We start from the raw sequence: 60,826 nt of genomic DNA on the forward strand, positions 1-60,826 counted from the left end.
ACATATATTACAGGTATAATTACCCGCAAATACAGCTAAAGACATGTCCTTGTGTGGGCTAAACCGGCACAAATGCGTTTTACTTCAATGCATTTCTATGGACTCGCTGCAAGTTCTGGTCACATGCGGTTGCGTGCGTCATACACAACCGCATGTGACCAAAACTTGCCGCGAGTCCATAGGAAATGCATTGAAGTGAAACACATTTGTGCCGGATCCGGCATTGTGGAAGAATACCGCTGATGTGAAGCCTTCCTTGGCAACTGATGTGGGAATCAGCAAAGTGGTGGTGCTCTGCTTTTACTGGGCAGCACATGCCATGTTAATGATTTTTGTCTGAATTGGTCTTTTGGGCATAATTGACCAATGAAATTTGGGTTTGGTAATTTTTTTTTTTTTTAATCTTGCCTGTTTTGCTGACCAAGCTGTGCTGGCTTCAATGAGGCTGGAGTCGCACTTGTGAGTGACTCGTCGAGTCGCTCATCGGCATCACCCGACACCGCCGCACACTCTCCGAACAGGAGCGTCTCAGCTGCATAGAAATACATGCAGCCGACCCGCCCCAGTCAGGAAAGTGTGCGGCCCTGCCAGGTGATGCCGATGCGAGACTCGCTGAGTCACTCACAAGTGTGACTCCAGCCTAATGCTTCGATTCAGGAGACAGCACAAAGTTCTTACCATGTTCATCTAAATGTAGTCCGAGTTAGGGCTACATGGAATGTTTATTTAGCGCTGCTGTTAAAGGGACTCGTCAGCACAGAATGACTGTTTAAAACAAAGTACAGGCACTCTGTGCATCACGACGCGGCCAAATGTCTTTATTTTCCACCAAACTTTGACAACTCTACCTTTTTATATAGCTAGAGGACAATCAAAGAGGAAGGGGGGTTAGAAGGTAAATAAGCAGGTGGGAAGCTGTACTTACAGGGGGTTGTCCACTAATTTAACATTGCTGATGACCTATCCTTAGGACAGGTCATCATCATAGTCTGATTAACCATTCTGACACCTGGCACCTTCGCCGATAAGCTGTGCTTGATGCCGCAGGCGTCTATAAAGGTACCATCACACTTTAGCGACGCTCTAGCGATCCCACCAGTGATCTGACCTGGTCAGGATCGCTGGTGCATCGCTACATGGTTGCTGGTGAGCTGTCAATCAGGCAGATCTCACCAGTGACAAGCCCCCAGCGACGTGTGAAAGCGATGCTGCGCTTGGTAACTAAGGTAAATATCGGGTAACCAAGCGCTTGGTTACCCGATGTTTACCTTGGTTACCAGCGCACACCGCTTAGCGCTGGCTCCCTGCACTCGTAGCCAGAGTACACATCGGGTTAATAAGCAAACCGCTTTGCTTATTTACCCGATGTGTACTCCAGCTACATGTTCAGGGAGCCGGCACTGGCAGCCTGAGAGCGGCGGACGCTAGTAACCAAGGTTAAATATCGGGTAACCAAGCAAAGCACTTCGCTTGGTTACCTGATATTTACCTTGGTTACAGCTTACCGCAGGCTGCCAGAAGCCGGCTCCCTGCACATTCAGATCGTTGCTCTCTCGCTGTCACACACAGCGATGTGTGCTTCACAGCGGGAGAGCAACAACTAAAAAATGAACCAGAGCAGTGTGTAACGAGCAGCGATCTCACAGCAGGGGCCAGATCGCTGCTCAGTGTCACACACAGCGAGATCGCTAATAAGGTGATGTGAGAAGTATGTAATGTGAGAAGTACCCCTAAATGCTCAGTTCTGGAGCTGCCCCATCTTCTGACCCATTTTAATGTGTCCACTATCAGACTGGGTATCTGCAGAACTGAGCATTTCCAGCCTCCTGCTACTGCCGCTGGGGCCAAAAACTGCTGAACTGTGAGGATATCGGACCCCGAACGATAAGACATTGTACCTATCCTAAGGACAGGCCATCAATGTAAAAGTAGTGGACAACCTCTTAACTGTTTACGCCACCAAAGGTGCACCCAGCAACTCAACTTTGTTTGAACAGTTCTAAAAGGAACTGATCAGCCCAGGATGACTGTGTAAACAAAGTACAGACACTAGTGCGTCATGGCGGGGCTAATCACTTCAATCCACCTCCCATGTAGACAAAGAAGTGTTTGTCCAGCAGCAATATGGATAAAACTAACATTTATTGAATTTTTTTTAAAAAACCTAAAACACAGAACACCGACTTGTTTTGGTTGTCAGTCCTTAGTCGTAGGTACTGCAGTTTGCACAATTATCCTCTGCCGACAGAGACCCTTTAAATCTATCAAGTCTCAGGTGCAGTCCATAAGATTACATGCAGTTTCCCACCATACGTGGGCGAACGAGCGTAGGCGTTTGTAGTAACACTGAGATATGATCAGTTAATTGATGCAACCTTGAATCTGGATGTGGTATTTATTGCACACCGCAGCCACATCACAGGCCTTTTATGTAGTCTTGTGGCCTGTAGATGTTGATAATTAAATGGACTGTCAGCAGGTTTTTGCTATGTAAGCTGACAGCATGCTGTAGGGGGTTTAAAAAAAAACACAAACAAAAAGCAACCATGCCTCTTATCTGTGGGTGCAATTGTTTAGTAAAGGCCCCGTCACACTAAGCAACATCGCTAGCAACATCGCTGGTAACGAACAACTTTTGTGACGTTGCTAGCGATGTTGCTGTGTGTGACATCCAGCAACAACCTGGCCCCTGCTGTGAGGTCGTTGGTTGTTGCTGAATGTCCTGGGCCATTTTTTAGTTGTTGCTGTCCTGCTGTGAAGCACAGATCGCTGTGTGTGACAGCGAGACAGCAACAACTAATGTGCAGTGAGCAGGGAGCCAGCTTCTGCTGAGGCTGGTAACCAATGTAAACATCGGGTAACCAAGAAGCCCTGTCCTTGGTTACCCGATATTTACCTTTGATACCAGCCTCCGCCGCTCTCACTGCCTGTGCTGCCGGCTCCTGCTCTGTGCACATGTAGCTGCAGCACACATCAGGTAATTAACCCGATGTGTGCTGTAACTAGGAGAGCAAGGAGCCAGCACTAAGCAGTGTGCGCTGCTCCCTGCTCTGTGCACATTTAGCTGCAGCACACATCGGGTTAATTAACCTGATGTGTGCTGTAACTAGGAGACTGGGGGCTGGTCACTGGTTGCTGGTGAGCTCACCAGCAACTCGTGTAGCCACGCTCCAGCGATCCCTGCCAGGTCAGGTTGCTGGTGGGATCGCTGGAGCGTCGCAGTGTGACAGCTCACCAGCAACCTCCTAGCAACTTACCAGCGATCCCTATCGTTGTTGGGATCGCTGGTAAGTTGCTTAGTGTGACTGGACCTTAAGTCAAAGGGTTTGTTACTTTGTGATTAACATAGCGGAACTAGAAACTCTAAATTTATTTTTTTTTTTTCTTCAGAATGGCTTGATTCAGAATCTCCTTGTCTACATTGTAGCTGTCAAAAACCTGCTGACATTCCCTTTTTAAAAATGAGCCAGCAGCACTACAAAAAGTCTTGATGCTGAATTCATCACTTAAAATGTCACAATTTTAAATATATATATATATATATATATATATATATATATATATATATATATATATAATATATATATAATCTCGCCTGGGTGAAACTGGAGTAATTTGCACAAGGTTTTTTGAAACTGTTAAAGACTTAAACTGACGCATCTGCCTCCAAATATCTAAAAAAAAAAAGTTGACAAAAGAAGCGAACATATAGAATGCAGTTGAAAAAGGAAAGTGTTAAAAAGCCAGACAATAGGCACAAATGCAATAATGAATCTGGCCCTTAGTGTAACATATAAAGTGCTGGCCAAAAGTACCCCTGCAATTCTGTCAGATAATACTCAGTATCTTCTTGAAAATGATTGCAATCACAAATTCTTTGGTATAATAATCTTCATTTTTTTGCTTGCAATGAAAAAACACAAAAGAGAATAAAACAAAAATCAAATCATTGATCATTTCACACAAAACTCCAAAAATGGGCCAGTCAAAAGTATTGGCACCCTTAGCCTAATACTTGGTTTCACAACTTTAGCCAAAATAACTGCGAACAACCGCTTCCGGTCACCATCAGTGAGTTTCTTACAATGCTCTCCTGGAATTTTAGACCATTCTTTTTTGGCAAACTGCTCCAGGTCCCTGAGATTTGAAGGGAGCCTTCTCCAAACTGCCATTTTGAGATCTCTCCACAGGTGTTCTATGGGATTCAGGACTGCACTCATTGCTGCCACTTTAGTAGTCTCCAGTGCTTTCTATCAACCATTTTCTAGTGCTTTTTGAAGTGTGTTTTGGGTCATTGTCCTGCTGGAAGACCCATGACCTCTGAGGAAGACCCAGCTTTCTCACACTGGGCCCTACGTTATGCTGCAAAATTTGTTGGTAGTCTTCAGACTTCATAATGCCATGCACACGGTCAAGCAGTCCAGTGCCAGAGGCAGCAAAGCAACCCCAAAACATCAGGGAACTTCCGCCATGTTTGACTGTAGGGACCGTGTTCTTCCCAGGAAAAACCTCTTGACCTCACTTCCAGGTAAATGCCTGCGTTCTGGCATGCCGATAAAGCCCGCGGACCGCAACAAAAATGCAGCGAACTGCGGTGTAGCTGCGTTCTGACCCGCATCATTGATTTCAATGGAGAGAACGCAGCCACAACGCACAAAAGAAGTGACATGCTGGTTTTCTTTCCGCACCGATTTTTCGGCTTTCTCATACACTTTGCTGGGAAAGCTGAACGCATGCAATTTGCCACTGAAACGCTGCGATTCTAAACGCAGCGTTTCCGCGGTAAAAAACGCAACGTGTGCACACAGCCTAATGCAGGAAACAGTAGTAGTATGCTAACTCCGTCTGGACCGGGTGTGAGATATGATCCATGTGCTGCTCAGCGTGGAGCGTGTCTGGGTGATCCCTGCAGTGTGCCGGAGTTCTCTTTCCAAATAGGATTTGGGTGGGACCACCGCAGAGACCTGAGCTAAAATTGAGAAGTCCTCCGACCTCTTTCTATGATGTACTGTTACCTAAGGCTGCTTTCACACATCCGGTTTTTCCTGTGCGGCACAATCCGGCGCTTTGCAGATAAAACGCAACCGTTTTTTTTTTTGCCGCTGGTTGTGGTTTTTTTGCATACTTACATTAGTGCCTTATTGTGCCACATGGGCTTGCGTTCGGTCCGGTTTTTGCCGCATGCGACAGATTTAGTTGATGCGGCCGCCGGATGTAACCTTGCCTGGCACATTTTTTTGTCCGGCAAAAAAAACCCTCATCGTGCCGCATCCGGCCGATGCGGTGCAATTTGCAATGCATGCCTATGGACGCCGCATGCGGCGTCCTGCGGCAAAAACCGCATCTGGCCGCCGCATGCGGTTTTTTCCACTGCGCATGCTCAGTAGCCTGCCGCAAGCGGCAAAAACTGGACTGGCCGCATGTAAAAAACTTATGCAAAGGATCCGGTATTGTCGCCGCATCCGTTGCATAGGTTTTAGAGCCGGATTGGCCGGCTCTGCACCTACCGGATGTGTGAAAGCAGCCTTAGGAGGTTGGTACTCCTCACTGACACAAGTACATCATGGAGAAGGTGCCGGTACAGCTCCATTACAATCACCAGCGGGGGCTCGCTGTAATGAACCGCTGGTATTGGAAATTATCCTTTCCTGGTTGTTTACACCCTTAGATGCTGAGGTCAATACTGACTCTGGCATCTAAATAGTTATGGGGTGATGTCGGGAGCACCTCTAAGTGATCGGAAGGTGTCTGTCTGTTTCCATATGAGCCATTAACTTATGTCACCATGCCTGCCATATTCATATTCCTATTAAGTCCTAAAAAATAAAAAAAATAAATGTATATATATATATATATATATATATATAAAAAAGTAAAGTGGTATCTTTTTAAAGAAACCGAAAATGAATGCTATAAATAACATCTATTTTGATACAAGTAAAATATATCTTTGTACTGTGTTAGCCAGTAGAGATAAAAAAAATTGTTTAAAAGAACAGAGTCCTCAGTGGTTGATACCTTTTAATGGCTAACTGAAAAGATGGTAATAATTGCAAGCTTTCGAGACTACTCAGGTCTCTTCATCAGGCATGGTATAACACAAAATCTGAAGAGTCACATATTTATACACAACAGGACTTAGAATAGTGCAGTAAAAAACAAAAAAACAAGTTACATGAAACAGAACTATCACTATGGCAGGTGGGCAAACTGTTGTGGCCATAAATATTGCTGCAGTTCAGTGTGAAAGTTTTATTGTCCTCTGATAAGGGTCTGGTCCGGGCTGTGACACGCTCGGGTGGTCAGAGGAGCACAGCTCTTAACTGATGTAAAAAGACACAAATCCATGTGACACATTCATTCCTTCTCTGAATGTGTCAAAGGTCATCATAAGTTTGTACTCCCCTAATCTCCTGTCTCTCTGGGACTTGAAGTTTCCTTTCAATACCAGCAATTTCATGTCCATGATGCTGTCGTCTGGGTTACAAAAATGTTTGCCACAGGTAGATCCATCCTTTTTTCCCTAATTGTGTGGCGGTGAGAATTCATCCTTGTCCTGAGCTGTTGTCCTGTCTCCCCTACATACAGACCCCCAGTTGGACATTTGGTACATATAATCAAGTACACCACATTAGTTGTGGTGCAGCTGAAGGTACCTGGGATCTTGTAGTCCTGATGTGATCTGGGAATCTTTATCTTGTCCGTTGTCAATATTAATGGATAGGTCTTACATTTTTTCTGGTTGCAGGGAAATGTTCCTGTTGGTGTTGGAGAGGACAGGGAGCTTCTGACAATGATGCTTCTTAGATTCGGGGGGCTGTCTAAAACACAGTGGGGGGTCTGGAAAAATAGATTTTAACCGGGCATCTTTTTGCAGTAATGGTTGTAGTTTCCGTGCAGCTGCTCTTAACACCTCCAGATGTGGATTGTAGGTGATTACAAGAGGGACCTGGTTGTTTTCTTCTATAGTTTTATAATGTAGCAGATGGTTCCTTGATGTTCTGGTGGCTCTTACAATCTGGTTTTCAATTGTTCTTGGGTGGGAGCCTTGATTCAGAAAGGTTTTTCTGAGGCCCTCAAGGTGATTGTCTCTATCTGTACTGTTGGAACATATCCGATTGTACCTGATAGCCTGGCTGTATACAATAGAGTTTTTTATGTGTTTTGGATGAAAACTGTCCCATTTCAGGTATGTTGGACGGTCAATTGGCTTCTTGTCCAGGGATGTCTGTATTTCATTGTTCCGTAATTTAATGACGGTGTCCAAGAAGTTGATTTCAGTGCAGGAGTAGTTGAGTGTAAAGCTGGGTTTACACACTGCAACATCTCAAACGACATCGCTGTAACGTCACCGGTTTTGTGACGCAATAGCGATGTTGTTTGCGATGTTGCAGTGTGTGAAACCTATCAGCGACCCGGCCCCTGCTGTGAAGTTGTAATCGTTACAAATCGTTCAGGACCATTCCTAGGTCCTTTGTTTCCCGCTGTGCAGCAAGCATCGCTGGAAAGTTTCAGTGTGTGAAAGACTTTGCAGCGACTTTGTTAGCAACTTCCCTTTCAAAAGGCTGCTTATCAACGTCCCCAACAACCAGCTAGGTCGCTCTGCAGGTCCGGATCGCTGTTGCGTTGTTGGCCAGGTTTGCCTGTTTGACAGCTCACCAGCGACTTAGGGAGGTCGCTGTTACGTCACAAAACCGGTGACGTTTCAGCGATGTCCTTTGCGATGTTGCAGTGTGTAAACCCAGCTTTAGGTTGATGGTGGGATGAAACTGATTAAATTGTTCATGGAAGGTCTTTAGCTGCTGCTCAGACTCTGTCCAGATAATTAAAATATCATCAATGTAACGGTAGTAGACCAGAGGCCTGATAGGACAAGAGGATAAAAAGTCACTCTCAAGCTTGGCCATGAAAAGATTTGCATATTGTGGTGCCATTTTGCTTCCCATTGCAGTCCCAGTCTCCTGTAGATATGTCATTGTCAAATGCAAAGTAATTATGGGTGAGGATGAATTTTGTAAGCTTCACCACAGAATTGGCATCAGTTCCTGTATTTTCCAGGAAAAGTTTGCAAGCATTTAATCCATCCTGGTGTGGAATATTCGAGTACAAGGATTCCACATCCATGGTAGCAAGGATGGTTCCCTCTGGAAGAGGACCTATTGCTGATAGTTTTTGAAATTGGAGTCTGACCCTACACAGGACTATTACAAGGAACTTAACAAGTTGGCCTCTTGTCTGCCTGACATATCCATAAGAACTGATGAACTGATACCGGTGAGTCCAAGAATAGGCACATTCTACATGCTTCCCGAAATTCACAAATCTGGAAACCCAGGAAGACCCATCATTTCATGTGTGGGCACCCTCACTGAACAAGTCTTTGGATGGGTAGAAAGTATCCTTAAACCCTTGGTAAGGGATACAACCAGCTACATCCAGGACATCCAGGACACTACTGACCTATTGAAAAAACTATCAGCAATAGGTCCTCTTCCAGAGGGAACCATCCTTGCTACCATGGATGTGGGATCCTTGTACTCGAATATTCCACACCAGGATGGATTAAATGCTTGCAAAGTTTTCCTGGAAAATACAGGAACTGTTGTTAGTAGTTTTTCGTTTGTGAACCCTCCCCAATCACACCTATTGCCAATCCATATCATACGCATATATAGCCTGGGTCTCAGCTTCCCATACACGGTAAGTTTTTTAACTGCATGAGAGGACACACACAAGCTAGGGACCCCAACGTAGAGAAATACTTTGGCGTAGTGTTGGGGCTCTATTGCATTGATCAATTCAGTAGCTAAATTTCTCTTGATTCATATGTTCATGGCAGTAATGCAGATTCCATTTTTCACATTTTCACTCTTACATATAGCTATTGGATTTTTCAAGTCAGTATTCACACAGCAGTTTCTGCTATTACATGTATTCCCCTTGCATAGTCACTGGTGTGCATACCTTATCTCCCCATAGTGATGTTTTTTTAGGTTTTTGCACCCAGTTCAGACTTAGAATAGTGTTCCAAACGTTATTCCTTATTTGTTAGTAGTTTTTCGTTTGTGAACCCTCCCCAACCACACCTATTGCCAATCCATATCATACGCATAAATAGCCTGGGTCTCAGCTTCCCATACACGGTAAGTTTTTTAACTGCATGAGAGGACACACACAAGCTAGGGACCCCAACGTAGAGAAATACTTTGGCGTAGTGTTGGGGCTCTATTGCATTGATCAATTCAGTAGCTAAATTTCTCTTGATTCATATGTTCATGGCAGTAATGCAGGTTCCATTTTCATATTTTCATTCTTACATACAGCTATTGGATTTTTCAAGTCAGTATTCACACAGCAGTTTCTGCTATTACATGTATTCCCCTTACATAGTCACTGGTGTGCATACCTTATCTCCCCATAGTGATTTTTTTTAGGTTTTTGCACCCAGTTCAGACTTAGAATGGTGTTCCAAACGTTATTCCTTATATATCTACAGGAGACTGGGACTGCAATGGGAAGCAAAATGGCACCACAATATGCAAATCTTTTCATGGCCAAGCTTGAGAGTGACATTTTATCCTCTTGTCCTATCAGGCCTCAGGTCTACTACCATTACATTGATGATATTTTAATTATCTGGACAGAGTCAGAGCAGCAGCTGAAGACCTTCCATGAACAATTTAATCAGTTTCATCCCACCATCAACCTAACACTCAACTACTCCTGCACTGAAATCAACTTCTTGGACACCGTCATTAAACTACGGAACAATGAAATAGAGACATCCCTGTACAAGAAGCCAATTGACCGTCCAACATACCTGAAATGGGACAGTTTTCATCCAAAACACATAAAAAACTCTATTGTATACAGCCAGGCTATCAGGTACAATCGGATATGTTCCAACAGTACAGATAGAGACAATCACCTTGAGGGCCTCAGAAAAACCTTTCTGAATCAAGGCTCCCACCCAAGAACAATTGAAAACCAGATTACAAAAGCCACCAGAATATCAAGAAACCATCTCCTACATTATAAAACTAAAGAAGAAAACAACCAGGTCCCTCTTGTAGTCACCTACAATCCACATCTGGAGGTGTTTAGAGGAGCTGCACGGAAACTACAACCATTACTGCAAAAAGATGCCCGGTTAAAATCTATTTTTCCAGACGCCCCACTTCTGTGTTTTAGACAGCCCCCATTTTAGGCAACTCTGGTCATTTTGTACCCAAAATTGTAATTAAAGGTAGCATGATTTTTTAATAGCACATGAGGGGGACATAAATACATTTTTAAAAAAAATATTGTAGCTATGCACATAAAAAATTCCTGTGTGCATCCTCATATATGTGCAGATTCATTCATGTATATAGTCATGCATTTGCATATATTTTATGTGCACTTACTTGTAGATGTTATATCTGCATATATATATTTGTGCACCATAATTGATATGTCAGAATTTATATACATTCCTAACTTACTCCAGAAAACTATTGATACCTATATTGCATTTGTATTTGTATTTTATTTTACATGTAATAACTTTCATGGTAACTTTATTTTTGAATATGTAAAGTGCTTAAGTGATTTAAACATCTGTTCTGCTAATCAGCATTTGCATATAAACTCTGTAGCGCCGTCTCTCCAGCATCATGATTAAGGGTGAGTGTTTTCACCTGAAACGCGTAGGGATGGTCATGTCATTCTCTGTGTCTGCATGATGAAATAAAGATGTGATTCTTTGCCTGAAGAGCTGGACATCCTCTTTTTTCTGCATTTCATTGAAAAAGGTTAACCCCCAGAAATAAGTGTGCCATTGTTGACTGCTTTACTAATTCCACAAGAAAGTATTGCTCTGAATCCAATATAAGAGGCCGTCATGATCTGAGCTGTTCCATTGCATGATCAGGGACCTTTCTGTTGCTTTGGGACTGAGAATATGGACATAATGGACTATGATCTTTCCGTATATCCAATGACTTTATCCCCGGGGTCCACAAGGCGCTCTATGCTTTGTGATCACGGTATATTGCAGGGCTTTATCACTTTGTAGAGGACCTATCACCTCCTGGAAAACGTCAAAAAGACCAAAGTACACAATCTTTGTCAAGTAAGTAGGTGTACATATATCAGGAAACGTAAAGTAAAAAAATCCTAATTTTGTGAAACTTGCTTTAGGGCTGAACTCACCGTGGTTCTGCTGACCTGAACTAACAGCCTGATAGGCATAAGTAAGGCTTTCAGTTTGGGAAAAGTTGCTGTCAGTCAGCCAGGCAGTGCAGTGTGAGCATAAAGCGTATAATACAGACTTGTGAATTCAGCCTAAGGCCCGTTTCACACGTCAGTGAAAAACACAGACGTTCTTCACTAACGTGTAAAACACGCACATGTCCCTCCGTGTGCCGTGCATCACGGCACACGTGGGTTGTCTAAGTGCAATCCGGGCTCCATTCTCCGTGGTCCGTGATTGCACATAGAGATTAACTCACCTGTGCCCGCTCCCGCTCTCCTTGGTGCTGAACGCTCCCACGGTGCAGCATCCGGCCAGCGCTGACCCTCGCAGCAGCTGCTTCCGGGTCGGCTGTGTCGTCCATTAATGAATAAGCACGACAGTAATGAGCCGGCTCAGAAGCAGCAGGCAGAACAGGCTAAAGAGAGCGTCGCTGGAGCCGGGTGAGTAAAAATGATTTTTATTTTATATGCACGTTTTTCTGGCACGTGTTTCACGGATCACACCACTGCGTGGTCCGTGGGACATCAGTGATGCCAGAAAAAAATGGACATGTCTCCGTGCGGCAATCATGGATACACGTGTACGCCGCACGGAGATACGGTCAGTGAAAAATCACTGATGTGTGCGCAGACCCATTGATTATAATGGGTCTGTGTATGTCAGTGATTCTGGTACATATAAAAAAAAAGCACAAACGTACCAGAATCACTGATGTCTGAAACAGGCCTAAGGATGCGTGCCCACGATCAGTGTTTGCAGCGGTTTTGATGGAGCGTGTTTCAGCTGCATCCAAAACGCTGCATTGTACGGTACAAGCACTGTAAATGGAATTTTTAGAAATCCCGTGCCCACTGTGCGTGTACAGATCACAGCGAAAACTGACCTGCGGTGCGGCTCTCTGAGCTACAAGCATGTGAATTCTTTGCTGCGGAGACATGAGTGTTCTCCGCAGGGTGAACAGAAGAGAGAAACCACAATTGCCCGAGCCTGGATAATGGGCACAAGCAGCTGCGGTCTCCTACGGAGGAGACTCACAGCCCCGCAGGTCAGGACCCACCATGTCCAAGACGCAGCAGGTCCTGATCGTGTACACATAACCTAAGGGCTCGCTCACTCCACTGTATATATTGGACTACTGCTTCTGATTTTTTTTTTTTTTTTATTGTGTATCACTCGGACCAATGATATGTAATGGGGCAGGGATGATCAGCGCTTTTTCCACATACCGATTTGGCATGAGAAAAAAAATGTCAGCATGTTGTGATTTGACGCACAAATCGAGTGAGATTATCCCATTCAACTCTACAGGTGTGGAACACACTGGACTGCATTTGGATGACTTCTGAGTGCAGTCCAAGTTCCGCTGAACTCACAGAATGGAGATGATGGAGACATTTTGCTCTCCATCTTCTCACAGTGTGCTATGATTCTCACATCTGAGGGAATCTGACCACACTAAGATGACACTGATTAGAGTGTCATTAGCAAAACTGGCCCGATTATCTCGGATTACGGAATCTATAGTCGTGTGACCCTGACCTAAGAAAAAGACTGAGATTGGCTCCTGTGCCAGGGTCACTATTGTGATGGCTCTGGGAGACTCTCTGAGCCAGGAGGATTCCCCCGATGTAGGAGGAGACTGTACAGGGCAGCATGGAAGCTCAGGAGATCTGTGCTGCTGTCTTTTGCTGGAATATGGGGAAGCCTGCAAGAAACTCATTTTGTTGAGGATTTACAGCTGAAATTTGTCACTTGTAGGAACCTGTGAGGTCCCCTATCCCCTCCAACCCAGCAGCATTCACCTGTGTATGCCAAAATCCCTGCCTAAGGCCTCTTTCACACTTTTGAGAAAATCACGCATGTTTTTCACGGACGTGTCAGAGGTGCGTTTTCCCCTCAGTGACACGTCTGCCGTGTGGTCCGTTTGCATTACGTGTGACACGTTTGCGTTCCGTGTGACAGCCATGATGCCGGAGAGAAAATGGACATGTCGGCGTGAGAAACACACAGACACACGTAAGTACGGAACGGACACGCGTTCCGTGCGCAAATACTTACGTGTGTCCAAAACCATAGGAATACATAGGTCTACGTGTGTACGTGTCTCCGGTACGTGAGAAAACTGCCAAACACGAACCGGAGGCACGTACGTGTGAAAGAGGCCTAACCCTGTATAACATTATTCTCTAAAATCACTGTTTCAAAAAGCATTTATAAACCTTATGGAAATCTAGAGCATGCGTGTGACTCATTTCGGCAGCGTCGGTGTGCTTCAGAAGCATATGTATGCGGTGTATGCGTCCCAGATTCAGAGAGGCGCACTGTACATGATCAGGAGTGCAGAAGCTGTTCTCCAATCATGCACAGTGCACCACTCTAAAGCTAGGACATGTACACCCGGCTTTTGAGGTGCACTGACACTGCCGAAGTGAGCTGAGCGCACGTGCAAGATTTTCAGGAGCTGCAGTGACGCTGGCTTGTGGAAATCATGTTATTACCGACTTTAGAACAGACTAGTCTGGGGAAACAATGCCCCGATGACTAGTCAAAGGCCTAATTTGAATAAGAAAAATTGAGGTATGAAATGTTTTTTTGGTTTTTTTTAAGTTTTATTTTAGAGGATGATGTTATACAGGGCTGATTAGGAAGGGAATTTGGACATGTAAACGCTGCTGGCTTGGAGGACATAAGGGACCTGACATAAATAGCACCTGATACATGCTGCCCGATCCACGAGCATCAGGTATCAGATACTGGGTGTATAATCTCAGCGGGAGAGGAGAAGCCACAGGGACCTGCCTTTTCCACTAATCAGCAATGTGGCTCTGTCCCCCGCAGTGTCTCACAGTGTAATATATGAGGCCGGAGTCACACTTGCAAGTAACTTGCGCGAGTCTCACATCACCCGGCACGGCCGCACACTCACCTGACCGGAGCGGGTCGGCTGCATGTATTTCTATGCAACTGAGACGTTCGTGTTCGGAGAGTGTGCGGCCGTGCTGGGTGATGCGATGCGAGATTCACAAGTGTGACTTTGGTCTAAGGCTAAGATCATTCTAATAGATAATGCCCGTGGATCATTCTGCTTGTATCAGCTGTCAGGTTCCCTTTAGGCCTCTTTCACACATTTGTGCCTTCGGTACGTGTTTGACAGTTTTCTCACGTACCAGAGACACGTACACACATAGACCTAGGTATTCTTATGGTTTAGGACACACGTAAGTATTTGCGCACGGAACGTGTGTCCGTTCCGTACTTACGTGTATCCGTGTGTTTCTCACGTCGACATGTCTGTTTTCAATTTGGCATCACGGGTGTCACACGGAACGCAAACGTGTCACACGGAACGCAAACGGACCACATGGATGTGTTGCGTGTGACACGCACCGGAGAGAAGACGTGTCTGTGAGAGAAAAAAAAACAAAACATTACTCACCTTCTCCAGCCCTCCTGTCTCTGCCGCTGCTGTCACTTGCTGCCGACCGCCGCTCATTATGCTAATTGAATATTCACTTCACTGCGGCCGGAAGCTGCAGCAGCGGGGAGTTGGCAGGACCGGAGACCAAGGATCAGCACCACGGACAGCGACGCCGGGGACAGGTGAGCAGAAAGTTCCCGTTCTCCGTGTGTTATCACGGATAACACACGGAGAACACACGTAAGCCATACACACAGCTCACCGAGGGCAATACGCACCTCTGACACGTCCGTGAAAAACGTGCGTGGTTTTTCACGAACGTGTGAAAGAGGCCTTAAAGAGATTCTTCAGTTTTTCCATTGACGACCGATTGTCTTCTGCCGCCAAGTACTATTTAGAGAGTATGAGCTGATCGGCAGTATCCACTACATACGGAGCCGCACAGTGTAGGTGTCAGACACCACCCATCGGATTTTCCCGAGAATAGGTCATCAATATCGAATCCATAGAGAACCCCTTCAATGTATACCTATATGGGGGTGGGTGCACAAGAATCTTCGCCCTCCATAGGGTAACACTAAGAGATGTGTAACGGCCGTGCAATGGCATCATCGGACACAATTGGCCCTATAATCATAATCGGGGTCTTGCTCACATTTGCCCCCAAAGTGTAACTTTACAATAGAAATGAATAGGAACAGTCTTTACAGCACTTTCGGAGCGGTTTTTTTTCCAGGAATGGACCCATCCCAAAAAAACCTACTCAGAGCTCGATGTAGCCTTAGGTTCTCGCTACAGAGACAAATCCTGGGAAATGTCGCAATGTGAGCACTACAGCACATGGCACCATTCAATATGTAACTAAGTGATAGTGATTATAAGTCAATGGCTTTGAATGCAGTTTCCATTCCTTTGGAGAGAATATGGTTATAAGCTGCCAGTGTGAACAGAGCCTAACCGTGTGACAATACCTGGACTATAAGTGACTGACTGCAAAGCAATTCCCACATTATGTAAAATTCTGATAAATTCCGTTCACTGACATTGCTTTACACACGATATGTAATCTTCAGTGACAAGTGTCCACACCAGGGCGCACAGGGCGTGATATGGGTACAGTGCCCAAAACAAATATGGCTACTAACGTTCAGACGTCATCGATGACGTGTTGCTTCCTGATATCACGTGATAATTTCAAGCACTGAGATTCGCCCAAAAAGTTGAAATAGGAGGGTCCACGTTAAATTCTCGGCGCGTACGAGTCTCTACCGGGTGATGGAGCCTGAGGTTCTGTCTTTCACGATCCCAGTAGAGAGTAATAAAATCGTGTTTGTGTGGAACATCACCGCGCAGCTGCCGGAGGGCGCCATTTATGTGAGTCTGGTCGTTACCGATTTTATGCAGAATGTGCGCTCTGACGGGGGCGGGGTCTTCCTCGCGCATGCGTGTTGTTTGCTTCCAGGATTGCATTTCTGACGGCGCACTGTGCTTGTGATGTGTCCTGAAAGTGTTAGCATTCTCGTATAAATAAAGCTTTAGAGTGACAAATTAAAGCCCCACACGCTGACTGTTGCCCATAAATTAGTAATAGCCACGCAAGGAAGACCTAAACGTGAGATGTAGCCATTGTTGTGGCTGCACATATTTATAAATAATGTAATCCTGACCAAAGGCACTCTCCAAATGGGCCACTTTAGGTGGGGTTTACCTAAGCCCCTGGTTCACAGGCAGGGGGAGGTGTATAAAAGTCCATGGGCCTCATAGTGAAGGCACACATTGGTCATTAAACAATGTAGCAGTTTCCCGCAATCAAATCATGGGGTTAAGTAGGGACGTCATTGGCTCCTCCCACCATTCTAACTGCTTAGCTGCTGTGGTCACTTTTCTCCACTGCATCTAAAGGGTTAAACTTGGAAAACAGCAGAAATTCTGCTCAGAGCCTGCTTTCTGGGGAGAATGCACTTCTCAGAGGCACCAAATGGCAGCTCATGGGGCGTCTGCCAAAAAATAAAATAGGCTCCCCCAAGGTGGAAGCAGCAGATCCTACCTGCTCTGTGAGTTGTGAGCTGCGGCCTGGATGGATCCAATTTGAGGTTTTTTATTTAGCACATCCCACAGATTGGATTGAGATTTGGGGAGAAGCGCTTACCTCTTCAAAAACATCCAAGTGTTTTAATGGAAATTTCTTAAGGGAATGCTCCAACTTTTTGGAGTGTTTGAAGGCGTTTTTAATTTCCAGAAATCTTTTCAGAGACACCCCCCCCCCCCCAAGTTTTTTTTTTGTTTTTTTTTTGCAGTTTCTGATGGGACAGTAGGATGCTGAAAAGACTGAACATATGACCAGCAAATCCTTGGTGATTGTATACATAGGCATCCAGTGGGTGGTACTGCTCAGTGATTGACAGTCTTCCCTCTATGACTGTGCATGCAGAGAACTGTTAATGACTAGTAAGACTGCTCACCTTCCATCCGTCCCTCTATCCATCCGTCCCTCTATCCATCCGTCCCTCTATCCATCCGTCCCTCTATCCATCCATCCGTCCCTCTATCCATCCGTCCCCCTATCCATCCGTCCCTCTATCCATCCGTCCCCCTATCCATCCGTCCCTCTATCCATCCGTCCCTCTATCCATCCGTCCCTCTATCCATCCGTCCCTCTATCCATCCGTCCCTCTATCCATCCGTCCCTCTATCCATCCGTCCCTCTATCCATCCGTCCCTCTATCCATCCGTCCCTCTATCCATCCGTCCCTCTATCCATTCCTCTATCCATCCATTCTTCCCTCTATCTATCCTTCCCTCTATCTATCCTTCCCTCTATCTATCCTTCCCTCTATCCATCCTTCCCTCTATCCATCCGTCCCTCTATCCATCCGTCCCTCTATCCATCCGTCCCTCTATCCATCCGTCCCTCTATCCATCCGTCCCTCTATCCATTCCTCTATCCATCCATTCTTCCCTCTATCTATCCTTCCCTCTATCTATCCTTCCCTCTATCTATCCTTCCCTCTATCCATCCTTCCCTCTATCCATCCTTCCCTCTATCCATCCTTCCCTCTATCCATCCTTCCCTCTATCCATCCTTCCCTCTATCCATCCTTCCCTCTATCTATCCATCCTTCCCTCTATCCATCCATCCATCCCTCTATCCATCCATCCATCCATCCATCCATCCATCCCTCTATCCATCCTTCCCTCTATCCATCCTTCCCTCTATCCATCCATCCCTCTATCCATCCATCCCTCTATCCATCCATCCATCCCTCTATCCATCCATCCATCCCTCTATCCATCCATCCATCCCTCTATCCATCCATCCATCCCTCTATCCATCCATCCATCCCTCTATCCATCCATCCATCCATCCCTCTATCCATCCATCCATCCCTCTATCCATCCATCCCTCTATCCATCCATCCCTCTATCCATCCATCCCTCTATCCATCCATCCCTCTATCCATCCATCCCTCTATCCATCCACCTATCCATCTATCCATCTATTAGCATGTTAGTATGTCCCTGTGGGAGTTGTTATGGTTAATATTTTATATTAAGTTTTGATTATCATTTAAGCAATTTATATATGTTTAATAATTTTGTATTTTTGTATTAGCTTTATAAGTGTTATTCATAAAAGCAATAGCACTGAGCGTAGTCGCTTTAAAGAGGCCTTTGTCTAAAGTTTCTTTGTTACTGAAGGTCCAGAAACTGGACAGATCTGGTTTTAAGGAATTCAGCAGGATCCATAATTTACGATTTTGTTATTTCCAACTTTCATTCCATTTTTGGTCATGTACTAAGCCGTCCCCTTTTCTTTTGTGGTTGTAATAAACTACTGTTTGGGCATCTGAGTTTCAGACAAAGCCTGGTACACGGACATTGACTGTGTTCTTGTGTTTGTCTCCGATGCATCGCTATTAATTGGACCAACATTGGCAGATCTGGAGATCCCTTGCATCTCACCCTAAATTAGCTCTCCCAAGAAAGGGGTTTCCACGACAGAACATGGTGCAGAAACCCGGGATGGTTAACTGGACCTCTCTGTGACCCGACTACAAAGACCTTCCCAGGAACCACTGAACAAAATCCGCGGTGAGTAACCCATTGTGTTACAAATGTTTCAGTGCTTTCTGGAGGTCCGAGACGGGTACGTAGTGGTCCAACAAGACCATTCTTATCAAACCTCTGCCAGTGTTTGGATTTTGTGTGTATGATTGAAATAATAGAGATATGCCTTCTGTGATCTGTTATATGTATCAATGTGTTTTTAAATGTGCGAATGATTGTTGAAGGAAATTGAATGAAGAGTATAACATCTCAGCAGTTGAAAGATTATATGTTGTCCTGTGTTTTCTATATGACTGTTATGTCTGGAATTATATTTTAAGCTATGAGGATCCTTTAATGTGGGACTGATTGATCTTTGAGTGACGGATGTATTGTAAAAATCTGATAAACCATTGTGCTGGTGTTTATGTTCTCTTCAATTTGCATTTAAGATGGGAATTGGCTTAATAGGAGGTGTAGTTTGTAATCATCCAGTTTATCCAGACAAAGAAACATATAGCCAGAGAGGGAAAACTTATTGAAGATTTTATTTTTGGAGCTGCGCCCTCTACAGGACAAGAAAGGGATCTTGTTTGAGTAGTTGAAATCTGATATGGTCTGGATACACTGTCTCTTTTGTGTTTGATGTAATCTGTTTGAGTCAGAGGTAGATGGAGATTTTGTAGGAAATTAGCTTAGTCTCCCATGATATATTATATTGAGAAGTAGAAGTAATCCCAATAACTGTTGGTAGTAGAGTTTATGAATTGTTATTTGTTTGGTTCTGTCTCAGAATTGTACGGGTACAAAGGGCTGGTAACCTGATGCTTCCTAGAAATTCTTCTCTTGCGAGAACAGTGGTTCTGGGAGTAGAAATCCTTCTCTTGCGAGAACAGTGGTTCTGGGAGTAGAAATCCTTCTCTTGCGAGCAAATTGGTGCTGGGAGAAGAGTAGAGTCTTCTGCGGTTAAGACTCTATGGCCCATTTCAGTTCTACGGTTAACTGCGGGCATTGAAGTTGCAGTCAGAGGACTGGCAGCTATAGGACGTAATCAGCCTCAGAGGTACCACCCATGTCCCTACAAAGGATATAGAAGAAAGACGAAAAGGGAATGAAGCAATGGATTGATGCAACATGTTATTGGAATTTTTTTTTTGTTTTGGGAGACGTTTTTCTGCAAATGTGAAGACTGTTTGAAAGATAAAACAAACAGGTTAGAATGTGGTAAAGTATCCAAGTGTCTCTCACTGAGTGACCATAAATCAGATTAAACCATTCATGGTGGTGTATATGTAATCTATGATAGTATAAAGGCCCAGGGAACGCTGCAGTCTCTATAACTGATGTAAACCCTGCACTGCCTCCCCCTTCAGCACCCCTGCCATATGCAGGATCATTGGGATAGACCTGCAGACACTGTGGCCAACACAGTCCCTCTGGAGCTAATATTGCGTGTCCTGTGTTTCCCCATGCCCAGGCATATTGCCCTTGCTACCTAGATCCTGAATCTCCTGTAAAATTACCCTTACATTTAGAACATATCTCCAGGGTATTCAGGAGGTATATCTGGCCAAAGGAAAACCTAATCTTGGTAACTTTCCAGAGAATGGAGTTTAACAGAGGATTAGACACTGGTTTTAGGCAGAATAAGCGACAAGATCTGTTGCAGATTGTAGCATAGGACCATACTCAGTTTTGGGTATGAACATAATGATAAGATTCATGGACTATTGCTGCGGTGTGTTATAAATGCCCATAGACCTACAGTCCAGGGCGCTGTACCAGTCTCCCAAAGTGGAGCAATATGAAATGGATGTATTTGAGGGAATATCCCCTGGGGAGCTGAACTAGAAAGGAAAGCGTTAATTTGGCCCCCCTGCAGCCAAGTAGAAGAAAAGGGAGGGGTAGAGGGGGAATCCACCACAAGAAGGAGATAAGAGACTAAACTACAGGAATACACAAAAGAGTGAGGAGAAAAAAAATAGCCTATATGTAACCATTATAGAGGAGAAATAACACAATAATGTTTATTGATAACAAGTAAAATGGTGCAGTGGGTACAACCGAGAAAGGGCAGCATCACAACAATCAAAATACGTAAAAGGAATATTTATAATGTTGTATTATAAAGGAATGTTTATAATGATGACCACAAGCAGCAATGTGAATAGACCCGTATTGACCTATAATGATACAAAAAGCAGCATGAGTTATAAAAAGTAACATGCTGCGTGTGTATGTAAGGCAATGAGTTTATAGAACAGAATGGAATGATGGTGAAGTATATTACAGCAGCAATGTATGAAGAACCATACAAAAGTGAATGGTGTAAATGTAAGGTGCTTAAAAAAAAAACCCACCAAAATATAATGAGAAAATGTGCAAGCAGTAGCAATGGTAAATGTGTCAGCTAAAAAGACTGAAGGTATGTCAGCCATGCTGCATAGGAAGATAACACAATGTGTGAGAGGATGGTACATCGCTACGGACATCTTGTTAGTGTGTGATGTCCAGAACCAATGTGTGGTTTTGTGATTAGTGTCACCTTCATCAGGGTGTGGGGTTGTCACAGCCCTAGAGGCTTTAAAGGCTTAGACTACAGCAATGTAAAAGGTTGGGCTTGTGGGCAAAAAGGGTTTGTTTGTTTTATTGAGGGGCAAATGTCCCAAAAATGCAACAACTACTATCGTGACCCCCACCACCATAGGAAACTGACAATTCAGATGTCTCCCACAACCCCATTGTCATCTCCCGGGGACTACATTCACTGTTCCTATTTTGTGATCCAGGTTTTAGTTTTCTCATATTCACTTATTAATTTAAGGACAGACGTGTTGCAGAAAATTGGGACCTGCATAGAATTTACCCTAATTGGGCCCAAGGTGACCACCCCCCTTAAAAGAAGGCACCCTGTGTAGTCTCCGAATCCTGACTGACAATTCCCAAAGCTAGTTGTTTGACTCGAGAATAAATCCAGACAGTTGTGGTCACATAAGCAAAATAGACGTGGGAAAAACCTTTAACCCTTTACCGCCACAAGCAGGTTGGACATATAGCCAGCGTCCTCACCCAAGAACACGGTGGCAGACAGCACCCTCCAGAGTATTACTCTGGGAGGCTACATTCAGTTATTACAGTGACCCCTGCTTCTGTAAGAGCTGGGCAGCTGTTTCAGAGCTCTATTAGAAAGACAGAGGACATAGTGTTAAGCTGCCCCCTCACTCCAAGCTCCTCATGCTGTATCTGAAAGACTCCAACAGGCTCAGACCCACCATCTTTCAGTATAAAGGCCGGACAAATATTAAGCTTTTCCCTCTTTACATTCCCCCATAATGCTCTCAAACTGTAATGGTCTAAATCCAGCTGCATGATTAACAGTGGATTGTAGAAAAGGGAGGAGAATATTTGGATGGGGAAGTGGGAGGGACCGTGAGCCAAGACCTGCCCCTGAGGGAGGGACCATGAGACAAGACCTGTCCCTGTGGGAGGGACCGTGAGACAAGACCGGCCCCTGTGGGAGGGACCATGAGACAAGACATGTCCCTGAGGGAGGGACCATGAGACAAGACATGTCCCTGTGGGAGAGACCATGAGACAAGACATGTCCCTGTGGGAGAGACCGTGAGACAAGACCTGCCCCTGAGGGAGGGACCATGAGACAAGACATGTCCCTGTGGCAGAGACCGTGAGACAAGACTTGCCCCTGTTTTTCAAACTAGCAGATGAAGAAGTTCAGTTTGATATGACACATGACTGTCAGGCATTGGTGGAGGCAGAAACAGAGGACTTGACGAATATCACTGATGTACCACTCACTAACCCCTCTGCTGAGTATTTTATAGATGGTTCCATAGCTTTGGACAATGATCAAGGACTGTTCATCACTGGGTATGCAGTAGTCCACAATGGTAAGGCAGTAAGAACCATTCCCTTCGAGCTACTCTGCGCAAGAGGTTGAGCTGAAGGCATTCGCTGTAATGTGCAGTCTGGGAAACGGTAAGAAGAGTAATGTATTTTCTGACTCACAATACGCTTTTGGGGTAGCACACGACTTTGGCGTCATTTGGCGGAGCCGTAATTTCCTGAAGTATGCGCAGGCGGTAGAGCAGCTACTCGCAGCATTCACCATTCCCCAAAGGGCAGCCATAGTCAAAGTATCGGCACACGCACGGGAACAAACTCCCCTTGCAGTAGGGAATGCACTGGCCGACAAGCCGGCTAAAGAAGCAACAAGACTACCTCTGACAGGAATACTGGCCATAATAGACATAGCCCTCTAAGGGAGCTTAGTGACCGAGAGTGCGGGGCGCCACCTTTCAGCAAAGGAGGCTGGCACCGTACCGGCCCCAGTGGCCGTTGATCGTGAACGGTTTCAGGTCTTCCAGACCCAGGCCCCCTCAAACGAACAGAATGCAATGCGCTGTACGGTCAGAGTCAGTGGTATGGCAGGTAAACACCCGGATTTGCCTCCCTCGCTGCCTGTTCCCCATGATGGCTGCCCTGGCACATTCCCCGGTGCAAAGGTGTGACGTGTGCGGTAGTGCTGCAAAACTGATGTGCCCCAGGGTTCCCGAATATGGCTGCAAAGTATGTCTTGTTTGTGCAAAACACAGCCCCGGTAGGCCTATTTGAGTTATGCAGAAATTCAGCACCAAAACCAGATTACTCATTTCAGAGACTGCAGGTGGACTACATACTGCTGCCTAAGGTGGGTACTTATGAATATGTCCTGGTATGTCTGAAGCTTAGACCGTGATGAAAGATAATACAAAGACCACAATTACCATCAAGAAAGTAATAAGTAAGGTGGTTTGCAGATATGGGTTTCCCAAAACTATAGAAAGTAACAGAGGTGCTTACTTCAATGGAGAATTAAATGAAACAGATCATGGCTACTTTGGGATTAGAACATGCTTTCCACGTTCCCTTTGACCCACAAAGTAGTGGGAAGGTGGAACGCTTTAACGGTACTCTTAAATTAAAGTGCATGGAGGAAACACACTTGTCCTGGGTAGATTGCTTGCCCATCGCACTGCTTTCAGTGAGAACTGCCCGAAGAGGTATAAAGAAGCTGTCCCCATATGAATTAATGTTTGGTAGTGTTCCTTAGACAGAATTATATTTCCCACAGCAATTGCAGGCCTCGTATGCTTTTCTCACTGAATATGTCGCTGAGTTGCACAAACATCTGACTGTTACTCATAACTGTGTTCTTTCCTCCATCCCAGACCCCAAGTTTATAAGCGGCACACACACACACACCGGCACCAGGCGACTGGGTCGTGGTCAAGAGACACATAAGGAGACCATTTGAGCCTAGATCCAGGGAACCATTCTAAGTGATGCTAACCACTGCCACTTCTGTCAAGATCCAAGGCAAAGATACAAAGATAACCACTCTGCCTTTTGGATTATGCTGATGGCAACTGTACCTCTTGTCCTATCAATGAGGCACTAAGGGTACCTTCACACTTAGCGATGCAGCAGCGATCCGACCAGCGATCTGACCTGGTCAGGATCGCTGCTGCATCGCTACCTGGTCGCTGGTGAGCTGTCAAACAGGCAGATCTCACCAGCGACCAGTGAACAGCCCCCAGCCAGCAGCGACGTGCAAGCGACGCTGCGCTTGCACGGAGCTGCCGTCTGGAAGCTGCGGAGACTGGTAACTAAGGTAAACATCGGGTATGGTTACCCGATGTTTACATTAGTTACCAGCGCACAGCTGTGTGTGCAGGGAGCAGGGAGCCGCGCACACTGAGCGCTGGCTCCTTGCTCTCCTACCATAGCTACAGTACACATCGGGTTAATTAACCCGATGTGTAATGCAGCTACATGTTCAGAGAGCAGGGAGCCGCGCACACTGCTTAGCGCTGGCTCCTTGCTCTCCTAGCTGCTGTACACATCGGGTTAATTAACCCGATGTGTACAGCAGCTACATGTGCAGAGAGCCGGAGCCGGCAGCACAGGCAGCGTGAGAGCTGCAGAGGCTCGTAACTAAGGTAAATATCGGGTAACCACCTTGGTTACCCGATGTTTATCTTGGATACAGCTTACCTCAGCTGTCAGATGCCGGCTCCTGCTCGCTTCATTTGTCGCTCTCTCGCTGTCACACACAGCGATCTGTGTGTCACAGCGGGAGAGCGGCTTTGAAGAAAACGAACCAGGGCTGTGTGTAACGAGCAGCGATCTCGCAGCAGGGGCCAGATCGCTGCTCATTGTCACACACAGCGAGATCGCTAATGAGGTCACTGCTGCGTCACAAAAAGCGTGACTCAGCAGCGATCTCGGCAGCGAGCTCGCTGTGTGTGAAGCACCCCTAAAAGAGGACTGTGATAACAAACTGATAAAGCATCACCAAGTTCTGTTCCAAGATATGGACTCTAAAGCACTAAGAACTGTTGGATATGCACTCCGAGCCCAATATCTTCTAATTCTATGCCATATCTTGCAGATCCCCTGACCCTATATGAGGACTATAAGTTACGCCTGTGATGCTCACACTCTTAGGACTGGAAAAACTGTGAGAGTACTTCAATTACTCGTGATTATTTGTAATGATAGTTGTTTCCAGAAAAGTGACCATGGATGTTTTGAGCAATAGTGAACTGTGGTTTACACATTCTGTGTAGACTTGTGAACAACTTTACCAATTTAACTAACATTTTGAGTCTAAGACATCCTGAAGGAATGAGGTCTGTCTCAAAAACTGCTGAAATTTGTGTACCAAACCTTCGAAGCAAAGGACGTTTGACTGATATGTGTTGTGTTGGGAGAACCACTGACATAATACACTGCACAATTCCTAAGGATTTATATCTAGTATGTGGTCACCAGGCCTATAAATGACTTTCCCGGGGCGCAGAGGGGATCGACACCTCTGCACGCCTTATGCCGCTACCTTCATATTTCCTCATGGTGTTCTAGATATAAGTGCTTTACCCAAACGTTCCCTATATAACCGAGCTGCAGACAAATGTCTCCGACAATTTGGTTCTCAGGTATCACTGGGTGGCTGATGGGCATTCTACAGATGGGAATGTTGGTACTATTAGTGTATGTAGCTGCTAGAATTGCTATATTTGTAATGACAACACTATGAAAAGAGACATGTAAGATCAAGTATCACAGGCCGTCAGTTACCACATGTGAAAAATACCTCAGTGCTCCCTTAGTAAATATATATGATGACATTTACAAACAAGATATCTATCGGTGAATGGGGTTGGCCCCTCCATGCTGTCATAGCATGGGGATATAGCTGATGGATAAATTATCTGTAAATAATAAAAAGGGAGGAATTGTTATGGTTAATATTTTATATTAAGTTTTGATTATCATTTAAGCAATTTATATATGTTTGATAATTTTGTATTTTTGTATTAGCTTTATAAGTGTTATTCATAAAAGCAATAGCACTGAGCGTAGTCGCTTTAAAGAGGCCTTTGTCTAAAGTTTCTTTGTTACTGAAGGTCCAGAAACTGGACAGATCTGGTTTTAAGGAATTCAGCAGGATCCATAATTTACGATTTTGTTATTTCCAACTTTCATTCCATTTTTGGTCATGTACTAAGCCGTCCCCTTTTCTTTTGTGGTTGTAATAAACTACTGTTTGGGCATCTGAGTTTCAGACAAAGCCTGGTACACGGACATTGACTGTGTTCTTGTGTTTGTCTCCGATGCATCGCTATTAATTGGACCAACATTGGCAGATCTGGAGATCCCTTGCATCTCACCCTAAATTAGCTCTCCCAAGAAAGGGGTTTCCACGACAGAGTGTTAACATGCTAATGAATGTTCAGCGTCCAAGGATGATCTCACTCACCTCTCTGCTGCCATCGGCGCCCGACGCTGGATTTTGGCTCAGTGTGCATCACCCCGGAGTTTTGGTCAGTTTGAAGTTAAGACGCATACACCCAGCTTCATAGTGCGCATGACCCAAACTCCGGGGTCATGCGCAATGAGCCGAAATCCAGTGTCGGGCAGAGATGGCAGCGGAGAGGTGAGTGAGATTATCCTCTGACACTGCACATTCATTAGCATGATAGCACGGCCACAGGGCTAATGGAGCTAAGTAGCCAGGGGAACTAATGGCCAGGGAACTAGTCCCCTCGCTCATTAGCATACGGTAAAAGATCTTTAGAAATTCTTTTTCTAAAGATCCCTTTATCTATGCTAGTGTATACAGGGATGGTTAGGCAGGGATTAGCAATATGCACCCAGAACTGCTTGTGCTTCTGGGTGCATATTGCACCTGACAGGTTCCCTTTAAATACTGATGTAAAAACCTCACCAAATACTCAACGTGTGTACGTGGCCTTAGACCGAATCTTTCCTGAATACTTATATCTATATATAATGAATATTTTCCTATAAGCTGCTCTTTCTCCTCACATGAGGGGTAGAGTTCATTGTGTCATGTTCTGCCCCCAGGCCTGCAGTAACCCTAACCCCATCACAGTCTATCAATTTGGTTCATAGTGATCCTTTATTCGAGTGACCTATTCTCACTAGTTATGCGTGAGCACTACCATGCTCGATGGCTTCTTACTCGTATCTAGCAGGTCGGACGTTCTGATGGCTCAACTTGAGTATAGAGCATTTTTCCTGAAGATCTTCCAGAAAAATACTTGAGTTAACTGTTGACTTCCATTATACTTGGTACTCGAGTCAAGCCCATAAGAACATACGACCTGCTTGTTACTAGTACCGAGCACCCGAGCATGGTAGTGCTCACTCATCACTAGTTTCGAGTACTGGGCACCTGAGCATGGTAGTGCTCACTCATCACTAGTTTCGAGTACTGAGCACCTGAGCATGGTAGTGCTTGCTCATCACTAGTTTCGAGTACTGGGCACCTGAGCATGGTAGTGCTCACTCATCACTAGTTAGGAGCACCCAAGCATGGTAGTACTCACTCATCACTAATTCTCACACATTTCTCTTTTTCTAGTGCTCTTTGCAAGAAGTATTTTTTCAGTACTGAGCACATGAGCATGGTAGTGCTCACTCATCACTAGTTACGAGTACCGAGCACCCGAGCATGGTAGTGCTCACTCATCACTAGTTTCGAGTACTGAGCCCTCAGGCATGGTAGTGCTCACTCATCACTAGTTAGGAGTACCCAAGCATGGTAGTACTCACTGATCACTAGTTTTGAGTACTGAGCATGGTAGTGCTCACTAATCACTAGTTTCGAGTACTGAGCCCTTGAGCATGGTAGTGCTCACTCATCGCTAGTTTAGAGTACCGTGCACCAGAGCATGGTAGTGCTTGCTCATCACTAGTTAGCAGCACCCGAGCATGGTAGTACTCACTCGTCACTAGTTTCGAGTACCGAGCACCCGAGCATGGTAGTTCTCACTCATCACTAGTTTCGAGTATCGAGCCCTCGAGCATGGTAGTGCTCGCTCATCACTAGTTAGGCGCACCCAAGCATGGTAGTACTCACTCATCATTAATTCTCACTCATTTCTCTTTTCCTAGTGCTCTTTGCAAGAAGTTTTTTGTCAGTTTGGACCTCTGTACTCACTGAAGCTTTTCCCAAATGCTGGCGTGGCAGAGCCTGGGTACTATGCTGTCATCAAATACTTCTCTTCCCAAAGTGCCAAGAGAGCACAGGCATCGTGTAACAAGAAGAATCTCTTCCAGGACACTCCTGTAAAGGTAATTGAGATGGCAGTGATTCGCAGTGTGACCTTCTTCAAGCAAGTAATAGCGTGGATGTACAGTCACAGCCGGTACCATAGTCTACACCTGCACTCATTATGCTGCTGAATGTCACTGGAAACAGTCAACAAGCTTGTATATAGACAGTCTCTAGCAGCTAAGGCTCTGTTCACATGTCCAGTAGTTATTTTCACTTTTGGATCTGTTTTGTGATGACAAAAACAGAAATGAGATGATCCAGTGCAGGATTCCATTCATATGAATGGGGACAGAAATGTCATATAATGTCTTTTGTTTGACTACAATCCGTTTTTCTAGCTGGATGAAAAAACGTAATCTACACGTTTTATGGTCCGACTGATAGTAACTGGATCTTTTCTTTTTTTTTTAAGGGGTTGTGCAGGACTTTAAGGCCATGTGCCCATGGGACAATGTACCCGTGGATTTTGCCGCCGAAAACCTGCGGATTTATCTGGATTTTCCAGATAAATCTGCAGGTTTAAGCAAGTACAGACACTCCCCATGTTACCCTAGGGGTTTCGGGAGTGCTGTATCAATGCTGCGGTATGTGCAGCTGCGGAATATGCTGCAGATGTCCCACAGCCGCATGTAACTGCATGTCAATTATTCATGCGGAAATATCTGCGGAATTACCGCTCCTCCAATATGGAGTTAGAGGACGGGACTTCCGCAGATATTTCCGCACTTGTCCCACAGGTTTACTGCCAACAAAAATGCTCGAAACCCGCAGCAATGGATAGATGCGGATTCTGGGGAGGAGCTGCGGGAAACCTGCGGACAAACCTGTGGAAAAATCCGCGGATACATTGTCCCGTGGGCACATAACCTAAGGCTGTGTGCCTACGCTGCGTTTTTTTCATGTGCTTTTTTTCTTGCAGATGTTAATCTATACTGTAAGTAAAAATGCATCCCAGCAAAGTCAATGAGAATCCTGACTTGTTGTGTACATGTTGCAAATTATTTTTCTTGCAGATTTTGGCAATTAAAAACTCTGGAACACTTCATTTTTTCTGCGTTTTTTCCTGTGTCTGATATAATCCACTGCAGTGCTCATGCTCAATCACTGCAGTGGATTATATCTGTCAGTGCTGCACTCGCAGCACTGACACTTAGCCTCACATATCATGCATCCGCCATGGGGTGTGAGGCGATCCGTAGCTCAGTAAGGCTGGTTTCACATCAGTGGTTTTTTGCCTGTAGGCAAAAAAACGCAAACCGCATATGACCGGAACCTGTGGATTGAATGTGCAACGCATGCAACCGCAATTGTTATTTTACCGGATCCTTCTACTTCTACTTTTTATGGCTGCTGTGATGGATGCAGCAGGACACAGAATTTATTGGCCGGCACTGGAGTCAGCTGATCAGGAGTCAACTGAACTCCTGATCTCACAGCCCGCACGCGCTGCGATGGATGCAGGTTATCAGCAGTCACTGCCTGCTGCCGATCACGAGTGACCGTGTGCGGGCTGTGTGGTCAGGAGTTCAGCTGAGTTCAGATCAGCTGTCTCCAGTGTTGGCCGATTACTTGTTCTGTGTCCCGCTGACACTTGAGTTAGCTGATCTGATTACTTGTTCTACTGGCTGTGTGGTCAGGAGTAGAGATGAGTGAGCAGTAAAATGCTCGGGTGCTCAATGGGCAAAGCCCGTGTCGATTTTTTTTTTTTTGTTTAAAATTCATTAAAAAATTAAAAAAAAAACTCCAAAAACCCCAAACACATAACCCTAACCCTTGGGTTAGGGGTAAAAAGAAAATGACGTGGGCTTTGCCATATTTTTGTATGCTAGCCAGGTACAGCAGGCTGGTACGGGCTGCTCCCAAACCCCAGCTGCCTATTTGTACCCGGCTGGAAACCAAAAATATAGGGAAGCCCTTTTTTTAATTATTTCATGAAATTCATGAAATAATTAAAAGAACCCGATGTGGACGTCGCCCAATTTTTGTGTCTAGCCAGGTACAACTAGGCAGCTGGGGATTGGGTGGCCCCCCTACACTGCGAATTGCAGTCCGCAGCCGCCGCAGAAAATGGCACTTTCATAGAAGCGTCATTTTCTGGCACTGTTTCCAACTTTTCCAGCAGCCCTGGTGTCGGGTGGAACGCTAGGTAATAAGGAGTTAATACCAGCTTTGTTTTACAAGCTGGTATAAAGCCCGAGATGTCAGGCCAAGTTTGACCCGGCCATTAACAATCTCCAATAAAGGGTTAAAAAAAAACACCACACTGAGAAAAAATACTTTATTAGGAATAAATACACAGACACACTTAGGGACTCCATCATTATTTCTCCCTCTCACCCCTCCATGATCCTGGTCTTCTGTCTGAGAGAGAGAGAGTGAGAGATTTCTGTACTGACTCTGCCAGGCTGCTTTCTGGGCATGCTCAGTACAGAAAACAGGATTCTGACTGTCAGGATACGGCGACTTCCGGTACAGCAGGATCTGGCGCCCATTGAAATACATTGCAGGTACCGCTGCAATCTAACGGATCTATTGACATGCGGTATTTCTTCAGCGCTCTATTGGGAGACCCAGACGATTGGGGTATAGCTACTGCCCTCTGGAGGCCACACAAAGCACTACATTAAAAGTGCAAGGCCCCTCCCCCTCTGGCTATACCCCCCCCGTGGTATCACGGGTTCTCCAGTTTTAGCTTTGTGTGCGAAGGAGGTCAGACATTCCATGCATAGCTCCACAGATTTTAGTCAGCAGTAGCTGCTGACTATTTCGGATGGAAGAAAAGAGGACACATATAGTGTCCCCAGCATGCTCCCTTCTCACCCCTGGATGGTGTTGTAAGGTTGAGGTACCTATTGCTGGTACAGGGCTGGAGCCTGACATGCTGTTTTCCTTCCACATCCCCTTGTAGGGCTCTGTGGAAGTGGGATCCTGCCGGCCTCTCAGCTCTGATGCCGGGCTCCATCCACAGACCCATTAGAACCTGATGGAGACGGAGCAGGAGTACGATCAGGGACAGGCCCTGCATCATACAGGTACTCTGTGTCCCCGGCAGGCACAGACACACTCCGGGCTGGCTGGGTGTTGTAGTGCGCCGGGGACCGCAACGTGGAGTTGGTGTCCCTACAGATTACTGGGGGATTGTTTGTGTTTGGGAACGCAGCGCCTACCCCCTCTGGACCGGGCGGCGCTGCTGTGACTTGTGGTGCGCCGGGGATCCGCCGTCCGCGCTTTTACGGCGGCGGCGGTTATAAATTTAGTCCCCGGCTTTTTGGGCCTAGGACGCCGGCAGCTCCGTTTCGTTCCCGCCCCCACCCTGTCATTCAGGGTAGGGGAGAGACGCTGTTCGTTAGCAGCGACGAGGGCTGGAGCCTGATTTACATGCTCCAGCCCTCACACTATGCACAGAGGGAAGCAGGCTTCCCGCTCTTGGCCAGGAACGCCCAGGGCCCGCCCCCCTTCCTCTCTAGAGACGCCGGCAGCCATTACATGCAGTCTGGCTGGAGGAAGGACGCAAGGCTCTGGGAGACCTGGACTAGGGGCTATCTGGCGACCACACACCCGCTTTTTAAGCGGGCGGTAAGCGATTTTTCTGTGCTGGTCCCTCTAGTGCCTCACTGTGTGTCAGTGTACTGGGTACATATATATAGATATTGTATTTCTTGCACTGTGAGGTGCGCTTCTGGCTGCATATCCCAGATCACTCTGTGGAAGCAGCAACATGTCATCCTCAAAACGCAAGGCGGCCAAGGCAAAAAGGGCTGTGTATACTGCGTGTGCTGCATGTGGGGCTAATCTACCAGTAGGCTCCGATGACCCCCATTGTGTGCAATGCTCCGACCCGGTGCTGCTTCGCCAGCCGGAGTCAGGAGAGGTAGTGACCCAGGCTGAGACGCTTGTAAGTTCTGCCCCGGTGACAGGGACGGACTTTGCAGTTTTTGCAGATAATATGTCTGTATCTATGGCAAAAATCCTTGAAACCTTGCAATCTATGCATGGGGCTCAGTCTCTGGGCACGGAGAGGCCTCTGTCCTCAGGTCCCCCTTACTTGGAATGTATCCAGCCCACAGGGGGGTCCCCGGCTTCACAGGCCGAGGATTATGACTCAGATGATGGCCCCAGCCACCCTAAGCGAGCTCGCTGGGAAAGACCCTCGACGTCTTCACACTGCTCAGGGTCTCAGCGCAATCAGTCTCCCTGTGATGTGTCGGATGAGAGTGATCAGGAATCCACTCCTGGAACCCCTCTCAACCTGGATACCCCGGATGGGGATGCCATGGTAAACGACCTTATCTCAGCCATCAATAGGCTGTTGGATATTTCTCCCCCAGCCCCTTCAGCAGAAGAGGCGGCTGCGGAGCAGGAAAAGTTTCGTTTCCTTTATCCCAAGCGTAAATTGAGTGCTTTGTTAGATCACTCTGACTTCAGAGAATCAATCCAGAAGCACGACGCTCACCCAGAAAGGCGTTTCTCTAAACGATCTAAAGATACGCGTTTCCCTTTCCCCCCTGAGGTGGTCAAGCGCTGGACACAGTGTCCAAAGGTAGACCCCCCGATTTCCAAACTTGCAGCTAGATCCATAGTTGCAGTGGAGGATGGCGCTTCACTTAAAGATGCCAATGACAGACAGATGGACCTTTGGTTAAAATCTGTCTATGAAGCTATCGGCGCGTCGTTTGCTCCGGCATTCGCAGCCGTATGGGCACTCCAGGCTATTTCAGCTGGCTTAGCAAAAGTGGATGCTATCATGCATCCAGCAGTGCCGCAAGTGGCGCACCTTACCTCGCAGATGTCGGCGTTTGCGTCTTACGCTATCAATGCGGTCCTAGAATCTACCAGTCGCACCTCAATGGCGTCCGCCAATTCGGTAGTTTTGCGCAGAGCCTTGTGGTTAAAGGACTGGAAAGCAGATGCTGGTTCCAAAAAATGTTTAACCAGTTTGCCTTTGTCTAGAGATAGACTGTTTGGCGAGCCATTGGCTGACATCATTAAGCAGTCCAAGGGTAAAGACTCCTCTTTACCACAACCCAGAACATCCAAACCTCAGCAGAAAAAGTGGCAGCAGAGGTTTCAGTCCTTTCGAGGTTCGGGCAAGACACCGTTTACCTCGTCCAAAGGGACTCAGAGGACGCAAAGAAACTCAGATTCGTGGCGGACTCACACACGCCCCAAGAAAGCAAATGGAGGTACCGCTTCCAAAGCGGCTACCTCATGACTTCCAGCCCCCCCCCTCCGCATCGCCGGTCGGGGGCAGGCTCTCCCGCTTTTCCGGCATTTGGATGTCACAGGTCAAAGACCGGTGGGTGACGGACATTTTGTCTCGCGGGTACAGAATCGAGTTCAATTCTCGTCCTCCAGCTCGGTTCTACAGAACCTCCCCACGTCCAGACCGAGCAGATGCTCTGCTGCAGGCGGTGGGCTCCCTAAGAGCGGAAGGAGTGATTATCCCAGTCCCTCCTCAGGAACAAGGGCAAGGATTTTACTCCAATCTCTTTGTGGTTCCAAAAAAGGACGGCTCGTTCCGTCCTGTTCTGGACCTAAAACGGCTCAACAAACATGTGCACGCCAGGAGGTTCCGGATGGAAACCCTCCGCTCTGTCATTGCCTCAATGTCCAGAGGAGACTTCCTTGCCTCAATAGACATCAAAGATGCTTATCTCCACGTGCCAATTGCTACAGAACATCAACGTTTTCTACGTTTTGTGATAGGAGACGACCATTTTCAGTTCGTAGCTCTGCCATTTGGTCTGGCGACAGCCCCACGGGTCTTCACCAAGGTCATGGCGGCGGTGGTAGCAGTTTTGCACTCTCAGGGACACTCGGTGATCCCTTACCTAGACGACTTATTGGTCAAAGCTCCCTCTCAGGAGGCATGTCAGCACAGCCTGAATGCTACGCTGGAGACTCTACAGTCTTTCGGATGGATCATCAACTTTCCAAAGTCGATCCTATCACCGACTCAGTCACTAACGTATCTTGGCATGGAGTTTCATACTCTAGCAGCGATAGTGAAGCTTCCGCTGGACAAGCAGCGGTCACTACAGACAGGGGTGCAATCTCTTCTGCAGGACCAGTTGCATCCCTTGCGGCGCCTCATGCATTTCCTAGGGAAGATGGTGGCAGCCATGGAAGCAGTTCCCTTTGCGCAGTTTCATCTGCGCCCACTTCAATGGGACATTCTCCGCCAATGGGACGGGAAGTCAACGTCCCTGGACAGGAAAGTCTCGCTTTCCCAGACGGCCAAAGACTCTCTACAATGGTGGCTCCTTCCCACATCATTGTCTCAGGGAAGATCCTTCCTGCCCCCATCCTGGGCAGTAGTCACGACAGATGCGAGTCTGTCAGGGTGGGGAGCAGTATTTCTCCACCACAGGGCTCAGGGGACGTGGACTCCGCAGGAGTCCACCCTTCAGATCAATGTTCTGGAGATCAGAGCAGTGTATCTTGCTCTACTGGCCTTCCAACAGTGGCTGGAAGGAAAGCAGATCCGAATCCAATCGGACAACTCCACAGCGGTGGCATACATCAACCACCAAGGAGGGACGCGCAGTCGGCAAGCCTTCCAAGAAGTCCGGCGCATTCTAATGTGGGTGGAGGACAGAGCATCCACCATATCCGCGGTTCACATTCCAGGCGTAGAAAACTGGGAAGCAGACTTCCTCAGTCGCCAGGGCATGGACGCAGGGGAATGGTCCCTTCACCCGGACGTGTTTCAGGAAATCTGTCGCCGCTGGGGAGTGCCGGACGTCGATCTAATGGCGTCTCGGCACAACAACAAGGTCCCGGCATTCATGGCGAGGTCGCGCGATCAAAGAGCTCTGGCGGCAGACGCCTTGGTTCAAGATTGGTCGCAGTTTCAGCTCCCATACGTGTTTCCGCCTCTGGCGCTCTTGCCCAGAGTGCTACGCAAGATCAGATCCGAGTGCAGCCGCGTCATACTCGTCGCTCCAGACTGGCCGAGGAGGTCGTGGTATCCGGATCTGTGGCATCTCACGATCGGTCGACCGTGGTCACTGCCAGACCGACCAGACTTACTGTCCCAAGGGCCGTTTTTCCATCAGAATTCTGCGGCCCTGAACCTGACTGTGTGGCCATTGAGTCCTGGATCCTAGCATCTGCTGGATTATCTCAGGAAGTCGTTGCCACAATGAGACAAGCTAGAAAGTCGAATTCGGCTAAGATCTACCACAGAACGTGGAAGATTTTCTTGTCCTGGTGCTCTGCTCAGGGAGTGTCTCCCTGGCCATTTGCATTGCCCAAGTTTCTTTCCTTTCTGCAATCGGGGTTAGAAAAGGGCTTGTCGCTCAGCTCCCTTAAAGGGCAAGTTTCGGCACTATCCGTGTTTTTTCAGAAGCGTCTAGCACGTCTTCCTAAGGTGCGCACGTTCCTGCAGGGGGTCTGTCATATTGTGCCCCCGTACAAGCGACCGTTAGATCCATGGGATCTGAACAGGGTACTAGTTGCTCTCCAGAAGCCGCCCTTCGAGCCTCTGAAGGAAGTTTCCTTTTCTCGGCTGTCGCAGAAAGTGGCGTTTCTTGTTGCGATCACATCGCTTCGGCGAGTGTCTGAGCTGGCAGCTCTGTCATCTAAGGCTCCCTTCCTGGTGTTCCACCAGGACAAGGTTGTGCTGCGCCCCATTCCGGAGTTTCTTCCTAAGGTCGTATCCTCTTTTCATCTTAATCAGGATATTTCCTTGCCTTCTTTTTGCCCTCATCCGGTTCACCGGTATGAAAAGGCCTTACGTTTGCTAGATCTGGTGAGAGCACTCAGAATCTACATTTCCCGCACGGCGCCCATACGCCGTGCCGATGCACTTTTCGTCCTTGTCGCTGGTCCGCGCAAGGGGTTGCAGGCTTCTAAAGCCACCCTGGCTCGATGGATCAAAGAACCAATTCTAGAGGCCTACCGTTCTGCGGGGCTTCCGGTTCCTTCAGGGCTAAAAGCCCACTCCACCAGAGCCGTGGGTGCGTCCTGGGCATTACGCCACCAGGCTTCGGCTCAACAGGTGTGCCAGGCAGCTACCTGGTCCAGTCTGCACACTTTCACCAAGCATTATCAGGTGCATACCTATGCTTCGGCGGATGCCAGCTTAGGTAGAAGAGTCCTGCAGGCGGCAGTGACACCCCCGTAGGGGAGGGCTGTTTTGCAGCTCTAACATGAGGTATTTATTTACCCACCCAGGGACAGCTTTTGGACGTCCCAATCGTCTGGGTCTCCCAATAGAGCGCTGAAGAAGAAGGGAATTTTGTTACTTACCGTAAATTCCTTTTCTTCTAGCTCTTATTGGGAGACCCAGCACCCGCCCTGTTGTCCTTCGGGATGTTTTTTTGTTGTTTGCGGGTACACATGTTGTTCATGTTGAACGGTTTTTCAGTTCTCCGATGTTATTCGGAGTTAATTTGTTTAAACCAGTTATTGGCTTCCTCCTTCTTGCTTTGGCACTAAAACTGGAGAACCCGTGATACCACGGGGGGGGTATAGCCAGAGGGGGAGGGGCCTTGCACTTTTAATGTAGTGCTTTGTGTGGCCTCCAGAGGGCAGTAGCTATACCCCAATCGTCTGGGTCTCCCAATAAGAGCTAGAAGAAAAGGAATTTACGGTAAGTAACAAAATTCCCTTCTTTGCCTGAGGACAAAAACACTACAAGTAGCGTTTTTGAAAAAAGGTAAAATACCGCGAAGTAACGGCTCCAGTGTGTGCCGCACGCAACTGCATGAGACTGCATATTGCCGCGATTGCATTGCAAATGCATTGAAATGACAATGCATTTGTAAAGGATCCAGCTTTGCGACAAAAAATCCATTCGTGCCGCAGTTAAAAGAAAAAAAAAATGCTGATGTGAAACCAGCCTAACCCTGGGTCATCATGGTGATGACCCAGGGTTGCTATGGCAACGATCAGGTTCCTGTGATCGCATTACAGGGACCTGATCACCAGGGAGAGGTAAGCGATTCCTCTAGCTGCCTCCTGAATGCTGTGATTGCAGTGATCGCAGCATTCAGGGGGTTAAACTACCGGGAGCTGCGCAGGCACCGCTGCTGGCAGTGAGAGCCAGAACCCCCGCAATCGCAATGACTAAAACAAACATGAAAACAAATGTAAAAATGCATGGAAAAAACACGCATACATGATAATCGCTTGTTTTTTTTTGCGGTGTTTTCTTGCCAAAATATGCAGTTTTGTGTGCAGAAAATCTGCACACAAATCTGGTTCATGGACACACATGCTTACATTGATAACCTGTCCTTAGGATAGATCATCAATGTGTGATTAGAGGTGCAACACCGAGGACCCCCACTGATTAGCTGCTCCCAGTGCCACCAGCCGATAGAACTACTCAGTAACGGAGCTGCACAACACAGCTCTGTCAACTGTATAGTGGCCAGAATCAATAAGAAGCACATGTGCAGTACCCAGCCGCGGCCACTATTCCGTCGACGGAGCTGTGCTGTGTAGCTTCGTAAGTTAGGCTGCATTCACACATCCTGTTTTTGATGTGCGGCACAATACGGCTCTTTGCAGAAAAAACGCAACCGTCTTTTTGCCAACGGTTGCGTTTTTTTCTGCATAGACTTGCATTAGCGCCGTATTGTGCTGCATGGCCTTGCGTTGCGTCCCGTTTTTTGCCGGATGCGGCATATTTTTCCATGCGGCGGCCGGATGGAACGTTGCCTGGCACGTTTTTTGTGCGGCGAAAAAAACGCATTGCGTCGGATGCGGTGCGATTTACAATGCAAGCCTATGGACGCCGGATGCGGTGTACTGCGTCAAAAAACGCATCTAGGGGCTGGATGTGGTTTTTTGCACTGAGCATGCTCAGTATCAAGCCGCATCCGTCAAACGGACGGGCCGCATGGAAAAACTTATGCAACAGATCCGTTTTTTTCACCGCTTCCGTTGCATAGGTTTTTGAGCCGGATTGAGCCACACTGCAAAAACTAGACGTGTGAAAGCAGCCTTAGCAGTTGCGCCGGCAGCACCTGCAACAAATGATTGGCGAGATGCCGGGTGTCGCCCTACCACGGATCAGATATTGATGACCAGTCTTGAGGACAAGCCCCTTAACATTGAAGTCTATGGGAAAAGGATGATAATGGAAGGGCATATGTCACGTCATCCATTAATTAGTCTTTTTTCACGCCCAGAACAATAGAGGTGATCAGAGACACCTCTTGTAAAAACAGATCCGTTAAAAACTGAACATAAACAGATGCAAAACGTAAACCAAAGTGCGCTGCGTTTGTTTTTGCTTCAATTGTGACACATCCAAGTTTTTGTTATTGTAAATGGATCACAGTTCATGTGATTAGAGTCTTCACTAAACTGGACTGCGGATGGATTGTCAATTTCTCCATCCTTACATGACTGCTCATCTCACAATCAAATCACTGTGATTAGCACAGTGCAGACCCCACGTTACCAAGAGTGCTGGGGGATTTCAGTACTGAGGCCTGCAAAAATAGTTAAAGGGGTGGCCCTGGTTTTCATGCTTCCCTGCTAATACAATATTAGAGAAATATTGAACACGCTTCCACAACTCCTGTGTCGTTTGACCCATGTATACTTTTTTGCATGGACACATGAGGGCATAGACTACATTTCTGGTGCGACAGTTGATATATTTCTTCAATGAGAATTCCTTGTGATCTAGGGGATTCTAATTGTTTGCCTGTACTTAGCGCATGACTTCATTATTTCCCTGATGGCGCACTCCAGCTTGACGTGCATGCCGCAACTTTCTCCAGCTGTGCGTATCAAGGTGAAATGCACAGTGAAGGCCCACGTATTATACCATGCATCAAAAACAACAAAAAAGACAGTTTCACTCTGTAATGCTAAAGCATGCAAACAATGAATGCAAGAATATAGATATACATTACTGCTTAAGGAAATGTAGGAAAAATAGAGATATTTAGCATACAAAAATGGCCATTTTTATATCTGCCCAGTAGCCACGTCACAGGCATATCTCGTATACTGGGAACCTACACTAAACTAAAGTCTCTCTCTGGGTTACAAACCTCCATGTGTATGGGCAAGTAGGAACCTGCTACTCTAGAATAAAATCACCTGTCGCTATGGAGGACGGGTGCACGGTCAGAGGGCATGACTCTAGACAAAAAGGCTGACAGCACTCCCAAAATGCAGACTGAACAGGTGCAAAATTGAACATGACATATAATAACAAAACAGACAGTTGCATTCTGAAATGCTAAAGCATGCAAACCATGAATGTAAGAATATAGGATATGCATTACTGCTAAGGAAAATCTAAGAAAAAAATGGAAATATATAGCATACAAAAATGGCCATTTATATAATGCTGATTGGACTCATTAGTGAGTATATCTATTCCACATAATTTATGTGTTACTTTGTTTCTAATTATTTAACACCTGTATGTTATCTCTAATTACTTTCTGTATACTTTATATACCTCTTATGGTGTACCTAAGCCTACCCCTGAGGAAGTCACATGTTAGCGTAACGCCTGGGGCATTCTCTCCTCTCTCCCTCCAACATTGGGGACTATTCATCTGTACTTTGATAGGACACAGTTGTTTTTCCACCTTTGTGTATGCATACACTTTTTCTGTGTCTATGGCCTTGTTCTTTAGACCCATTGTGTACTGTACAAATAATAAATTATGTATTATATGTATATCTTTATATTCATGATATGTTCATCTGTGTGTTTATTGCCCCTATTTTGGCTATTAGAGAGTGTTTGGAGTTCACTCTCCATTTTATCGTATGGGAGAGTGTGGTCTATTCTTTAAAAGTTTTTATAGCACTTTGTTCACTGTTCCAATACAGTATTTTGATATTTTGCACATACAGGATTATAATTACCGTATTTAGATCTTTTTTTGTTTTGAGTCTCTGGTGCTACTTTTGCACAATTTCCCGTCGCCCTTTTGTGTATATTCTAGTACAGTACATTGCACAGAACTGTCTTGTACATATTATTTCTTGGTGGTGCCAATCCACCTTCTTTCAGGATGTATCTCATTATCACTACAGGATAAGTAGTGTATGCAGAAGTTAGGGGTGCTTCACACACAGCGAGATCGCTACCGAAATCGCTGCTACGTCACGGTTTTGGTGACGCAACAGTGACCTCATTAGCGATCTCGCTGTGTGTGACACTGAGCAGCGATCTGGCCCCTGCTGTGAGATCGCTGCTCGTTACACACAGCCCTGGTTCGTTTTTTTATTGTCACTCTCCCGCTGTGACGCACAGATCGCTGTGTGTGACAGCGAGAGAGCGACGAAATGAAGCGAGCAGGAGCCGGCATCTGGCAGCTGCGGTAAGCTGTAACCAGGGTAAACATCGGGTAACCAAGGTGGTTACCCGATACTTACCTTCATTACCAGCCTCCGCCGCTCTCACGCTGCCAGTGCCGGCTCCTGCTCTCTGCACATGTAGCTGCAGTACACATCAGGTTAATTAACCCGATGTGTACTGTAGCTAGAAGAGCAGGGAGCCAGCGCTAGGCAGTGTGCGCGGCTCCCTGCTCTGTGCACATGTAGCTGCAGTACACATCGGGTTAATTAGCCCGATGTGTACTGTAGCTAGGAGAGCAAGGAGCCAGCGCTAAGCAGTGTGCGCGGCTCCCTGCTCTCTGCACATGTAGCTGCAGTACACATCGTGTAATTAACCCGATGTGTACTGTAGCTAGGAGAGCAAGGAGCCAGCGCTAAGCAGTGTGCGCGGCTCCCTGCTCTCTGCACATGTAGCGACGTTATGATCGCTGCTGCGTCGCTGTGTTTGACAGCTAAGCAGCAATCATAACAGCGACTTACTAGGTCGCTGTTACGTCACAGAAAATGGTGACGTAACAGCGACGTCGTTATCGCTGTCGCTATGTGTGAACCCAGCCTTACTTAACTTTTTATCTACAGGAGGTTACAGCTATATGTGAGCTAAATAGTCATGTACAGTACATGATGTTACATGATATAATTTACAAAAAGCACTGAAACAACATGTATATTGACAGAATTTAGCAAGGACACTTCCTATAATGATTGCATATACATGGAACCTCAAGACCCACCTCTTCCAACAAGCCTACAACCTACAATAGCCCTCAGTCCAGTAGACCACTGCGTAACCAGCTCTGTCCTCACCTATTGTACCATCACCCATTCCCTGTAGACTGTGAGCCCTCGCCGGCAGGGTCCTCTCTCCTCCTATACCAGTCTGTTTTGTACTGTTAATGATTGTTGTACATATACCCTCTTTCACTTGTAAAGCGCCATGGAATAAATGGCGCTATAATAATTAATAATAATATACATATCTAGCAGCATGTTGCGGACTATATATACTAAGGTCAAACCGCTATTGAAACAATTACAAGAAAAAAGGAAAAAAACAATAAAACGCCCATAATGCTCAAAAAGGGTATCAAATGGTATTAAGTACAAAAATTAACGTGTGTATATGTGTATTCTTTTTATATATATAATAAAATAAATTGTGGACACGTACATCACAGGGTTATAGAACTTAGATCCAATTCAATGTGAGCATTGACATGGCATTCATTTATCCTCACAAACTACATAAGTCACACCACTAGGGGTCACTGGTGTCCTACTATTGACACTCATAGAGTAAAATAAAGCTCCGTGGATGGTAAGGAAGGCCCATACACACACACACATACTAATAATCCTAGATAGATTAAGTATGGGCAACAATGAGTAATATATAGTCACCTGAGATAGAACAATATTATAGTGTGTGGTTGCTTGTAAGGATGTATCCTTGCAGTCCAGCAGCGCCTGACGCGCGTTTCGCTCAAAAAAGAAAAGCCTTTTTCTGATATAGATATATGTACACATGTTGTTAATTTTTGTATTTAATTAAATTTGATACATTTTTTGAGGATTATGGGCTTTTGATCTTTTTTTCCTTTTTTCTTATGATGTTACATGGCTATGTAACATAAAGGAGGAGCTTGAATTATCTGGTTAATGCTTATTTAGTTGAGCCTTGTCTTCTTCTACCTAGGTGCAAATATGTGTCAAGCAGAAAGGATTTCCGTACAAGTCTCTGGAGCTGTACGGCCACAGATGTCGGGAACTGGCTAACTATTACCTTGGGTTTAATGGCTGGTCCTCAAGGATACTTGCTGTAAGTAATTTCTATCTTCATATGTACCATGTGCCCTTGAAGACCATAATATATAGTTGAATCTCACAAATTGTCTTTATGCATAGTATATGTAGCCTATGTCTGTAGAGAGGCATTGATGTGGATCCCAACTGCACAGAGATCCCTAAAACGCACTTATTACAGCTCCATAGGTGTTGTCCTCCTGCTTCCCTGGGCTCCTGATGTACAAGTATGTCTGTTTATGCATATTTATACTTTCCTTTAGATGCAGAATATAACTGGTTTGGATTATGATCCAGAGGAGGAATCGGAACCACAAGAACCGTCAAAACTACGATACCTGTGTGTTGTGCAGGTGACCCTTCCTTCTCATGGAGTTTTCAGTAGAGGAGTTGGAGTTGCAGAAGAAAGCATTGAAAAGCAGAATGGTAATGATTCATTATGAGAATACTGGATTGTAAATCTATAGAGAATCTGTTTTTTTATGTTTCTAAGGCTGGGATTAAAGGGATTGGGAATTTCTAAATAAAATATTGGCAATGTGATATCATGATAAAATTACAATGACTCACCTTCGAAATCCCCTGCCTATTAATCCCTACAGCTCCGGTGATCCTTGCTGCCTATCACATACTGTACATTTGGGGTCCCCAACCTGTGACTTGGGCGCCACATGTGGCTCATGGGCCTGTATTTTGTAGTTCGCAGCTGTTTGCCAGCTTGGCACATTAGCACCAGGTCTGACAAAGAGATATGAAGAGAACGTCTCCATATGGTTACTTTTGTGAATTTTCCCACACAGAAGGATAGATCTGGGTGTACATATACAGCGTCGCATCCAGCTCTTCTGCATGGAGGTGACCGGAGCTGCAGAAAACACCGCCGCTCCTGTCACCTCCACGCAGCTAATGAAGGCAATATCGCGATCAGCTGTATTCAGCGTTGGCTGCGAGTAACCTCAGTGATAGCTCAGCTGATCACGCTATTGTCTTCATTAGCTGCGTGGAGGTGACAGGAGCGGCGGTGTCTTCTGCAGCTCCGGTCACCTCCATGCAGCAGAGCTGGATGCGACGCTGGAGCACCCTGGATTACGCCGGACATGGAGCGCTTTTTCGAGCTTATTAAAGTGGTGAACCAGGGTATATGTTTGTGTTTTTTATTTCTAATAAAGGATTTTTTCGTGTGTGTCTGTTTATTTACTGTCACTTAAAGATTAATCATGGAAGGTATCTCGGGGAGATGCCTGACATGATTAATCTAGGACTTATTGGCAGCTATGGGCTGCCAATAACTCCTTATTACCCCGATTTGCCAATGCACCAGGGCAAATCGGGAAGAGCCGGTTACAGTCCCAGAACTGTAGCATATAATGTATGCGGCAATTCTGGGCGGCTGCTGACTGATATTGTTAGGCTGGGGGGGCTACCCATAACGTGGGGCTCCCCATCCTGAGAATACCAGCCTTCAGCCGTATGGCTTTATCTGGCTGGTATTAAAATGGGGGGGGACCGCACGCCGTTTTTTTAAATTATTTATTTTACTGCACCGTATAGACACGCCCACCGGCTGCTGTGATTGGGTGCAGTGAGACAGCTGTCACTCAGCGTGGGGGGCGTGTCTGACTGCAACCAATCACAGGCGTCTGTAGGTGGGCAAAGCAGGGAATAAGAGATTGATTAATGAGCGGCCGGCATTTTCAAAGTAATTGTTGCCACGTATTCTCTGCACAGCTGTTCCTCGCCGCGCTGGTGATCGGGGAGCAGTAAGTATGAGAGAGGGTTGCTAACTTCATTCACTCGGGGGATTAGCGGTCACTGGTGAATCCTTCACAGGTGACCGCTAATCAGTACGCGGCACACAGACAGAGCCGCGGCATGACAATGAAGTCGGGTGAAGTTCACCCAAGTTCATTCTCATCGCGCAACTCTGTCTGTTGTCAGCCGACATGTATCAATGACATTGTGCAACACACAAACGGACATTCCACACGGACATTCCACATACACATACACGGGCATTTTACACGTACACACGGCTCGCATACGCCATCACACGGATGCCATACGTACCGGAGAAACGCCCCAAAAAAACGGAACACGGACCCGAAAAACGGACCGTGTCACACGCACGTTTTTTTTGCGGAAGTGTGTTTTAGGCCTTAAAGGGTTGTTCCCACAAGCAAAATTACTTTTAAAGTCCGTTTAAATCAATAGATCATTAAATAATAATAATTTCCACAATTGGATGTGTTTAAAACAAATGTTCCTGTGCTGAGATAATGTTACCGTATATATGTGTCCCTGCTATGTACTGTGTAATGGCCGTGTCTGACTGTACAGGGACATGGTCTGATCATACCACATCTCCTGGCCTGGGGAGGAAGTAAAAAATATACGGACATTACATCATAATAGCTGATTCTCTTTGCGATCCCATGCAGTAGTGTCTGTATACTCTTTTGTTTCTTCCCCTGCCCAGGAGATGTGGTACGGTCAGACACGGCCATTACACAGTACATAGTAGAGACACATATATAAGATTATCTCAGCACTGGAACATTTTTTTTTTAAACATCCAATTGTGGAACTTAATTTTAATTAATGGGTCTGGGAATAATAATAACAAATTTGTTTGTCAGACAACCCCTTTAAGTGTTAAAGAAATAAATCAAGTCTCTGGAGATAGTATGATTCTGCCTGTTGAGGGCTGTTTGACACTGGATGGAATAGTGTCATGGAAGCACCTGATGTGAGAATACAAAATGGATGTAATCGAGTGCAGCCCGATGATTTCACACTCACCTGTAGACTTTAATAGGTACCCACCATCCGATTTACGCTAACAATCACAGCATGCTCCAATTTTTATTCTCCTGTCGAATTGGCTGAGAAAAAAATACACTGATCGGCACTGCCCCTTAAACAAATATTGGTCTGAGTGCTATTCAATGAAACATCACATGTCACTCATCTGAGTGCAGCCTCAAGGTAAAAGAAAGGTTGGTGACCACTGCCGTACATTGTCTAAAATGGTTAAGTGAATAATCAGTGGTTTCATTGCTCCTATGCTTTATATGCCATTATTAAAGTGTACCTGTCAGCTGTAATATTTATCTATGCTACTAGCTGTTGGGACGGTTAGGCAGGGATTAGAAATATGCACCCAGAACTGCTCGTGTTTCTGGGTGTATAGTTCTAAAGCCTGCCTAACTGTCCCAACATCTAGTAGCATAAAGAGATCTTTAGAAAACGTATTTCTAAAGATCTTTTATCATATGCCAATGAGCGCAGGGACTAGTCACAAGGGCATTACTCTGCCTAGTCAACCCGCTTAGCATGTAAGCACGCCCCTGTAGGCGTACTAACATGCTAATGCAGAGGCATGGTCCCGCTCACCTTTCGATTGCCACCACTGGTTTTCAGCTCAGTGCGCATGATCAGAAGTCTAGGGCTTCCAGTCATGGCTACTATGAACCTGGGTGTATGTGTCCCAGCTTCAAACTGGTGTAGTGCACATGACCAGAAGTCCGGGAACATTCTGATCTTGCGCACTGAACCGAAAACCAGCAGTGGGAGCTCAGGTGAGAGCGACCAAGCCGCTGCGCATTCATTAGCATGTTAGCTCGCCCACAGGGGCGTGCTACCATGTTATGTCGCCGACTATCCAAGTGAACTAACTCCCTTGCGACTAGTCCCTGCACACATTAACATATCATAAAGGAGCTTTAGAAATATTTTCCTAAAGATCTCTTTATCTATCCTAGTGTATACAGGGACGGTTAGGCAGTGATTAGTGATATGCACCCAGGACTGCTCATGGATCTGGGTGCATATTGCACCTGACAGGTTCCCTTTAAAGCTGAGGCCAGTGATTGGCTGCAGCATTCACATAATGATGTGTGTGATGCAGGAGCAGGAACCACCTGAGCGTCGATACTGGGGATTTGACAGTTGAGTTTTGGTTATTTTATTATGTTAGCACATTTGTTTTTTTTTATGCTGTACAACCTTTCTAACTCTTTACTTTTGTATTGGGACTTAACATTGAGATATTTTCTGAGCTGATTTGATGCTCCAATCACAAACTAACCAATCAACTTATTGTATTTCTTATGAGGGAAACATGCGTTGAACACTGGTAAGTACTTTGTAAACTACAAATGCAAGTAGGGCTTATTTTCGCGCTAGGTCTTATTTTATGGGAAATGGGGTAGTAATTTTTGTTTCTATAGCTATGCAGAGGAAGAGGAGCATAGCACAGGGATTTAAAGTGGCACTGACCATTATGTGAGCCCTAGTTATACATATAGCGTACCAATAATGCAGGACTATAGAGTCAGTATGATAAAGGACTATCGGACCGTACTTATGACTTGCCTGTGTGTACGATATTATTTTTTATTGCTATTATATCTCAGTATCTTGTTTTATGTTCTTCCCAGATCCACTTGAAGTTATATCAAAGACTGAAAAATTACAGAAGTTTTCTGAGCAAAGGGCTCTTTCTAATGCTTTTCAGAAGATCCTGCTGGTGGTTTTTGGTAATTGTTATTGCAGGCTGTTTTATAAAACATTATGCAATATTTAATATCCTGTAGCGTTAAAGGGGTCATGTAACTAAATATATTGCTGTCATATTACCAACCTGTGTTTATTAATGGTGTCCAATTGCTTTGATCTTGGCAATCTTTCGTTAGAGCAACTCTTTGGGGTACTTTGCACGTTGCGACATTGCTACTGCGATATTGCCAGGGTCAAATCGAAAGTGAGGCACATCCGGCGCCGGTAACGACGTCGCAAAGTGTAAAGCCTAGATGCATCGATAAACTATCGCAAAAGCTTCATAAATCGGTGATCTGTGTAGTGTCAGTCATTTTCATAATTTTGCTGCAGCGACAGGTACGATGTTGTTCCTCGTTCCTGCAGCAGCACACATCGCTGTGTATGAAGCCGCAGGAGCAAGGAACATCTCCTTACCTGCGTCCCGCCTGCAATGCGGAAGGAAGGAGGTGGGCGGGATGTTACGTCACGCTCATCTCCGCCCCCTTCGCTTCTATTAGCCGCCTGCCGTGTGACGTCGCTGTGACGCCGCATGACCCGCCCCCTTAGGAAGGAGGCGGGTCGCCGGCCAGAGCGACGTCGCAGGGCAGGTAAGTGCGTGTGAAGCTGCCGTAGCGATAATGTTTGCTACGGCAGCTATCACAAGAGATCGCATCTGCGACAGGGGCGGTTACTATCACGCTCGGCATCGCTACCATCGGCTAGCGATGTCGCAGCGTGCAAAGTACCCCTTAGACCTCAAAACAACCACTAAAGCAGCTAAATCTGAATGTGCAATATTCTAATAATATGGCCTGCATCTCAGGAGCATGTGTTGGCCAACTAAGGGTATGTGCGCACGTTGCTTTTTACCTGCTTTTTTGCTGCTTTTTCTTCTGCGCTGTTTAATGCCAAAATGGATATGTTCTTCTATTCAAGCAAAGTCTATGGGAATTTGGGTTTCTTGTTCACACTATGTTGTTCAAAATGCTGCCTTTTTGTGGCAGAATTTTGGTCAAAAACTCAGCTTTTCAAAGAAGCAACATGTCAATTATTTTTGCCAGTTGGGTTTTGCACTGCAAAGCTGAGTTTTTGACCAAAGTACTGCCACAAAAAGGCAGCATTTTGAACAACATAGTGTGAACAAGAAACCCAAATTCCCATAGACTTTGCTTGAATAGAAGAACACATCCATTTTGGCATTAAACAGCGCAGAAGAAAAAGCAGCAAAAAAGCAGGTAAAAAGCAGGTAAAAAGCAACGTGCGCACATACCCTAAGGCTTACTCACAGGAATTTTGTGGCTTTGAAGCCATTAATCACTTCAGCCTAATGGTAAAACACACTCTTCTCTATATTACTAATGTCCTTTATTTTCTTCCAATCTGGCACCTTATAGAGAACCTGTCAGCACGATTTTGAAATGAAAAGTAAAGACATGACTGTAATGTTGCTGTAACAGTAATTAAATTAAAACCCATTTGTGGTTCATCTTTAATCACCATTTTAATTTTCCTGCTAATTAGATTTTGTGCACGGGGCAGGACTGTACACTGGACCTTCTCCTCCCTGTGTATGATTCCTTGGCCCCTCCACCTGCTTCCAGTCTGTGAATGACCGGTCACTACTAAGTGTACAGTCCTGCCCCTGACTGAAATCTAATTGGCAGAAAAATTCAAAGGGTGATTAACCAAGAACCTGTCACGGTGCAGACTAGGGGAGAGTCCATTGCTAGACAAAACACACAACAGCAGGGGTTACACCACGACGAACAAGGTGTACACTGGGAACACGTTAATAATGGAGGACCCTAGGGAAGATGGACATCTCCACTTACCTGCCAATGTGCCCTGCACTCCTAGCCAGTCCCTATTCAGGTTCCTCACCTGTCGCCGAGCAGGAAACTGAAACCTTGAAAAGACCCTTTAATAGTCCCTGGCTAGGGAGTGGGCAGGTGAAGAACGCTAACCCCACTGCTGCACTAATACAATACACAAGGGAAGGAAAACAGACGGGAGCACACCAACAGACTGCTGCAGTCAGCACCAAGACTGCAGCCACCATCGCAACTTCTACGGAGGGTTTTCAGCAGCTCCTTCCACCTCCTGGCTCAGCATCCAAATGATAAAGAGAATTATCATCACTCTTTGCTGGTAGCGTAATAATAATAATAATAGCAGCGGGTATATAAAGGGACTGGGAGTGGTCCTAAACCGGAAACACCTGAGCTGGCAATTAGCCTGTTTGCCAGAAAGGAATACTGACATTAACCCTACGACTGCCAAAGGAAAGGAAAACATGTTTAATATTGAGAGTCAAGAATGGAAATGACTCAAGGCCTGAATCTGTCACTAGTCCCATAGTGCAGAGAGATAGCCATGACAAAACCACAAAAGGGATTTTTTTTACCAAAAGTTTCAATTTACTGAATATTAGAGCTCCTTTACAGTCATATCTTTACAGTACATTACAAAATTGTGCTAAAAGGTTCTCTTTAAGATGCAATGTGGTCGCTCCTCTTTATTTTGGCATAGTATAGGTGGCCTAAGTTTAGATGATGTGTCCAATGAGAAACACTTTGTACTGTTGTGCACCAAATCTCTATATAAGCTGCGGTTTCCTTATATCAATCGTCTCTGTGCCATTGTGTTATTGACACTGCTAAGAAAAATGTTGGTAATCTTGCTGGTTGTTTATGTCCTCCAATACAGACAATGGAAAAGTTGCCGTGGAATATGTTACTGGTGAAGATGCTACTGTAGACTGCCTAACAGAGGAAGAGCTGCAAGGACTCATTCAGGTGAGGAAGAATACGCCACCTTGTTATTCAGAATCCCAGTGACTGCTACAGCCAATTACTGGGCACAGTGTTAATGCCGATGTAGTTGACATAATACCACTGAGCCCAATGATTGGCCACATCGGTCACATGCGCTATAGTCATGATGTCACCGTCGCAGCCTGCCATTAAGGACCAGGAGCAGCCACAAAAAAGGCATCACCTGATCTATGAAGGATCAGTAACGCTTACTATTTTTATCTAATGCATGCTGATGGGGAAAATATATTAATATTTTACAAAAGAATGACTGATAAAAACCCTTAGGTTGCTTTGTGTCGTCTTAGTCACACAACTTGTAATTTTAGTATTTCTGTAGACTTACATTAAGTCTTTTTGTGTTGTAGGTAAATGACTTCACGTGGACTCCATTGGATCCTGGAGGAGTAGAAGATGAAGAGTGGGCTGAGCTCACCTTCCATGAAGATACTTTGGTAGAATCATAAAAGTTTTTAATTTTTATAATTTATTTTTTTGTACTTTGTATAGACATTAAATCTGTAATGTTTTGTTGTGACATGTTTGCTTTTGTGATATTTAGTTTGTGTCTTTTCTATATAGTTTGTAAACCTTCATCTGTATATCTAAGTCAATTATTGTCATCCAGTGTTCTTCTCCTCACTCACTAGGTGACATGGGGACTTCAGACTCTGTTCACATTGCAGAGTCTGGCAGGCAACCTGAGGCTTCTTAGTTGCTCAGCCAGAGTCGGGCGTCGACTTTTTAGTGCTCACTGGTGATCGGTATAGCAGGAGTTAATTCCTGCTGGCTGGTGAATTGCTGCTGGGGTCACAGGTTGTTGATGTCCTATCATAGCTGCCTCTGTCATATAAAAAATGGTGGAACTTAGCCTCACATGCCAATTATAGCTCTAGCTGTGCTCCAGCAAATACCGATCCTTCTGTGTGGTGATCCAATTATTGGTGAACAGTTGTATGCTGTTGGGTGTGCGGTGGAAATATCTTTGTTGTTTTGTTTGTTTATCCCTGAACATGCAATGAGTTTGAGCTTTGGTTTTCTTTTGTCAGTTCATTTTTGTGGGGTTCATTTCTCCTGTCCCAGCCCTCCCCTGGATAGTGGGTGTTACATTAGGGCTACACAGGAGTCAGGGCTACGTTGGCGGTCCAGACCTCACCACCATCAGGCGTACCTCTGGGATAGGTATCCCTAGTCTGAGGGCAAGTCTAGGTGCCCCTTCTCCTGGTTTTCGTTTCATCCCCGTAACACTTATTTAAGAAGTTACACCAGCAGACTGCTGTTACCTGTCTCGAATGTAGAAGTCACAGTCTATAGATAGAAATACTAGTATTTATATGTTGTGATACCTTGCCCAGGCATCCCAAACAACGGTGTCATCAGATCACATCTTAAAGAGGTTCTAGTTATGTAAATGATGGCTTAACAAACAGGAGAGGCTACAGACTGAGTTTTGTGCAGCAGCATGCGTGTCACAGGCAATATGCAAACTCCAGCAAAGATAATTGGTTGGTAGTAGCCCTATATAATAAGGGAGCAACTCGAAGGAGATTAGAAGAGAACACACAGGGGTGGTCATCACCTAGTGTACCCCTGCAATGACCTGGTCATAATATATTGTATTACTCATTAGCTAGACGAGTGCCACACAGACTATCATTTCTTCCCTTTAAGCTTGCGTGTCACTGACTATATGGAAGCAAAAACCTGGTGACAGATTCCATATAATAGGTCATTTAATACATTTATAGCATTAATATATCGGAGCCATAAGGGCAATTTCTAGGATCACCACAAGGACAAGGACTTTTATGCTGCTTGGTAGCCATAAGACCTGGCAGCGTATGCCCCTTATGCAATCTGATTTTGGTATTAATATAAATTGGCTTTGTGAGTGTACATATTACTGTAGTTATTAGATTATTAATGCCTTACAAGGATTCTGCTTCTTATTCTTTTATTATTTTACAATATACAAAGACCTTTAAGAGACAAGGCAAAATACATTAGAAACATATATATTCTTTGGTCAGGAAGTATGATAGTAGCATTACATTAGCCATTTTGATTTTCTCCAATTGGCTGACAATAAAATGCAGCAGGTTTCTGGGCTACTTGCAAAAAAGGACAGCCACTTGTAGAATTCGCTTTCTGATCCATTTACACCATGCAGTTGCTCTCCACAAACCTCCGGCACTTCATCACTTTTAGATAAGTCTCCACCTTGTGCATGTCTTTCTTGAAACAGGATAGGAGACCATAGTTTTTAATCCGTGCATCATCATTGTTGTCTGGATGGGAGTCAAATTTGTCATACGTGAAGGTCAGCAAGCCGTAATTCCGGGCGTTTCCATCATCAAGTTCCTGGTGATAGCAAAGAGATGAATCATTAAAGGGATACTACAGATCATCCATATCAGATCGATGATCAGGCACCCCTGCTGATCAGCTGTTATTAGCTCTGCATGTGACCATTGAATGGAGCTCTACAGCACATCCCGATTTAATTTTTAGCAGTCACTGCCAAGAACAGCTCTATAGGAGGATTACTAATGGCCTACTTGCAATGGAAGCACTTTGGAGGTTCATCTTACCCTTATGAGAGCGTATAACCCTTCTTCAAGATCTCTCAGTTTTTCATAGACCACATTTCCAAACATTTGGTTGGTAAACAGTTTATTCAGCGATTGCACTGGTGTCATCCAAGACTGAATGAGTGTGAGGGAGAATCGAAGAAGGTCCATGTCCTGTAATAAGTGAAAACTAGTTAACAGTTTTTCTAGTAGTGTGGTCATGGTGGTTGATTCACGATACAGCATTCAGGCTGGTTAAATACCCATACCTTGGAGGAAACCACTTACTGATTTCTGGTGGGTGTTGTCCTTGTCGGTTGGGGCTGGGATGCTTTCTGAGTAGCAGAACATTGCATAAGAGTTTTTATTTGAGTATCTCTTATCTTCACGGATGAACGTTCGTTCCTGGAAGAGAGATGTAAGCTATTCAACAGGATACTCGGCCTTAGAGCAATAAACAATTAATGCAGTACACAACATTGATTAGGTTTGCAACATTATCTGAGAATCAAAGTAATTAAATTTGCCTATGAATGAGTCTAATTTGCATACACTGGACTCCAGTTTGAATTCTACTGACTATTGAGACCCAATATATAGCCGTCCATATCATTCGCCAGCTCCCCATTTGGCAGGATGACTATCTCTCTTGTCCTTCCCATACATAAGCAATGTTGCATGTAGTCTAAGCAAACTGTAGCACGCGGTGTTGCCCGGGATAGTAACTGTCTCTCTGTTTCTCTCCCAGTCTCTGTCTGTCTCCCTTTCTGTCTGTGTCTGTCTCTGTCTGTTTCTGTGTCTCTTTTCCTATCTGTCTGTCTCTCTCCCTGTCTGTCTCTCTCCCTGTCTGTCTCTCTCCCTGTCTGTCTCTCTCCCTGTCTGTCTCTTTCACTATGTCTATCTGTGTCTGTCTGTTTCTTTGTCTGTCAGTTTTTTTAAGCCTGATCCTTTCTTTTATTCACCATCTGTCATGACAAGGCCCCATACACATAAGAAAAACAACCGGTCCTGACAAAATCAATGGGTTTGGTTGATTATTTCTGATGTCTAGAGAGCCTTATGGACCTACTAGATACCCCTTAAACATGACATTGCTGGCAATACCATACTACATGGCTTCAATGTCTCAGTTGGGAACCCCTTTAAATGTAAAAGTATTACTATAAATTTTCTATTCCAGTCATCACCCTGTACTTACATAGTCTCTGTATGTATCTGCCACCACCTGGTGAATGTACTGTGCCCTGATTACAGCATTATTGAGGAGACTGGCCAGAGGTATCTGAGGGAAGGCACTGGACCCTGGTGAGCTTTGAAGGCACATGATGAGCAACAGTCCAAATGAAGAGCACAGTCCTAGGAACAGATGCAATGAATGGGGTAAGTTATCATGAGATAATAAACCATTATGCCACCAGATTTTCACACATTTCTGCATGAATCTACCACATTGGACCATCTCTCGGCCACCATTTTTTCATACATTTGATGGAGTTGTATGAAAGCGCTGTTTTCTTAAAAAAAGAAGTGATATCCCTGCCTACAAATTGTGCTTGGTATTGCTTCGTCCCATTCACTTGAGGTGCAATATCAGTCACAACCTCCAGACAGATGAGGATCTGCTTTGGAAGGCAGCTGCCATGTCTTATTTTTTCTAGCCCTCTACTTGAAGACATACCTGAAGCCATTGCTTGCTGGTTGAGAATCAGTTGGTGTAAAGAGGTGCAGGTCTTCTTGATGTAAGGACCAGGTCCGGTCTCGGCCATTTATATAGGTAAAGTTATTAATAATCAAAAGGTTTTTACAACGGTCAGGTCACAACTAATACATGTATGAAACGTTTCTCATGTGACACCTCTTTAATATGGATAAAACAAGGTGACATTTCTCCTCGTACAAACATCTATATACAGTATTTCTGTAAAGCTCATATTACTGCCAACATTATCCCATTGACAGCGTAGCTTGGCTTTCATTGAATACTATGTGGAGAGTTTTGATCCATTAATGCAGTAAGTGACACCTATATCCTGTGTATTAAATAGGCAGAAATCCACTTTCTCTCTAACTACACATCCAACCTGAATATTAAAGAGATGAACAGACGTACAGGGTAGAGTAGATGCTGAGCGAGTCCTTGCTCTCACCCCACACTATTTGTTGTTGTCTCCATACACGGCTTTCATACTGTCCTATTCATGTTTTTCATTATATTTTATATACAAAATGTTTTTGTCTCTTTCAGAGACACCTAAGGGTGGAAAAAATGGGATTTTGGGCAGAACCCCCATCAGAGCTGTTCACTATAATAAGGCAGATAAATTCACTTTGTCCTCTATGTAGACTCCAATCCGGCAGTGTCTGTCTTTTCTGGTGGGCACAAAAGCAAGGTAGACTGCCCTATTATGATCACCTAAAAAGATACACACTAACATACTGGAATGGCAAGCAGACAAGGATCAGAATGTGATGTTGGTGAACGGCTCCATCTTCCCTCAATTCGATTGGTCAAGGCCTCCTGTGCAATCCCTGATACAGCTAGAAATGTGTGGTTCAAATGTAATGTGCACATAGCTGTAAACTACATCACCCAAATCCCCTGTCTCTACTCACCTGACTATAGATGACAATAATGCGGCGAAGAAAGAAGGGGAAAAATCCAGCTTCAGATTTGAAGTATAAAAATGAAGACTTTAATTAATTCTTAAAACTTGGCAGCATACAAATGAAACCTCATAAGGTAAGCCTGGGAGCCATGAGGACGGCAACGCGTTTCAAACACAAGCCTAATGGGTAAATTTACCCATAAACCTTATAAGTTAATTAAGATCAATCATAGATGAAGTTTAAAAACCACGTGACCAATTAATATAGAAAAAAAAGAGACCACATGAAAAAAAACAAACTAATAAAAAAAACCTTATGCTTAACAATACATGATATTGTATTTTTTGTGTGTCAAAAAGATTAAGAAGGAAACATAACATCACTTCGCAGATTTAAACCATTAGGGGATCTAGTTCCCAAATTAAAAATCCACAATGTCTCACGGGTTACTTAACTGACGTGATACCACCACGAAAAGGCAATTTGACCCTTCCAATGCTAAAGGCACATACAGAGGTCAATTGACAATTATCTTGTATAAGAAAATGTTTAGCCATACTTGATAAATGCCTGATTAATTTAGTATTTACTTTTTAATTAATTACATTTCATGTTCATTGATTTGTGTTTTCAATTTACATGACGTGCAGCCTACATTTAATAACTCACAAGCTGTACATTGGATACAATAAACTACATATGTCAAATTTATCATTTCTATATTCACGAATGGGATGTTATGGAAAGTGTTATAAGGAGACGCAAAACTACAAGTGTAGCTCAGTTACTAAAGCCTTTGCAATTCAACCAAGTGTGAATTTGTCTTTCAGTAGAATAAAAAGTGGGAGACAAAATGTTCCCTAATGATGGGCCTCTCTTAGCAACAATATTGCATCTGGATTGCAACAAAGTAGCATCTTCATTTAAAACATGATATTGATGAATGATACGTTTAATAGATTAAAGTTGAGAACTAATCTGAAAGGGCGAAACAGGTTTATTACTATGAGTTACGTTACTTGTGCTGTTATTTTTAACAGTTGCACTAGAAAAAAACAATCAGGTTGGTGCATTTTTTGTTGGCTAACTATTTATGGGCACAGTGTAAAATCCAGCCAGGATAGCCTCTTCTACTCAACCTTTTTCCGTTCCATGTTAATTACTACAATTCCTGAGGACCCCTGTGAATTCACTCACTAGTGTATTTGATCGTATGTTGGGGATGAGTGTTCCTGGCATGAAGAATGGTGTTGCCAACAGTGGGTTTTCTATACACTAATGTAGAAATAATGTCATTGGAAGTCCCTAAAAAATTGTAAATCCCAATAAAATTGATAGATTTTGAATTCTGAAAAAAAGTGAACTTTAGATGAAATTGATAAAGATTGATTGACAAAGTCAGAAATCACAGAGATTTAGTGACACCAAATAAATAGCTGGTTATCAATAAATCTCCTATACGAGTGGATGAATTCAGCATAATCACTATAATAAATACAATTTTCTTCCCAAAAAGCCATAACTAGATTGGCAACTGACAGTGAAAATTTAGCACCCATGGAAACTCCATTATTCTGGAGATAATATTGTTTGTTTGAAATGAAACATTGTGTTCCATTAAGAACTGTGTGACTGTCACATTTTGAGATCGCAGGGAACTGGGTCTCCTAAGTTGTCCCTTAAGCTAGGGGACCCTATGCTGTCCCTAATCATAGGGATACTCCTAATTGTGGAGAAATCTGAGTCTACTTCCTGGCCCTGCTCCTGACCAGTCCTGATCTGATTCTCCCTCCTTCTCTTTCCCAGGGAGGGACAGGACAGGAGTGTGATGTAACCTACAGATTAAGACAGACAAGGGAAAACAACAAAAACTCTGACACACAGTACGCACACAAACAAGTAAAGGCAATAAGAGATTTAGGAGGAAAAAGAGGAGGAGGAAGTAAGCTACAAAACAACAGGGGTAAACTCCACAACTGCTCCAAGCAATAAGCACAACATAAACTCAACTTTCACCAGAGAGTCTGGGACACAACACCTCACAGGCCACATAGAATAAAATATAGCTGGCATGAAAGGAAAGATTCAACCAGCATAAATAGGAGGGGAGCAGATATGATGGGCCTTCCCACAACATGTGATCAAAGGAGCAAGCCTATGAATCAGCACACAGAAGGTCTATGCCAGATCCTCAGTGTGTTGATGCTAGACACTAGAGAAACCATCAGATGTAGTCTTAAGCGGGCTTTACACGCTGCGACATTGCTAGCATTTGCTGGCGATGTCGAGCGCGATAGCACCCGCCCCTGTCGTACGGCCGATATGTGGTGATCGCTGCCGTAGCGAACAATATCGCTATGGTAGCGTCACACGCACATACCTGCTCTGCGACGTCGCTCTGGCCGGCGAACCTCCTCCTTTCTAAGGGGGTGGTTCGTGCAGCGTCACAGCGACCTCCCACGGCAGGCGTCCAATAGAAGCGGAGGGGCGGAGATGAGCGGGACGTAACATCCCGCCCACCTCCTTCCTTCCGCATTGCCGGTGGAGGCAGGTAAGGAGATGTTCGTCGCTCCTGCGGTGTCACACACAGCGATGTGTGGTGCTGCAGGAACGAGGAACAATATCGCTAATAAGCAGAAAACGATTTTTTTGTTTCAGGACAACCTCTCCGTGGCAAACTATTTTAACCGCTTTTGCGATCGTTTAAGGTCGCTCATAAGTGTCACACGCTGTGATCTCGTTAATGAAGCCGGATGTGCGTCACAAACACCGTGACCCCTACGATAATTCATTAACGATATTGTAGCGTGGAAAGCCCGCTTTAGAATCTACAATCTGAACAGAGCTCAATGCTATGGCAGTTGGCAAAGTTTGTGCAAAACTCAAACTCTGTGTGATAGTAACCAGGATAATGAAATCTTGTATCTCTATGGTGTATGTACTATATTTCCTTAGATGAAATAACAATACTTGAATTGCAATAGTTTGGGGAACGGATGTGTACAACAAGACTACTTGCAGCTAACCCAAACATAATTGTCTAGCCATATTTTATTTGAAAATTGATCAAGAATGTCAATGGAATCCCTAATGTACCCAGGATGTTATCATGTAAAATTCTAAGATCACGTTCAATTAAATCTTGAAATCTATCCATACAATCAGCACGGGATTCTATGGGAAACTAAATCAGATTTTTAGGCTGAAAATGTGTAGTTTGGTTTAAATCTCTATCCTGTACATCTGCACTCAACTCTTCTAAACAGAGTGGCTCGCTGCTCAGCAAAATTAAATGATAGAAAGGAATTGATAGAATATTGCTCATATACAGTTAGGTCCAGAAATATTTGGACAGTGGCACAAGTTTTGTTATTTTAGCTGTTTACAAAAACATGTTCAGAAATACAATTATATATATAATATGGACTGAAAGTGCACACTTCCAGCTGCAATATGAGAGTTTTCACATCCAAATCGGAGAAAGGGTTTAGGAATCATAGCTCTGTAATGCATAGCCTCCTCTTTTTCAAGGGACCAAAAGTAATTGGACAAGGGACTCTAAGGGCTGCAATTAACTCTTAAGGCGTCTCCCTCGTTAACCTGTAATCAATGAAGTAGTTAAAAGGTCTGGGGTTGATTACAGGTGTGTGGTTTTGCATTTGGAAGCTGTTGCTGTGACCAGACAACATGCGGTCTAAGGAACTCTCAATTGAGGTGAAGCAGAACATCCTGAGGCTGAAAAAAAGAAAAAATCCATCAGAGAGGTAGCAGACATGCTTGGAGTAGCAAAATCAACAGTCGGGTACATTCTGAGAAAAAAGGAATTGACTGGTGAGCTTGGGAACTCAAAAAGGCCTGGGCGTCCACGGATGACAACAGTGGTGGATGATCGCCGCATACTTTCTTTGGTGAAGAAGAACCCGTTCACAACATCAACTGAAGTCCAGAACACTCTCAGTGAAGTAGGTGTATCTGTCTCTAAGTCAACAGTAAAGAGAAGACTCCATGAAAGTAAATACAAAGGGTTCACATCTAGATGCAAACTATTCATCAATTCCAAAAATAGACAGGCCAGAGTTAAATTTGCTGAAAAACACCTCATGAAGCCAGCTCAGTTCTGGAAAAGTATTCTATGGACTGATGAGACAAAGATCAACCTGTACCAGAATGATGGGAAGAAAAAAGTTTGGAGAAGAAAGGGAACGGCACATGATCCAAGGCACACCACATTCTCTGTAAAACATGGTGGAGGCAACGTGATGGCATGGGCATGCATGGCTTTCAATGGCACTGGGTCACTTGTGTTTATTGATGACATAACAGAAGACAAGAGTAGCCGGATGAATTCTGAAGTGTACCGGGATATACTTTCAGCCCAGATTCAGCCAAATGCCGCAAAGTTGATCGGACGGCGCTTCATAGTACAGATGGACAATGACCCCAAGCATACAGTCAAAGCTACCCAGGAGTTCATGAGTGCAAAAAAGTGGAACCTTCTGCAATGGCCAAGTCAATCACCAGATCTTAACCCAATTGAGCATGCATTTCACTTGCTCAAATCCAGACTTAAGACGGAAAGACCCACAAACAAGCAAGACCTGAAGGCTGCGGCTGTAAAGGCCTGGCAAAGCATTAAGAAGGAGGAAACCCAGCGTTTGGTGATGTCCATGGGTTCCAGACTTAAGGCAGTGATTGCCTCCAAAGGATTTGCAACAAAATATTGAAAATAAAAATATTTTGTTTGGGTTTGGTTTATTTGTCCAATTACTTTTGACCTCCTAAAATGTGGAGTGTTTGTAAAGAAATGTGTACAATTCCTACAATTTCTATCAGATATTTTTGTTCAAACCTTCAAATTAAACGTTACAATCTGCACTTGAATTCTGTTGTCAAGATTTCATTTCAAATCCAATGTGGTGGCATGCAGAGCCCAACTCGCGAAAATTGTGTCACTGTCCAAATATTTCTGGACCTAACTATACATTTTTAGTATTACCATCATCACAAAAAATGTTTTTTTCAGCAAAGTTTCTGACAAACGTATGTATGTCATTGCCTGCGACGTGATCTTATGTTTCATTATTAATCTTTGTGACCTATATCATGTATTGTTATGCATACGTTTTCTTCTTACAGTGTTTTTTTCACCTGGTTTGTTTTTGTCTATATTAATTTGTTTGTCGCATGTGATTTTTAAATTTGTCTATGACTAGTCCTAATTAACACATAAGGTTTAAGGGTAAATTTACCCATCAGGCTTGACAAAGAAGGCGGGTTTGCATTCGAAACGCGTTGCTGTCCTCATGTCTCTCTGGCTTACCTTTATGACGTTTCATTTGTATGCGGTCAACTTTTAAGAACGAATAAAGGTCTTCATTTGTATAGTTCAAATCTGAAGCTGGATTTCTCCCCTTCTTTCTCCTCCTCTTCATGGGCGTTGTCACAGCGTTGGTCCGTGCATGCCAATTCTTCATACCACGCGGTGAGCTGGCTTACTACCTCTGCTTGCTGATTACAATAAAGCCCTTACAGAAACTTGAGTAATTTTAGCCCTAATACATCGGCCATATTACAGCTGTCCTGATTTAATTCTAAGGTCCATGAACAAGTTTTTATGATAACCATGCCGTCCAAACTGGCCATTTATCACAAGACGAATGATCAGAATAATTGTTTGTCTATTGAAATTAGTTTTTTGGTTGGCTCCAAGGATCATCATTCTCAGCAGCACATGGTCCTGTGTAAACGAGACTCGTACTACAGAGAACAATGGCACTGAGAGCTGAGCTGCGTTGTCCATGGAGCTTGGGCAATGGCTAACAA

The 60,826-nt window shown here is 44.9% G+C and overlaps 2 protein-coding genes across 3 annotated transcripts; one reads left to right on the forward strand and one right to left on the reverse strand.

Moving 5' to 3' along the window:
• The first annotated feature begins 15,898 nt into the window (after positions 1 to 15,898).
• Positions 15,899 to 50,353, forward strand: RDM1 (RAD52 motif containing 1). Its single transcript, XM_075347737.1, has 7 exons — positions 15,899 to 16,028; positions 28,185 to 28,364; positions 42,368 to 42,490; positions 42,738 to 42,900; positions 46,914 to 47,012; positions 49,720 to 49,808; positions 50,195 to 50,353. The coding sequence occupies exons 1-7, from the start codon at positions 15,930 to 15,932 to the stop codon at positions 50,291 to 50,293; spliced, it is 852 nt and encodes a 283-aa protein (XP_075203852.1). The 5' UTR covers positions 15,899 to 15,929; the 3' UTR covers positions 50,294 to 50,353.
• A 1,502-nt stretch (positions 50,354 to 51,855) lies between these two features.
• LOC142310247 (somatotropin) lies at positions 51,856 to 54,124 on the reverse strand. Of its 2 annotated transcripts, XM_075347740.1 has the most exons (5): positions 54,075 to 54,124; positions 53,595 to 53,752; positions 52,685 to 52,801; positions 52,418 to 52,570; positions 51,856 to 52,187 (listed from the first exon to the last, which is right to left on the reverse strand). In XM_075347740.1, the coding sequence occupies exons 1-5, from the start codon at positions 54,082 to 54,084 to the stop codon at positions 51,984 to 51,986; spliced, it is 642 nt and encodes a 213-aa protein (XP_075203855.1). In that variant the 5' UTR covers positions 54,085 to 54,124; the 3' UTR covers positions 51,856 to 51,983. The 2 variants fall into 2 exon arrangements, with proteins under 2 accessions (XP_075203855.1, XP_075203853.1); XM_075347738.1 differs by lacking the exon at positions 54,075 to 54,124 and having other exon boundaries at positions 53,595 to 53,838.
• Between the last annotated feature and the right edge of the window lie 6,702 nt (positions 54,125 to 60,826).

The sequence above is a fragment of the Anomaloglossus baeobatrachus genome, chromosome 5, assembly GCF_048569485.1.
Source record: "Anomaloglossus baeobatrachus isolate aAnoBae1 chromosome 5, aAnoBae1.hap1, whole genome shotgun sequence".
Classification (NCBI taxonomy): Eukaryota; Metazoa; Chordata; class Amphibia; order Anura; family Aromobatidae; genus Anomaloglossus; species Anomaloglossus baeobatrachus.

Bases quoted from the DNA above. Each gene is read 5' to 3' on its own strand.
- RDM1 (XM_075347737.1), top strand. From the start codon at position 15,930: ATGGAGCCTGAGGTTCTGTCTTTCACGATCCCAGTAGAGAGTAATAAA. The intron at 42,491-42,737 runs GTAAGTAATTTC...ACTTTCCTTTAG, and splicing joins GGTCCTCAAGGATACTTGCT to ATGCAGAATATAACTGGTTT. The intron at 47,013-49,719 runs GTAATTGTTATT...CCTCCAATACAG, and splicing joins GATCCTGCTGGTGGTTTTTG to ACAATGGAAAAGTTGCCGTG.
- LOC142310247 (XM_075347738.1), bottom strand. From the start codon at position 53,834: ATGCAGAAATGTGTGAAAATCTGGTGGCATAATGGTTTATTATCTCAT. The intron at 52,802-53,594 runs GTAAGTACAGGG...TCTCTCTTCCAG, and splicing joins CAGATACATACAGAGACTAT to GAACGAACGTTCATCCGTGA. The intron at 52,188-52,417 runs GTAAGATGAACC...TGCTATCACCAG, and splicing joins GGTTATACGCTCTCATAAGG to GAACTTGATGATGGAAACGC.